Here is a 72,089-nt window from a genome sequence, read left to right as displayed (position 1 = left end):
AACCTTCCTTGGAAGTTACAAGCCTTTAATGGATTTAATAGTTCCATAGTATTTTTATTAGATTCTGCCAGTGCAATTTTTGTTTAGGTAGGGAGAAAGATTTCTGGTGCTCCTACCATCTTTCCAGAATCCTCTCTTGCTTTTTGATAATCTGTTGAAAGAATCTCTGTCATTTTATGTGAGTACTTGGTGTCCACTTATCTTTAATTAGTTATTAATAGGATTGGACTTATGTCTTATATTTTACTATTTGTCTTATGTTTGTAATGTCTGTTTTTTCTATACCTCTCTGCTTGTTTATGTGTGTGTGTGTATATGTGTATGACTGCTCTTAGGATTACAGTATACATTCTTAGCTCTTTTAAAAATTTGCTTAAAGTTAATATACCATTTCAGACAAAACTGAGCAGTATATAGTCATATAGAACTATTTATACACTGCCTTGCCTGTAAGGAGGCATAGTAGCCATGTATATTAAATCTGTATATTCAAAATTGTAGAATAGATAAACAAGATTATACTGTATAGCACAGGGAAATTTACACAAGATCTTATGGTAGCGCACAGAGAAAAAAATGTGACAATGAATATATATATGTTCATGTATAACTGAAAAATTGTGCTCTACAATGGAATATGGCACAACATTGTAAAATGATTATAAATCAATAAAAAATGGTTTTAAAAAAGTCTGTATATTTTATAGCCCCAATATGAATTGTAATTTTTGCTGTAGACATCCATATGTATTTTAAAGAAAATAATGGAAAAATACTCTTTCTTACTTATCTACAGAATTATCTTCAGAGTTTTTAATTTCTTCCTGAAGTTCCAAGTTTCCACTGGAACTCATTTTCCTTTATTTTTAAGAGTTGCTTTTTCCATAGTGATACTAATAGTAGATTCCCTTAGTCTTTCTTGTCTAAAAATATCTTTACTGTGCTTTTATTCTTGAAATATATTTTCATCAGATATAGAGTGCTCAGTTGACATATTTTTTATTTTCTTTTATCACTTTAAAGATGTTGTTCTACTGTCTTTTGGGCTCTATTGTTTGTGATGAGATGTGAATGATCATTTGTTTGTCTTTGTTGTTGTGTTGTTTTGAAGAGGTCATTTGTTTCTTAGCTCCTTTATAGGTGATATACAACTCAGTTTATTGTGTCTTCTAGAATCAGCACATTTTCACTTTCCAGTTACATAATTTATTTGTAAGTTTTCTAAGCAGCTTATATAAGATGCCTAGTAGTGTAATAAATCTTACCTAAGTGTTTTTATATTTAAATTAAAACTAGTACAACAGAATCAGAGTAACAAACTCAGGAGAAATAATGTGAGCTAGCAATGTCTTTGAGGTGAAAAAATTTATTTATTGGCTTTTCCTTATGTGTATGATTGAAATGAAATAAGTTTCTATTAAATATGCCTTTATTATCATGAAATTTACTGGGGTATATAATTAAACATACAGAAGAAATTTTTCTTTGATTATTTTGATATATATTATTGTGAAATATTCTTTTGCACAAAAAATAAAATGCAGAATTTACCCAAGTTTAGTATCTCACTAGGAGGTTCATGCTTATCAAAACAAGTTTCATCTTCTACCATCTGGCTGGGCCAAACTCAGAATGAGTTAAGAGAGGAATCAGGGACTCAAGAGGCCATAACAGACCTCACTCTGTAGGGTTGTGAAAGTTGTGGATTTAAAATTTTTTGCTGAAGAACGACTAGAGGTAAAATGTAAAAATGCAAAGTATTTTTTTGTTTAAAAAGCAAATTCTCTTACTTTGTTTAACCCTCACAACAGCTCTTAAAGGATACTGCTACTTTCCCCATTTAGCAGATGGGATAAATTCACATTTAGACTTTCTCTAAATCATATAGTGTATTGTAACTAGGTATTCAGACTGTAAATATAGTTATCTTCCTATCATCTTATAAACTTTTAAAAATACAGGATAAGAATCAATTTTAAGTTATTGTAATTTGTTGATTGACTGACTCCTTTCTGGAACTTGTGGTATTTGCCTGATGGTGTTAGTCTCAGTTCAGTGGGGGTTCCTGAAGCCTGCCTGCTTCCAACAGTATAAATTATAGCCTAATCTAGTTCTCATGAATCATCTTCATATTCATTCTTGCTCTAATTTGTGCTTGAAAAATAAGAAGCTTGTTTCTACTGCAAGTTTTCTTCACTATGTTATGCTTGGTACTTTTTCAGGTATCTCTATATTTTGTTGAGCCAAGGAGTTATTTGTATAGCTAAATTTGTAGTTTTATTTATCTATATTTATGATTAATCTTTTGCCAATTATATGTATATGTTATATATACGTATATGTACACATACACACATATATATTTATATTTATGAATAGTCTAACAGGAACTCATTTAGATATTAAACTAGTTTTATAATATGAGACCCTTGTGAAGATTCTAATATTGTAAAGCTATAGAAATGCATTCAAAGAGATGCTGTCATATTTTGACGCAGGAGACAGAAACTGCTATTCAAATGTCAGGAAAAATACAAGAAATTAGTTGCTTTTAAAAAAAATCATTGGGCTTTATTTTCAGTCACAGCTCTATTGCTCCATATAGAGATCAGAAAGCTGCTGCTACCACAGCTACCACTGCTATTGCAACCCGAGCTTCCCCCTCTCATAACGCTGATTACTAAACAATAGGATGCGAAGGTATCTGCTGCCCTACTCATGTCATCTTGAGCCTGCATATTCACTTGCACTGGAAGAGAAAATGCCACTGCTTCATTTTGCTTTCCAAATATTACATGAATTTGTCAAATTGAAAGACTCTAATACGTATATAAAACACTAGTTATCAGTAAATCTATATAAAGAAATTTGTTAGAAAATTGTTTTGTAACAGATCACTATAAGGAAAAAAAGGAAGGAAAGGAAGGAAGGGAAGAGAAAGGAAGGGTAAGGAAACTACAGCAGAACTTTCCTCCTTCGTTTTAAAGCATTGGTCTCTAGTACAATGGGACGTATAAATCCTTTAGGTATAAATCATTTGACTTTTGTCAGTAAATCTTCATTGAGGATAATTAGTTTGAGATTCTTTCTTGAGAAAGAATTGACATGACACATTTAAAATGTACTTGCATGCTTTAAAATATCTCTCCAATTTAATTTATTCCAGAAAGAGAGTGGACTACAATAGAATATTTCAAAACAGAGAAAGCATACATAAGTGATATATCCAACTCAATAACTTGTTATATCTTGATAGATGTTTCTTGTGTACTTTAAAATACTATGTTTTCTGCTGTTGTGTGTAGAGTGTCAATGATGTCAATAATATCAATATATCAGTTTGATTTCTTTCAATAGAGCTATTTCAGGGTCTTTTCTAGTATTTCATGATACATTTTCCCCATCCTTTTACTTTTAACTTATTTGGGTCTTTATATTTAAAATGGGTTCTTTATAAGCACTGTATAGTTGGGTCTTGCTTTTTGCTCCAAACTTACAATCTCACAAATTTTGAAGTCTTTTTAATACTCACTATATATTTAGGGAATTTCTCTCTTTTTTAGAAAAATTTAGGCGATATTATGATAAGATTATTAATTATTGTTGTTAAGTCTCACCTAGAGAGTACCTACTTGGAAGGGACAAATATCACATTATTTTGGCAAGTCAAACATGTTGTGTATAAAAATTTTTAAAGAGTAATGAATGATGCAGAATTTGACCCAGCTTAATAATTACTTTTTTTCTAATGGACAGATTTTCTTCCCATTAATGTTATTGAAATGAGGCAATGAAGTTTGATAGGCTATCATCATTGTCAATCATGGTTTCCAATAAAAAGATATTAAAAAGTTCACATTTCTTCATTCTTTGAAACAGGTGCTGACATCTAATATCAGCATCTATTATCTACCTGCTCAAAACAAGGAATAAAGTAGAATACAGAGGGTAGAAACTTTTAGTATATTTGCATAGCACTATCTAAGCAGGGAATAGAGGATATGTAAAAACTCCTTTGTTCTCTAAATTTTTTGATACTGTAACAATTTTGCTTTACTGATTATTTTAAAACAGTGATTTCCTAGTCTGTTCAGCTCCTATAACAAAATATCATACAGTGGGTGGCTTAAACAACAGACATTGATTTTTTACAGTTCTGCAAGATGAGAAGTTCAAGATTGAGGTGCCAGCAGTACAGTACATGGAAAGACCCCACTTCTTGACTTACAGACAGCTGCGTTCTCTCTGAGTTCACATAGTGTTTCTTTGGTGAGTACTCACATAGACACACACAGAGAGAGTTCTCCTTTCTCTCTTCTTATAAGGGCACTAATCTCACTGGGAAGGCCTCACCCTCATGATGACATAATCTAGCCCTAATTGCCTCCTGAAGTTGTCAATCCAAATACCACCACATTAGAAGTTAGGGGTTCAACATTTGAATTAGAAGGGGTCTCAAAATTTAGTCCAAAATGGTGGTTCAATAAATATGATCCCAAACCAACAGCATTAACATTGCTGAATCAAAAACATTGATGGTACCTATCAATCTGTGTTTTATCAAGATTTCTATGTAATTATAAGCCCACTAAGGTTTGAGAACCTCTTTCTAAAAAGAGCTAAAAAAAAGCTGAGAACTGAGAGTTTTTGACACATACCCAATGTACTCTCAATACAGTTCTACCATAGTCAGTCAACAAAACAGACTTTAGAACTACTAGTCTAGTTTAATCGGTATCTCTTTGTTTTTCCCTAAATCCAAATTCTTTTGTTTTTTTTGAACAAAATATTGAATAATTTTGTCAGATAATTTCTGACCAGTAGAAGGTATTATAAAATAGTGAGAAAAAATATGTATACACATGTTTATAAAGATAGAATTATGGATATTTTAAATCTCCCAGTTAAGAAATTCAATATACTTTTATAATAAAGTGTATTTTGTGTATATTATTAGTATTTCCATGGGATGGTTTAATCAAACATCACCAGTGTTCCACACAACTGAGTAGACTTAGCAACATGATATCCTTTACATTTAAATAACTACTAAATAATATCATGTTTTGTTCAAAATGTGACTTTTACACAGGTGTATATATTATCTCTTTCCCAATATGCCATTGAAGTGACAAAAATGAAGTACAAAAAAGAGAAAAATATCTATAACAGAAGTGAGAATGAGATCACATCAGTGGACTAGGGATTTTGGTGAATTTCTGGAAGGCATAAAGTAGCTGACATTACACTAAGGATAAACCATAGAAGAGGAATCTATAGACCAGAATACATAAGAGAAGGCTACACGGGAATTCTGATTTCTGAGAGACCTCCAGCTGTCTGTTCCATAGTCACCTAGCCTAAATTAAGACTTGACAGGTAACAAATTGTCATATATTTATAGCTTGATGTCAACTTTCTGATTTAAGGAAAGGATCAATTAGGTAAGCAGACCATTACAATGCAGAAGATACTAGCTGTTTATGTTATTGATCTAGTTTTGGGGTCATAGTAATGAATGAACAAGTCAAAATCAAGTCAATTGATAGGGAATCATTAATATACTTAGAATGTTACACAGCAACAAAAATTTTTTAAATAGAGACTTGCAATAACAGTAATTTTCTGGGACAAAACATAAAAGCAGCTGGATTGTGCTCCATCATTCCCTTTCCAAGGGCTTTGGAGTATCCCTTAGGGCAACAAAAAGAGGGCAGATGACCTAATCTCATCTTGTGAAGTAGACTTTCAGATGATAAAATAATTTTATTTATTGAATGCTTATCTACTTTAAATAAGACAAGTATTTAAATAAAACATCTAATTGAATAGCTTCTCCCTGATATTTGGTCATAGTCTGTTCCAGTTGCTAATCCTAGTGATAAGAATAAGAGTAATTTACTTGAGGTGTATGATACTTTAGATTATTCTTAAATATCATCTCCTAGCTTTCTGAATTAGTGAAGCTTTTCAAGTTACCCTACAACATACGAACATAGCTGAAATGTGCCTTTCAAGGCAACGTATGCAAGAGATAACTCTCCTTCTGGTTACTCAGTAGACATACACTAGGCTAAGGGCATTCTTTTACAGTTTGGCTCCACCTTTACTGTCTTAAATCCATTCTCATTTTTTCCTCATTGCTTTGGCAATTTCTGGTTATTTCTCTATGTGTTATGAGTATTGAACCCCTACAAGAAGTATAATTCATCATGTACCAAATGGAGTGGAATATAAGAACCTTTTGATCCCTAGCAGAATTCCTGGATTTGCTTCTGTTCACTCAAACACAAACCTGCCTCCACTGTAGATTTAAATGTGATATGAATCTCCAGGCTACACAGCTGCATTACTGTCAAAGACAACATAATCGAGTCTTGTTAGAGGAACTGCACTGTTTCAGTACTTAATGATTTTATAAAGCTACATTGAAGAACATACAAGCATTTAAAATGTTTTTACTGTCTTCTGCTTTAATTGTTCTAACATAATATAAACACTTATTTAAAATTTTTTGTATATTTTAAACAACATATACAAATATTTTAAGGAGTATATTAGTGCTACACTTTAAATCATTAAAACACTAGAGTAATTGTAACTGCAAAAAATTTGGAACACTACCAAAACAGAGCCCATGTGCAATCTTTACAATTATGACAATTTTAATAAAAAGACAACAGACAACAGTATGAGATCTAAACATTTCTCTTTAACACTTTTGTCAGTGAATCTTTGACTGTCTTATTTCTCAGGCTGTAGATAATTGGATTTAAGAAAGGAATTACAACAGTGTAAAATAGGGAGTCCACCATATCTTGATCATCTTCTTGTGCAGATCCAGGGCGCACATACATGAAGAGAAGAGGCCCATAGTATAAAGAGACAGATAGGAGGTGGGCTCCACAGGTGGAGAAGGTTTTCTTTATGCCTTGTACAGACTTCTTTTTTAAGATTGTAAAGAGAACAAGTGTATAAGAGACAAAAACAGTAAGAACGGTGAACACTTGTATTGACCCAGAGAAGATAAAAACCATCAGAACATTGAGTGAAGGGTCAGTACAAGAAATCTTAAACAATGGCATGATGTCACAGTAAAAGTGATGTATTATGTTAGACTTACAAAAGGTTAATCTGAATAAAAAACCTATATGAATTATGGAATGAATAAAGCCACCTACAAATGCTAAAACTAATAGTCGAATGCATAGTCTATTGGTCATAATCACTGGATAAAGTAATGGTTTGCATATGGCAGCATAGCGATCATATGCCATTGTTGCCAAGAGAAAACATTCTGTGGTTGCACTGAATGCAAAGGAAAATAATTGTGTTATGCATTCAGAGAGAGATATCATCTTACTTTTGGCTAGGAAATTGACCAGCATCTTGGGGGTCACTGTGGAGGATATGCAAGCATCCACAAAGGCCAAACTACCAAGGAATAAGTACATGGGAATGTGAAGTTGAGGGTCATTGCAGATGAGAGCAATTAGCCCAAGGTTTCCCATGATGGTGATGAGGTATATCATCAAGAACATCAGGAACAGGTGAATATGCCACTCTGGTTGATATGTAAGGCCTGTGAGAACAAACTTTGTCAGTGATGTTGCATTTTTAATATCCATGTTGTTACTGGATGGCTCCTGAAATGAAATGCAGTAAATGTAAAAAGAACACTCACTAAAAGTATATAAAAAGAATATTGGAATAAGTAGTTGAAATAAAACCATGTGCTTATCAGAATGCCTTTAATTTAATTTACTACTACCATTATAATGGAAACTAATTTTGGGAATATAATGGAAAATGCAAATATTTCAGTTCAAAAAATGTGCAGGAATTAGAAGTTTTAGACAAAAGGAAAGACATTCTAAGCATGAGCTAAAGTTATGGGGATACTTTAGCATATTTGGGACATTCTGTGTCTGGGACATGGATGAGAGTCTAGGGAAAAGAAGTTTGAATTATTATAAAAAGAACTGGATGCCACTTGAAGGATCTTGAATTTTGTTCCTTAGGAATGCACTGCAAACTTTTAGGTCTAGAAGTGGCATTGTAAGATATTTTTTAAATTAAATATTGGGTGATGGAGAAAATACTTTGTAGGGAGGGGAAACCAGAGTTAGGAATAATGTATTAGGAAGCTGATACTCTTGTCCAGTGTTTCGCAAACCAGAATACACATCAGAATTGTCTGGGGAACTTTTTGTACAAAATATAGATAGTGAGGTATTACTGTACATACTGATTCTATGGGAGCAAGACTGAAGTTTAATGATCTATATTTCAAAAATACTCTCCAGTTGATTCAAATGCATGTGAGGTTTTTAGTCAATGTATAATATGTTATTGGAAGTGATGAGGAGGACAAAGAAATCAAGATAAATGAGAATGTAAAATCAGTAGGACTCTGTGACAGATTTGAAGGGAGTGGACAGTGAAGAAGAGCGGAGACATTTGATGATTAGATGGTTCTCCTCTGAACATCCAAGTGAGATAGCTTACTAACAATGAGTTTGTTAGAGGTTAATGGAAACAATGACTTGGGAGTATTTGGGTAGGTAAAGGCATACTTATGGATGACCTAACCATTGGGAAGTGTGCATAAGGTAAAAAGAAAAAGGGCATGGAAAGAAACTTGAGGAAGTTATATTACAGAAGTTTTGAAGTGGATACATGTCATTTTTAGATAGATAAAAAGTGATCCTCTTTTCTACCACATGACTGTTGGTATCAGGCAAAAGTAACCACTTCTCTAGGAGTCAAAAGAGCCAGAAACTCACTTTCCCATTCCCTTTGCACCTAGAGTGAGAGGACTTGATCTAGGTTTGAACAGTCGAACACACTCACACTGGATTTGTAATATGAAGAGTGGGAAACAAATGGAAAAAAGGGAATTTTGGTTGTAAAGTCAGGCAAGGCAGCTATATCAAGACCCCAGCAAATGTATCCTCTGTCTGCACCAACTGCATCATCAGTGTGGGCTGTGGCATCCTGAGCTCAGTAGCAGTGATAGGAAGTTCTGCCGAGCAAGTGTAGAAATTTGATTTTGGCTGTTGACTCACTGTATTGCTTCCTTCTGTTCCTGCCCATTTTTACCTGATTCCTCCAATCTCCCTGGAATTTCTATGTAATGGTAAATTTCTATTCAGATAACTAGTTTCCTGTTAGAAACAAGTGCTCTGGCTCCAACCAAAGAGAGAAATAAGGGAGAAACTGGAAAAGGATACTGAGCAGATTGATCAGAGAAGCAGGAGGGAAACTGGAGAGCTGAGTGTTGTGACCATAAAGGGAGAAAAAACACTCAAGGTCATAATGAAGTAAGTACAGCACCAACTGGCAAAATGAATGCTGTGGTAGAATAAGGGGTAAACAGAGTTCATTGAGTGCGAGAAATTAAAGATTTTTAGTGTCTTTAGGGAGAGCAGTTTTCAGGTTACGATTGAGTTGATGCTAGAGAATAGTGACAAATGAATAGGAAACATGGTGTACAACGTGAAGGAAGTATTTTTGATTACGCTAAAAAAATGTGGACAACAGTTGGAATTTGGTTACTGCCCATGGACAAAATAAATAAAAGTTTTTGAAAGAGAAGAGAGGAAAGCATCAAAAAGAGAAATAGGGTAGGAGAACTGGAAGTCAGAAATCTGGGAGGGTGGAAGAAAAAGGAGGAGGAGGAATAGAAAAGCATAGCAATGATGTGGAGAGATAAGTGTAGGAAAGACAAGCAAATGAAGACAGGGGTAGTACCAGATAAACCCTGAAAAGGATGTAAGGGGAAAGTTTACAGGTGAATCTTTGTCTTAACTCTGGTTTTCATTAAATGTTGTGAACACTGGGAATCTTTTCTTATTCTTTTATTCAAAATTCTAAGTTCATTTTCTTAGGGAATTTGTGTATAAAAGAGAGTGTTTCATTTTAAAGTTTATCCTGGAAATTTTGTTCATAAACATACTAGCATTATTGGAAAGTTCTTTCCATAATTAAAAATTGCTTTATATTTGTTATTACAGTCATTAGAACTGACTTTCTTTAGAAATACTGCTGGGTTTACTTGACAGCACTTTCTCTTCCACCAGTTTTTCTCGTAGAGCAAAACTGAGCCAAAGACTGAAGCCTAATTCAGGTGATTAAAATAACCATTGCAAATAACTCCAGTTGTTAAATGTACTTTTAATTGGAATAGGCTCCTTTTCATGAAATCCCAAATCACTAATAATTGAAAATTCTCAAGTTCAATATGTGTATGTGTCTTTATTAAGTTGTAAAGCTGGAAAGAGCAGAGATATTTTCTACATACTTCTTGCGCGTTCTCTCTCTTTCTCTTTCTCTGTATTTAAAATAGTCAACAAAATTGCTGTCACAAGTACGCAAAAGAATAGAGGAGCTAATATAAATGACTTACCTTAAAAGTTTAATCTGAGATTGTGATCAACTAAAAAGAATGGATATTTAATGAGAATAACTGAAAGATTTTTCACATAGGACACATGTGACCTGATATTTAAATCCAGTTTAAATTGTTTAACTTTCTAGTACACCAAAACTTACAAAATCATTTTAGTTATATTAGAAAGATAATGAATTATCATTAAAGGGAATAATTCAGTCTTACAGGTGTTTTGCTTATCCAGATTTAGTCACAAAAATAAGATATACAGACAATTTATTCATTGTTTTACATTTTCCACTGGCATTTTTTTGTATTTTGTAAATCAATCTAAAATTATTATAAATTGTACAGTATTTTGACTATTTTACTTAAAGAACAATGAATATTATAGAATCAATTTCTCTCTTACCCATATCTTGTAAGAAATTGTGGAGATCCCTTTGAAGAGTTAGGCTTTCTAAGTAGAAAATAATAAAACAGCACTGGAATGACAATAACACAAGTAGCAATTCCTTATACACCCATTTATTTTGGAGGCTTTATTTCCCAAGATCAGGAAACTGTTGTTTAAATAAATTTGCTTTGAACGTGAGTCAACCAGTTATGCAACTGTTTCACTTTTGCCAAAAGAGGAAGGAATGAAGAACTAAATTTCCTTAATAGCACCCAGGGATTCCCTTCAGGACAAAACTAAGCTCTTCTTCTGGGTATTATAGATTTGAACATGTAGAAGTCCAGGTTATCCCACAGGGCATTATAGTCTGTGAAATCATAAACATCAAGTGATAAACATCAGTTCTAGTTTTAACTATTGAAATTACAGTATTTTCCACCACAGGTGACACTTCTGACGTAGTTATGCAAACTTCAATTTATCTGTAGTTTTTGATGCTCTGTGTGCCTTGATCAGTGTGGTTTTGTCTGAGCTACTCACACTTGATTTTAATTAAGCCAGAGTTCCAGATTCCCTTCAGGTAACAACTCTAAGAGTGTTGTCCTCCTTATGTAAACTTTGCTCACATTCCAGACCTACAAGTAACTTCTCACTTTAAGATGAAAATTTATGAAAAAACCTTACCAGGTAAAATTCAGTGGAAGGAGCAAAAGAAAAAGAAATCCAAGGACCACAGTAGGAGGTGGCCTAGATCAGTGCTTCTTAAACTTTAATTCCTGTGAATCTCCTGGAAATTTTCTTAATATGCAGATTCTGTTTCAGTAGGTTAAGGATTGGGCCTGAGGGTCTTCATTTCTAACAAGGTGATGCCTTGGGACATTTGCTATCCTCAGGGTTTCCCTTCATTTACAGGTTTAGCTGATCAGGGAACACATCATTACAGAAACAAACAAACAAACAAAATGACAAATGTAGCTGGCATGCAAAGAGAGAAGCAAAGCGTAGCCAGAATGGGCAAGGGAGGCTGGCATGGGTGGGATCACATAGAATCTAGAGACTATGTCAAGGACTTTACTCTGTTCTTTACCCCAGCTGAAAAGAAAACTATCGAGGGATTTTGAACATGCTGGTCACATGTTCAGATTTGTCTTTAATTATTAACATGGAAATTGGTTTTGAACATGAATTGAGAAAATAATGGCATTATTTATGTCAAAATAGTATGATATGAAAGTGTTTCATATGTTTTGATATCTGAAGAGTCGAAAAATGTTTACCCTCCACTTGGAACTAGATTGGTAGCTGCGGGAAAGCAAACAGCGTATTTTTTATAAACTCATTAATCAATTATCCTGTGTCCTTAAAATTGTGCTAGTAAAAGCTAAATAAGAAGTGAAAAAACAACACAGATCAGAGAAAAGTCATTGTGAAAACTCAGCAGAAGGATAGAGTTAGTGGTATAATGTGCATCATTTAGCTTCAACATAACCCAACTTGACTTAAACATAATGCTCCCTTCAATTTTGTATAATTATCTTTTAATTCATTTTATTGCCTATGGATGAATACAGAGGTCTACACTGCAGCTTTCAGTATGAGAAGTCTTTTCAATTTTAGCATATTTAATAGTTGGGTCAGAGTATCACATTGTGATCTTCATTTGCATTTCCCCAATGACAAATTATATTTAGTATATTTTTGTGTTCTTATTTGACATGTGTATATCTAGTTTAGTGAAGTGTCTGTTCAAATATTTTGCCCATTTTTAGTGGAGCTATATAATTTCTTATTACTGAGTTTTGAGAATTTTCCATATATACTGGATACAAGGCTTTTATCAAATATATGATTTGATATATATATATCTTCTTTAGGATCTTGCTTTCTTTTTCTCCCACAAGGTACTGGTCCATTATGCTGATTGGACCTAGTGAGCCAGAAAGAGCAACTATTGTAGACCTATTGGTAGACATTTGCATGCTACAAGATGAGAAATAAATCCAACAAATTTCAGGGCCCATTTAACTTAGTGAAATTTCTAGGGGTTTAGTTGTGTGTATCATGTGGATATATACCTTCATAGGTGACGGATAAGTTGTTCCATCTAGCCCATACTACAATTTTAAAAAAGGCAGAACACCTAGTGGGCCCCTGGATTTTACAGGCAACAACATCCTCGTTTGGATGCATTAATCCAACAACTTTAGCAAGTGATCGGAGAAGTTGCTACTTTTGAATGTGGTTCAGAACAGGAGAAGGAGTTTTAAAAGGTCTAGGCTGATGTACAAGCTGCTCTGCCACTTGGGCCATATGATCAGGCAGAAACGATGGTGCCTGAAGAGGTAGGGGCAGATAGGGATGCTGTTTGGAGCCTTTGGCAAGCCTTTATAGGTTAAAAAAAAAAAAAGCAGTGCAGACCATAAGTTTGAAGCGAAGCCCTGCCATCCACTACAGATGACTACTCTCCATATGAGAAATAGCTGTCAGCCTGCTACTGAGCCTTATTAGAGACTGACTGCTTAACCGTAGGCCAACCAATTTTCCATGGGACCAGAGCTGCCTTTCATGAATTTCATGGGGTCAGGTGGTATTATATGACCACCAAACCATAAAATTGTGAGAGCACTGCCACACCAGTATAAAATAGAATTGTTATGCACATGCTCTAGCCTGAGCAGGCCTTGAAGGTACCAATAATCTACATAAAGAAGTGACCCAAATGCCCATGGTCTCCATGCCTGCTACACTGGCTTCTCTATCCCAGCCTGCAATATGGCCTCATAGTGGGTAGCGGGGCATTCTCTATAATTAGTAGACAGAGGAAGAGATTACACGGACCTGGTTTATAGATAGTTCTGCAAAATATGTAGACACCATCTGAAAGGGGACAACTACTGTCACTCTGTAACAATCCCTAGAGGATAGTAGTGATGGAAAAATCCTCTCAGTTGACAAAACTTTGGGTAGTGCACCTGGTTATTCACTAGCCTAGAAAGAGAAATGGCCAGATATATGATAATGTAATGATTCAAGGGCTTTAGCCAATGGTTTGGCTGAATGGTCGGGGACTTTGAAGCAATAATACTGGAAAACTGATGACAAGGAAATTTGTGGAAGAAATATGTGGATAGATCCCTCTAAATGCACAAAAACATGTCCCATGTGAATGCTTACTAAAGGATGACTTTAGCCGTTGAAGACTTTATAAGCAAGTGGGTAGAATGTTGCATTCTATGGACACCAGTCAACCTCCTTCTCTAGCCATCCCTGTCATAACCAAATGGGCTTATAAAAAAGGGTCTATGGTGGAAGGAATGGAGATTATGTATGGGCTCAGCATCATGGACTTCCACTTACCATGGCCAGCTTGGCTAAAGATGTTTCTTAGTGCCCAGTCTGCCAGCACAGAGATCAACACTGAGTCCCCAATATTGCACTATTCATCGAGGTAATCAGCCAGCTACCAGGTGACACGTTGATTTCATTGGACAATTTTCCATCATGGAAGGGTGTTTTGTTATTATCAGAATAGACACTTACTCTAGATATAGATTATTCTTCTCTGCAGGCAAGCTTCTTGCCAAAACAACTATCTGAGGACTTAACAGAATTTTTTATCCACTGTCTTCACATTCATCATAGCATTTATCTGATCAAGAAATGTACTTCACAACAAATGAAATGTGGTAATGGCCCCAGGATTATAGAATTTACTTACCTTACCCTGTTTCCCTCCATTGTGAATCAGCTAATTTGAAAGAATGATAGAATGGCCTTTTAGAACTCAGTTACAGCACTTTCTGGAAGAGAAAACCATGCCGAGTCAAGGTTCTTCAGAAGGTTGTGTATTTTTTGAATCAGCATCCGTTACTGTTTTACCAAGGCTAGTTTTGAGTTTGACTCAGAGCAAGAGAAGGCTTTGCAACATGTCTAGGCTGCTATGCAAGCTGTTCTGCTACTTGGGCCACATCCAGCACATCCAGTGGTGCTTGCTGCAGTGGAAGATGCTTGGACCCTTTAATATTCCTCTAAAGATGGATCACAATGCCAGCCCTTAGAATCTGGGAGCAAAGCACTGTCATCCTCTGTGGATAACTACTCTACTTTAGAGAAACAGTCATTGGCCTGCTGGTGAACTTCAGTAAAAAAACAAATATTTAACCATGGGCCACCAATTTGCCATGAATCTAGAGCTGCCTTTGACAAAATCACTGTTGTCTGACCCACTGACCATAGAGCTGCTTTTGCAGGCAGCATGCCTTCATTAAATGAAAGTAGCATACACTTGATCAAGCATGGACAGGCCCTGAAGGCCCAAGTAAGTTACATAAAGAAGAGGTTAAAATGCTATTTGTCTCTACTTCTGCTGCCATGGCTTCTCTCTCCCAGCCGGCACCTTTGGTCCCATAGGGTGTTCTTTATGTTTAGTTGACAGAAAAGAGAAGACAAGACTGAGGACTGATTTTTGGGTGGTTCTGCCTAGGATATAGGCACCATCAGAAAGTAGACAGCTACAGCACTACAACCCCTCTCTGTGACATTCCTGAAGGACAGTGATGGAGTGAAAACTTTCCAGTGGGAAGAACTTTGAGCACTGCACCTGGTTTTTCACCTTATTTTGGAGGAGAAATGGGCAGAAGTGTGTTTATATACCAGTTCATTGGCTATGGCCAATGGTTCGGTTGGATGTTTAGGGATATTGAAGGAATATGACTGGAAATTGATGACAAGGAAATTTGAGAAGAGTTATATTAATAGATTTCTCTGAATGGGGAAATAACATGAAGATATTTCTGTCCCATGTGAATGCTAAACAAAAAAGTGATCTCAGTAGAAAAGGATTTTATCATCAAGTGCTTAAGATGACCCAATCTCTGGACATGAGTCACTCTTACTCATACAACTTCTGTGACCATTCAATGGGCTCATAAACCAAGTGGCCATGGTGGCAGGAATAGAGGTGATGCACAGGCTCAACATGGACTTCCACTTACTAAGGTCAGCTTGACTCTGGCCACAGCTGAGTTCCCAAATGAGCCAAAATCAGAGACCAACACTGAGTGCCTGATATGGGCACCATTCATTGGAGTGATCAACCAGTACCTAGAGACAGCTTAATTACACAGGAAAATTTTCATTATAGAAGTGGAAGTGTTTTGATCATGTTAGAGTAGACACTTCACTCCAGATACAGACACAACTAGATACATTGACTTCCCGGCAATCAATGCTCCTGCTAAAATGTGTATCTTTAGTCTTACACAATTCCTTATTCACTGTCCACAGTATTCCTAACAACACTGATTCTGATCAAGGAACTTCACAGTGAAATAAGTGTGGCAGTGTGCCCATGCCTGTGGAATTCACTCATCTTACCCTTCTCCCCACCATTCTGAAGTATATAGTTTGATAGAATGGTGAATGGCCTCTTAAAGACTCAGTTACAGCAGAACTAAATGGCAATGTCTTGCAGAACTGGGGCAAGGATCTCCAGAAAGCTGAATGTTTCTGAAGCAACTTCTAATACATGGTACTGTTTCTCCCATAGCTAGGGCTCATGAGTCCAGGAATAAAGGGGTGGAAATTGGAGTAGCACCTGTGGCACCATTACCTTTAATACCCCACTAGCAAAATATTTGTTGCCTGTTCCTGTAATTTGATGCTGTTCTGACCTTGTGGTCTCACTTCCAGAGGGAGGGATGCTTCAATCAGGACACAATAATGATTCTATTGAGCTGAAAGTAGACTGCCACTTGGTCCCTTTGACTCTACATTCCTTTGAATCATCTGACAAAGAAGGGAGTCACTGTGTTGGCTGAGGTGATTGATGCAAACAACCAAGGGAAAACTGGACTACTGCTTTACAAAGGGGGTAAGGAAAAGAATGTTTGGAATACAGAAGATCCCATGGACTGTCTCATAGAATTATCATTCCCATGGTTAAGGTCAATGGGAAACTTCAACAAACCAATCCAGACAGTAATTCTAATGAACTAGACTCTTCAGTATTGAAATTTTGGGTTACCCTACCAGGTAGAGAGCAATGTCTACCTCAGGTGCTTGCTGCAGGCAAGAGGAATACAGAAGGAAAAAGAAGTTAGTTAAAATTCTGACTATAATCACATGACCAGTTACAGATATGAGGACTGTAACTGCCAAGAGATTTCTTTCTCAGTTTGACATGAACGCATTTGTGTGTGTGTAATACCAAACAAATACCTTTGTTTTCTTTCTACCCTTATACCCTTATCATGTGACATAAGAGGTATTGACTTACCATTATAGTAGGTAAGTGTTGTTAATTTGACGTCACAGTGTTCAAGTTACCAGATATCAAAGAGAGGAGTAAAAAAATCACTCAAGGATTTTACCTCCTCATCTGCAGAAGGGGATTACATATTTCAGTTGTACACACATAGCTGTATCATGCTAGGATGAATATAACCTTGAGGTTTTCTTTATTTGGTGATAAAATATGGTTTGGGGATATGTGTATGGGTGCCAAGTGGCTATGGGTAATGTAATGTTTAATTTATGTGTCAACTAGGTGGGCCATGGGCCATTCTGGTATCTGGTTAAACATTATTTTGTGATGCGTATGTGAGAATATTTCCAGAAGTTATTAGTATGGAATTGGTGGACTCAGTAATGCATTTGACTCTCCCCAGTATATCCGGGCATCGTTCACTCTGCTGCAGGTCTGAATGAAACAGTGAGGGAGAGGAAAGTTGAATTCAGTTTCTGCTTGACTAGTTGACTGTGATCTTCAGCTGCTCTTGGTGATCCTGATTCTCAGGACTTCATACTTAGGAGGAGTCTATACCTTTGGCCCTCCTGTCTTAGGCCTTTGAAGTATGATACTTGCTGTCCTCAGTGTCTAGCTGGCATAGGGCACTTCATGGAGCCTCTTAGCCTCTGAAATTGTGAGTCAATATCTCATAATAAGTGTCTTGAGATGATAGATATATGATGTTCATATATAGATAGATCTTCCTAGTTTTCTTACCCTGGGCAACCATGACTAAAATAAGAACTCACTGTATGTTTAGTAAACTTCTTGTTTTATCTTGTAAATTGTGGGAGTTATCATGATGCAGCTATTAGGTATTGCTCTAAAAAGTCTCACTACCTTTTCAGAAGAGGTAATCATTACATCATTACTTCATAAGGAACATCTTGTGTATGAAATTTTTTTGAAAAAGAAGGTCTAAAAGCTAGTCTACCTTGATAATTTTTTTTAAAAGTATCAGAGATGCCTCCCATTAACCTTACTGAAATCAGGCAATGAGGTTTTAATTGGCTATCACCTGTCAATCATGGTTCCCAAGAAAAAATAATTTTTTAAAAGTCCACAATACTTCATTCTTTAAAACACATGCCCTGTGTCCTTTTGCCCAAAACTGGGAGGGAAGTATAAACTGAGGTTGGAAACTTTCAGAATATTTTTATACTGCTATTTAAGTAGGGAATAGAGGATATGAGAAACTCCATTCTGTCTGGTGTCTGAATATCTTAATATTATACCAATATTGCCTCACTCGTTATTTTAAAGTAGTGATTATCATATATCAGATTGCTATAATGAAATATCATAGACTTTTTGGCCTTGTATCACAGACATTTATTTTTTACATTCTGGAGGATGGGATGTTCAAGAGTACGGGGCCAGCAGATACTGTACGTGGTGAGAACTTGCTTTCTGGCTAGTAGCAGACTGCCTTTTCACATGGCCTTTTCTGGTTGAGTAACTCCTGTAGAGAAAGATAACTCTATTATCTCTTCCCTCCTTAACAGGGGACTAATCCATCATGAAAGCCTTACTCTCATGACCTAATTTAAGCCTAATTACCTCCCAAAGACCCCACTCTAAGTAGTACCATATTAGTTGGTTAGCACTTCAATATATGACTTTTGAGGGAAGCCAGCATTCAGTCCCCATCAGTGGCTTGCATTGTATAGTTCCAAAACAACAGCTTCAATAGGACTGAATCAGAAGCTCAAGTATGATACCTATCAATCTGTGCTTTCTTAAGCTCTCCAGGTGATTCTGATGCCCACTGAATTTTGAGAACATTTGTTTTAAAAGAACAACAAAAAAGAGAGAGAAAGCCTATACGAAGAGGTTTTGACACATTGCAGATACATGTAGTACATAAGATTTGCCATAGTCAGTCAACAACCAAAATTTAATTACCTTGTTCTAGTTTCGATGATTTGTTTTTGCCTAATCCTAATAATGTTATTTCTTTGGACATAGTATAGGACAATTTTATCCACAAGGTCCTGAACAGTAGAATTCTCACTTCTACTACAAGGTATTCTAAGGTGTCGGTGGCGCGATATCATGTACACGTGAACACGGTGCGGAGAGAAGCGAAGCAGTTCTCTGTTTATTGATTTTTGTAAAAGGGTTTATATAGGACATGCATGATGCCTCACATACCATCTAAGTTATAACAATGTTAATAATCTTAAGCTATTTAGGTTCCCAGGCTCCAGCTGTAAGCACAGGATGTTACACGATCAAGGACAGATTGTTTTAAAGTTTGTCACCAAACTTCATTAAGTAGGCCATCTCTTATCCAGCCAGCTATGCCTGTCTTAGGTTGTCCTCCTCTGAGGATCTTACCCATCATTGACTATCCAGCTGCCCATACTGAATACATTAAATAGCCATCTCTTATCCAGCCGGCTACATGACATTTCTCACAGCTTGTTTATCATTTCAGCCCATGGCTTATTCTCTAGAGCCTTCAGGTGGGGGCCTACATAAGGTGATGAGAAAAATCATATATACATGCATATAAAGAGGAATTATGCATTCCTTTTAATCTCCAGGTTAATGAATGCACCTTCATAAGAAAGAGTGTTTCAAGGATACTATTTGTATTTCCAAGGGATTGTTTAAACCAGCATCAGCAGTGTTCCAGACAACTGGGTGAATTTAGCAAAATGATGTATCATCCTTCACACCTAAGTAGCTGTTAAACAATACATATTTAGTATTCATATATATTTCATATTTTCTCTTTAAAGGAATTAGCTGAATATCTTATCCAAAATATGGAGTTTTCACAGGTGAATATTTTACCTTTTTCCCAACATGCCTCTGAAATGGTGAAAATAATGTACAAAATGAATAAATCTGTAACAGAAGTGAGTGAGATCACATCATTTGACTGGGGATTTTTGTAAGGTCAAATCACAGCACAGGAATCTGTCAACCAGACATATACAAGAGAAGGCTACAAGGAAATCTGAGTTTCTGAGAGGCCGCCAATTGTCTGTTCCATATTCACAAACCTAAATTAGGACTTGACAGGTAATGTTCACTTGACAGGCTGTACCCCACTCATAGACTCAAAGGTTGACATCAAACTTCTCATTCAAAGAAAAATCCATAAGGAAACAGTTCTAAGTGATGACATAAGAAATATACATCAATTGCCTATACTTTCAGTTAGTCTTTGGATCATTGCAATGTATGAGCAAGCAGAAATCTAAATCATTGACAGGAAACCACCTGAACAATGGAAACATTAGACAGCAATAACAATCAACAAAGTATGGGACGTTCTAGCCATAGGAAACAGATAAGAGAAAGAAAAGGGATCTGAATTGGAGGAGAAGAGGTAAAATTGTCATTATACGCAGATGACATGAAACTACATATGGTAAATCCTAAAGACTCCACACAAAAATTACCAGAGCTGATAAACAAATTCAGCAAAATAGGTTACAAGATTAACATACAGAAATCTGTTGCATTTCTTTACATTAACAATGAAATAGCAGAAAGTAAGAAAACAAAAAACAAAAAACTCTTAAAATAGCATAAAAAAATACTTGGGAATAAACTGGACCAAATTGAAGTTCCACATTTGGAGATACTAACTACTATATATAAAATGGATGAATAACAAGGTTCTACTGTATAGCATAGGGAACTATATTCAATATCTTATAATAGCAAATAATGAAAAAGAATATGAAAAGGAATATATATGTGTGTAACTGAATCACTATGCTATACAACAGAAATTGACACGACGTTGTAAACTGACCATACTTCAATCAATAAAGCAATAAAAAGGAAAAAACAAACTATGGAGATAGGCAATAACAATAATTCTTTAGGGAGAAGAGTAAAAGCAACTGGAATGTGATTAATCCACTCCCATTTCCCAGGACCTGGAGGCAATCCCTCAAAGGAACAAAAATAAGACAGGTAACTTTGTCTAATCTTGTGACCTGTACCTCCAAGAATATAGAGTAATGATATTTATGTCATACTTGTATCTTTAAACTAAACTTCTTAATTTGAGGGCTTCTCCCTGATATTTTGTCATATCCCGTCCGAGGGTTCAGTCCTACTTATAATAAGAACAAGAATAACTCCTTCTGATGTATGATATTTGTGATTGTCATGAAAGAAATTGTAGAAATAAGCTGGCATGCAGCAGCCATCCCAGGCCCAGTAATGTCCCTGGGCTCATTACCAGCTCGAAAAGAGTGATATGCACACTTACACAGTTTGTGTATTTGTGCTCTCAGTTACTTTAATATTACCAATATTTCACTAATGCTTATTTAGGACTTCATGTGTGTAAGCTACTGTGCTACCTACTACAAAAGACAGAAAGACTTCTACATTGTAATCATAAAGAACTTGTAGTCCAAAAATATTATTTTACAAGGACAAATGGGGCCAAGAAGTATAAATAAACTGTTAAATGTTTTAAATCAGTGAGCATTCCTATTTTCTTTGGGATAATCTGGCAATGCGTCTTGGGAGTTGTAACATTTGAGAGGGAATTTGAGGAAATGATACCATTGCAATTTTAAATGAAGACGAAGCAGTTGAGTGGGGAGGATTCTCTGCGGAGGGTCTTGTGTGAGCAGAAGCATCAACCTGAGACAGAGAGGTTTGTCCAGAAGGCTTTCAGGATGAAGGCTATAACTTAGAATTGTGGAGGAGGAGCCTTCCAAGTTAAACTAAGTTAAATCAATGTTTTATTTGAAAGGACCTCAGATAATGTCAGAGTGAACAAGTGCAGGATGAGGTATAAATAAATAAATAAATAAATATGTAGATGTATTTATATATCGTATAATCTGTACATATAGATATGTATAATACAAATATTTATATATAATATAATCTTGACATACATATAAAGAAATAATCATCTGCATAGGTATATATACAACTCTAGATACATATACCATATATGTCTATAATCAGGTAGCAAAGACAATCCTTTAAAAGTTGTTGAAGAAGGATATGATTTAATCAGAGTCCTGTTCATCAAGTTTAATCTGGCAGCTATGTTTGGAAATGAAAAGAATATGAACAGCTTGGAAAGGATAAATAACTAGAGTTTTACAAAATACAAAGGCTGATAATTTTGAAGGTGAAGGCCTGAGTGAAATCAGTAGGAATGCATGTGGAATTTCAGTTTTGAGAGAGGAAGGGCAGAGATGGACCTAATGGATCACTTATTATACTTAAATAGTATGGCATATGAGAACTTACAGGGACTTACAGGGACTTTTAGGGCAGAAAACATCCAGAAGCTTGCTGATTTTCATGCCTGTCCCAACTAACTACTGAGAACTATGACATTATATGGTCTTAACATTATTTGAACTATGGTCATACACATTTAAATCTCCTTGTTGTCAACAACACATCCAATAACTTTTAAATATTACTGATTACTTAATCTTATAGATGTTATTTTCTTTTTAATTCTTGGAAGATTGAGCCATTTCCTTCCTATTCTATCACTTCTCTCTTCCTCATCCCAGCTTTTTTCTTCAATCTAAATTCTTAGCTTTCTGAATTAGTAAAGCTTTTCAGATTTCCCAACAACAAACAAACAGCTAGAAAAGGACTTAAGAAGCATTATAGACAGGGAGATGCAACTCAGTTCTTCCAGCTTCTCATAGAAGCACACTGAGTTAAGAGCATCTTCATGTGGTTTGGCCTGACCTTCACTGTCTTAACTCCCTTCTTATGTTCTCCTCATTTTTTTTTTTCTATTCTTTTTATTCCTCTGTCTGACATGACATTTGAATCCATGTCCCAGATAGAGTGGAATGAAAGAACCTTTTGATGGCTAGCACAAGTCCTGAGATTTGCCTCTATTCACTCAGACACAAACATGCTCACTCTATGGAGTTATATGTGACTCAAGTCTCCAGGCTGTATTACTATCAAAGGCCTTATACTCAAGTACTTTTCAGATGTACAACACTATTTTAGTACTTAATAAAAGTTTAATAAATGTACTTATAAAACATTTAAGAATATACAAGCATGTAAAATGTTTCATTTTAATTTCTGCTTTAGTTATTTTAGTAGGAGATGAACACTTGATTAAAATTCCCTATTTCTGATAAGCTATGCAATATAAATAAAATATATTTAAAGATATATTAGGTAGTAAAATCTTATTAAAATAATAGGACAATTATGAATGCAAGAAAACTTTGAATGCTAATCAACACACAGCAGTGTCTAATCTGCATAATTTTGTGTTATTTCATGTAAGAGAACACTTATTAATAGTAGATCTAAATATTTCTCTTTAGCATTTTTGTCAGAGAATCTATGACTTTCTTATTTCTCAAGCTGTAGATAATTGGATTTAAGAAAGGAATTATGACAGTGTAAAATAGAGAGTCCATCATATCTTGATAATCTGCTTGTGTAGTTCCAGGGCGCACATACATGAATAGAAGAGGCCCATAGTATAAAGAGACAGATAGGAGGTGGGCTCCACAGGTGGAGAAGGCCTTCCTTATGCCTTGTACAGACTTCTTCTTTAAAATTGTAAAAAGAACTAATGTATAAGAAACAAGGACAATGAAAATGGTGAACACCTGAATTGAACCCGAAAAAATAAAAATCATCAGAACATTAATAGAAGGATCAGTACAAGAGATTTTAAACAATGGCATGACGTCACAGTAAAAGTGATGTATTATGTTGTAATTACAGAAGGTTAATCTGAATAAAAAACCTGTATGGATTAATGCATGAAGAACACCACCTACAAATGATGAGAATAACAGCCACATACATAGTCTATTAGTCATAATCACTGGATAAAGTAACGGGTTACATATGGCTACATATCGATCATATGACATTGTTGCCAGCAGAAAACATTCTGTTGTTGCACTGACTGCAAAGGAAAAAAATTGTACCATGCATTCAGGGAGAGAGATCATCTTATTCTTGGTGAAGGTGTTGACCAGCATCTTGGGCGTCACTGTGGATGATAACCAACTATCCACAAAAGCCAGGTTCCCAAGGAATAAGTACATGGAAATGTGAAGTTGAGTTTCATTCCAGATGAGAGCAATCAGACCAAGGTTTCCCACAATGGTGATGAGGTATATCATCAAGAACAGCAGGAACAGGGGGATTTGCCACCCTGGTTGATACATAAGTCCTGTGAGAACAAACTCTGTCAGCCCTGTTGCATTTTTCATTTCCATTTCCTTAATCGCTGGCCTCTGAAATAAAATGCAGTAAACGTAAAATGGACAGCCATCAAGAATTTAAAAAAAGAATTTGGTGAATGTAATTGAAATAAAACCATACACTAGCCTAAATTCCCTTTGTTTTACTTCCTCTTACTAAAATACATAAAAAAGTATTTGTGGAAATTGTCATATTGGAAATGTACAATTATTTTATTTCAAAATATGTACAGGAATGAAGAGAAGAAAGACATTCTGAACATGATCAAATTTATGGGGAAACTATTAAATGAGGTAATCTTGTGTTTAGGTTATGGTTGCGGCATCAAAAGTAAAGATGTTAGAAGCGCCTGGATTATAGTATTTTTTAGTGCCATATAAAAGACCTTAAATTTTGTTCTTCAAACTAGTAAGAAAACGCTGAAAACTGTTAAGACAGGGAGCAGCATCACCACTTTAAAAAAATAAATAAATAGTTGATTTTAGAAAATAAGCTGCAGAATGAAGAACCTGGTGTCAGAAATACTCATCAGGAAGCTGAGCTTTTGTCCAGCGATTCCCAAACCATGTTACACATCAGAATTATCTGGAGGAGTTTTGGTATAAAATATAAGATCTTGGATATTACTTTAGAAATTTATTCAGTAGGTCATAAATGGCATCTAGTAATATGTTGCTTCCCAGGTGATTAAAATATATGTGAAGTTCTTAGTTCATGTGTGATATGACATTGGGAGTTTTGAGGAAGAAAAGAGATAGATCAAAATAAATCAGAATGTAGAGTCACTAAGACTTGGAGATATATTAGATGTGAAGGATTGGTTAGTAAAGGTGAAAGAGTTGCTTGATGTCTGGGTAGATGATCATCAGAAATTGAGATTGAAAACTCAGATGCAGTGACCAGTTTTTGCAAGGAACATTCCTGAACATCAAAGTGGCATAAACTTAGCAGTATGATTCTACAAGAGCTTAATAGAATAATGACTTTGACATCAGTGAGGTGGCTGAAAGCATAGAATGTATGACCTCTCCAGTGGACAATGTGAATAAGGTAAAAAGAAGAAAGTAGTGAGGATAAATGTGAGGGAGTTGTATTAAATTAAAATGAGTATCCATCATTTATTAGATGGAAAATATCTGATACTCTTTACTGCCACACAATTCTGGGTGGTAGACAAAATGTCATTCACTCTGGAAGCCAAAATTCTAAAAACTGTTTCCCATTCCTCTTGAACCTGGAATGAGGGAAGTAGGCTAACTAAGGTTATCCACTCAAACTCACCTACACTGAATTTGGAATATGAAGAAGGGAGAAAGGGTTCAAATGTGGAAAAAGAGATTTTTGGTTGCAAATCAACCAAAGGAGCAATATCATGATACCAAAATGTGTCCTGTGCCCACAACAGTGGCATTGTCAGTGTGAGTTGTGGCATTTAGTTCAGCAGCAATGGCGGCAGCTCTTACTGAGCTAGAGCTGGGACACGATTTTGGCTGTCTACTGTCTCTTCTTTCTCTGTGTTCCTGCCCATTTCTCCAGTGGATTTCTCCAGCTTCCCTAGCACTTATTTGTTATAGCCACTGTCTATTCAGTTAACTCACTTTGCCTTGCAACAAGGAACACTGGCTCCCACAAAAAGAGAAAAGGAAAGACCAGAAAAGGCTACTGAGCAGAGTGACCAGAGAAGCAGTTGGGAATTGGAAGTTGAGTGTTGAGGACTGTAAGGGTGGAAAACAGTCATGAATGACAAAGGAAAGTACAGTTCCTAAAGCAAAATAAATGCTTTGGTAGGATAAACAGTGAACAGAGACCACTGCATGTAGGATTTAAGAGATTTGTAGTGGCTTTAGTTTGAGCAGTTTCCATTTTATGATAGAGTTGAAGTCGGAGAATAACGAGAAATGAATGGGGAGCAAGTGGCACGGCAGTGAGGAGGATGAAAGGGCAGCCAAGATGTGGAGACACATGTGAATTTCTTGTCTTGAGGAAAAACGTCATGAAGGCTTTCAAAAGAGTGGGAGGAAACAGGATAAAGGCATGGAAAGGGAAATTTGCCTGAGTGAAAAGAAGCAAGAAGACAAGAAGGGGCATAGATGGATAAGGAAACACAAAGCAATAAAGAGGCAGAGAGAAAGTATCAGACAAAGGCTGAAGATGAATAAAGGGAAAGGCTTGAGGTAGGCCTTAAATATTTGTCTTAACTCTGGTTTTCATTAAAAGTTGTCAGCACTGGGAATCATTTCTTTTACTTTTATTCAAAATCCCAAGTTTATATTCCTATGGAATTTGTGTATGGAATAGAGACTTTCACTTTAATTATACTTTATAAATTTGTATTAATAAATATGCTGCCACTGCTAGAATCTTTATCACTGTGATTACAGCAGACATTCCCTAGAAATCCTGCTATGTTTTCTTGACAGCTTTTGCTTCTCCACCAGTTTTGTTAGCAGAAAAAAACTGAGCCAAAGACTGGCACTTAATACAGGCAATATGAATAACTTGCCAATAACTGATTTTGTTAAATGAACATTTATTTGGAATGGATTTTCTTCCATGCATCCCAAATGACTAAATATTCAAAAGTTTCAATTCAGTGTATGGGCACTTATTAAGTCATAAAATTGAAAATAGCACTGGAAAAACATTTTGTGGATTTTTCCATTATATTTTTTTCAATGAAATTATTGTCAGAAGTGGGTGAAAAGTGGAGAGGTTACCATTTAAGTGATTTAACTTAAAATTTAATCAGAGGATGTAGTTAATTAAGTGGAATAAGTATTTTGAACACAATTATCAGAAAGATTTCTTATACAGGAAACATTATGACCTAAATCCGTAAACCCGCTTTTAATTTGTTTAACGTCCTAGTTCACAGAAACTTATTCTATGGAGTCATTATAATTATTCTGAAAAGATAATTACATATCATTAAAGGTAACAATGTAGTGTTAGAGCTATTTTGCTTATCCAGATTTTACTTACAATAATAAATTATTATAGATAATTCACTATTTGTTTTCCATTTTCAACTGGCTATTTTGGTATCTTGTAAACCAAATCAAAATTATTAAATTTAGCATTATTTTAACTTTTTATAAAATATAATGGAAGTTATAAAAGTGATTTTTCTCTCACCAATATCTGTTAAATTGTTGAGATCCTTTCAGTGCGCAGCTTTCTGAAGTAGAAAAGAGTACAAGAGTGCTGGAATGACAATAACAGAGGCAGCAATATTTTGCACACTGATTCATTTTGGAAGCTTTATCTTCCAAACTCAGGAAAATTTTGTTTATATGAATTTGTTTTGAATACAAGAGTCAACCAACTGTACAACTGTGTGCTTTTGCCATGGGAGGAAGGAGTGAAGTACTAAAATTCCCCTGATGGAGCCCAAGGATTCCCTTTAGTACAAACCTAAGCTTTTCTACTGGGCGTTATGCACTTGGACATGTGTGAGGAATCCAGGCTGTCCCACAGGGCATTCCAGACTCTGAAATCATAAACATCAAGTCATTGTGGACAGTTCCAGTTTTAACAATTGAAGTGGCACTACTTTTCCAGCACAGATGACATTCCTTATATTTTATGCAAACTCCAGTTTATCTGTGAATTTTGATACTCTGAGTCCTCTGATCAGTTTGGTCTGGCTTACCTAATCACACATGATTTTAATAAGGTCAAAGTTCTAGATTTCCTACAGGATCCAGCTCCAAGAAAGTTGTCCTCCTCGTGGAAACTGGCTCACATCCAGACCTATACCTAACTCCCCATTTACAATGAAAATTGATGAGAAATCTTATTAGACATAGGTCAGGGAGAGGAACAAAGGAAAAACAAAAGGAAAGACCCCAGTGGAAGGTGGTCTAGATCAGTCCTTCTCAAACTTGAGTTTCTGTGAATCTCTTGGAGATTTTCTTAAAATGCAGATTCTGTTTCAGTAGGTCAGGGATGAGTCCTGAGGGTCTTCATTTCTAACGATGTGATGCATCTGGACATTTGCCATCCTCAGGGTCTCCCTTCATTTGCAGGTTTACCTGATCAGAGTAGTAGATCATTACAGAAACAAAACAAAACAAAAAAGGCAATTGTAGCTGGCATTCAAAGAGAAGCATAGAAGCCAGAATGGACAAGGAAGACTGACATGGGTGGGATCACATAGGATCTGGAGGCTAGGTCAGGGGCTTTGTTCTTTACCCCATCTTAAAGGAAAACTATTGAGAGATTTTGAACATGCTGCTCACATGTTCAGATTTGACTTTAATTATTAATTGAGAAGTTACCATTGATCATTCATTTAGAAAAACAATGACATTATTTGTGTCAAAATAGTATAATATGAAAATGTTAATGTTTTGGTTTTGATGTCTGAAAACTCAAAAATATATAACCTCTGCTTGGGATTAGATTGTCAGCTGGGAGAAAGCACAAGACATAGACTTTGATAGACTCATTAATCGCTTATCCTGTGTCCTTAGAATTGTGCTAGTGAAAGCTAAAAAAAGCATGAAAAAAAAAATCACCATAGACCAAAGAGAAGTCATTGTGGCAACTCAGCAGAAGGGCGGAGTCATCAGCATAATGTGCATGAGTAGCTTCAACATAGCCCAAACTTGACTTAAATTTAGTGTCCCCTTAAATTTTCTGTAATTATCTTTTATCTAATTTTGTTACCTATATATGAATATGAAGATCTGCATTGCTGCTTTCAGTATGATTAGTGTTTTCAGTTTTAGTCGTTTTAATAGGTGATATCACATGGTATCACATAGTGGTCTTCATCTGCATTTCCCCAGTGACAAATTATATTGAGTATATTTTTGTGTCCTCATTTGACATATGTATATCTAGTTTAGTGAAGTGTCTGTAAGATTTTTGCCCATTTTTTTATTGAAGTACAGTTGGTTACAATGTGTCAATTTCAGTGTGTGAAGTCTGGGAAGATTATTCCTCTGGCTTCATTCTTTTTCTTCAATATTGCTTTGGCAATTCTGGGTCTTTTATGATTCCATATAAATCCTAGGGTTATTTGTTCTAGTTCTGTGAACAATGTTCTGGGTAATTTGATAGGGATCCCATTAAATCTGTAGATTACCTTGGGCAGTATGGCTATTTTAACAATATTGATTCTTCCAATCCAAGAGCATAGGTTATCAATCCATTTCTTTGTCATCTTTAATTTCCTTAATCAATGGTTTGTAGTTCTGCATGTATAAGTCTTTCACCTCCTTGTTCAGATTTATTTCTAAGTATTTTATTGTTTTGGATGCAATTTTAAAAGGGATTGTTTCTTTACTTTCTCTTCCTAGTATTTTATTGTTAATTTAAAGAAATGCAACTGATTTCTGAGTGTTAATTTTGTATCTGGCTACCTTGCCAAATTCTTTTATCAGCTCTAATAGTTTTTGTGTGGAGCTTTTAGGGTCTTCTATATCTAATACCATGTCATCTGCATATAGTGACAGTTTTACCTCTTCTTTTCCAATTTGGATCCCTTTTATTTCTCTCTCTTGCCTGATGGTGTGGCTAGGACTTTCAAGACTATGTTGAATAGAAGTGGTGAGAGTGGGCATCCTGGTCTTGTTCCAGATTTGTGCAGGAAGGCTTTCAGTTTTTCACTGTTGAGTATTATGCTGGCTGTTGGTTTGTCATAAATAGTTTTTATGATGTTGAGATATGTTCCCTCTGTATCCACTTTGGTGAGAGTTTTTATCATAAATGGATGTTGAATTTTATCAAATGCTTTTTCTGCATCTATTGAGATGATCATGTGATTTTTGTCCTTTCTCTTGTTGATGTGGTGTATCATGTTGATTGATTTGCATATGTGGAACCATCCTTGTGTCCCTGGGATGAATCCAACTTGATCATGATGTATGATCTTTTTTATGTAACGTTGGATTCTGTTAATATTTTGTTGAGGATTTTTGCATCCATGTTCATTAATGTTATTGGCCTCTAATTTTCTTTTTTGGTAGTATCTTTGTCTGGTTCTGATATATAGGTGATGGTGGCTTCACAGAATGAGTTTGGGAGTACTCCTTCCTTTTCAATCTTTTGGAAGTGTTTGAGAAGGATCAGTATGAATTCTTCTTTGTATGTTTGGTAGAATTCCCCAGTGAAGCCATCTGGTCCTGGACTTTGTAGGGAGGTTTTTAATTTGCTGATTCTATTTCATTACTAGTTATCGGTCTGTTCAAGTGGTCTGTTTCTTCTTGGTTCAGTCTTAGTGGACTGTATGTTTCCAGAAACTTGTCCTTTCCTTCTAGGTTGTCCAATTTGTTTCCATATAGTTGTTCATAGTATTCTTTCTCTCTCTCTTTCTCTTTTTTTTTTTTTTTTTGGTATTTCTGTGGTATTGGTTGTAATTTCTCCATTTTCTTTTCTTGTCTTGTTTATTTGTGTTCTCTCTCTTTTCTTCTTGGTGAGCCTGGCCTAAGGTTTGTTGATTTTGTTTACTCTTTCAAAAAATAGCTTTTGGTTTGATTTTTTTCTATTTTTTTAAGCTCTATTTTATTTATTTTCTCCATGATCTTTATTATTTCTTTCCTTTTGTTGGTTTTGTTTGCTCTTCTTTTTCTAATTGTGTTAGGTAATAGGTTAGGTTGTTTACTTGAGATTCTTCTTGTCTTTTGAGAAGGCCTGTATTGCTATGAACTTCCCTCTTAGGACTGCTTTTGCTGCATCCCATAGGTTTTGTGTGGTTGTGTTTTCATTGTCATTTGTCTCAAGGTATTTTTTAATTTCTTCTTTGATTTCATCATCAGCCCATTGGTTTTTTAGTAGCATGTTGTTTAATCTTCATGCTGTCATTTTTTTTTCGTTTTTTTTCTGTGGTTGATTTCTAGTTGCATGGTGTTATGGTCGGAAAAGATGCTTGAAACAATTTCTATCCTCTTAAATTTGTTGAGGCTTCTTTTGTGCCTTAGTATATGATCTATCCTAGAGAATGTCCATGCACACTTGAAATGACTGTATATTCTGCTTCGGGAGGATGTAATGTCCTAAAAGTATCAACCAAGTCTAAGTGTTCTTTTGTGTCATTTAGTATTTCCATTGCCCTATTGATTCTGTCTGGAAGATCTGTCCAGTGATGTTAATGGGGTATTAAAGTCTCCCACTGTGACTGTGTTCCCATCAATTTCTCCCTTTATGTCTGTTAGTATTTGCTTTATGTATTTTTAGGTGCTCCCATATAGGGTACATACATGTTAACAAGTATAATATCCTCATCTTGTATTGCTTCTTTAATCATTATATGGTGTCCTTCTTTATGTTTCTTTGTGGCCTTTGTTTTAAAGTCTGTTTTGTCTGAAATCACTATTGCTACTTCTGCTTTCTTGTCATTTCCACTTGCATGAAATATCTCTTTCAATCCTCTCACTTTCAGTCTATGTGTGTTCTTCACCCTAAAATGGGTCTCTTGTATGCAGCATTTTGTGCGTTCTTATTTTATTATCCAGTCTGCCACTATGTCTTTTGATTGGAGCATTTAGTCCGTTGACATTTATGGTAATTATTGATAGATGTGTTTATTGCCATTTTGAACTTAGTTTTGCAGTTGATTTGGTATTTCCTCTTTGTTCCTTTCTTTTTCATTTTGTGGTTTGATAATTTTCTTTTGTATTATCTTGGTTTCTTTTTGGGGTTTTTTGTGACTGTTTTATGCTTTTGATTTGTGGTTACCCTGTTTTTCAAGTATATTAACCCATTACTATATGTGTTTGCTTTAAACTGATAGTCATATAAGCTCAAACACATCCTAAAAGGAATGAAAAAAGGAAAAAAATCTACATATTTTCTTGCTCCCCTCTCCCACTCTTAATGATTTTGATATCCTGTTTTACATCTTTATGTTTATGGTATTGCAACTACTTATAGTTACTGCATTTCCAATTATAGTTTTCTCCTTTCTATAGCATCCTGCTTCTTTTCTATTTAGAGTAGACCTTTCAATATTTCTTTTAGAATAGGTTTGGTATTGCTGCATTATTTTAGTTTTTGCTTATCTGTGAAATTCTTTATCTCTCCTTCTATTCTAAAAGATAGCCTTGCTGGATAGAGTTATCCTAGGTTGCAGCTTTTACTCATTCAGGACTTTGAATGTATCTTGCCACTACCTTCTGGCCTACAATGTTTGTGTTGAGAAATCAGCTGAAACGTTCTGGGGGTTCCCTTGTAACTGACTCTTTGTTTTTCTCCTACTGCCTTTAAAATTATTTCTTTATCTTTAACTTTGGCCATCTTAATTATAATATGTCTTGGTGTAGGTCTATTTGGGTTCTTGTTGGGGAACTTCTGTGCTTCCTGTACTTGGATATCTGATTCCTTCTTTAGGTTTGGGAAGGTTTCAGTCATGATTTCTTCACATACCTTTTCAATCCCCTTTTCTCTTTCTTCTCCTTCTGGTACCCCTATTATGCATAGCTCAGGATGCTTTGTATTATCCCAAGAGTCCTTTATATTTCTTTCATGAGTTTTTACTTGGATTTCTGTCTGTTGTTCTGATTGGTTGATTTCTGTTATCCTGTCTTCTGAGTCACTTATATATCCCTCTGCATTATCTAGTCTGCTTTAGACTGCCTTTAGCTCAGCTCTTATCTCAGCCATTGAGTTTTCTGTTTTTAACTGGCTCCTCTTTGTAGCTACTATTTCCTTTTTATAGTATTCTGCAGGTTTATTAATAATCTCTTATTTTCTGCAGTGCTTTCATTATCCCCTTTGTGAAGTCATGATCTAGTAGATTATTGAAGTCTATTTTACTGATCATTCTTTCAGGGGACTTCTCTTGTTCTTTTAATTAAGAGTAGTTCCTCTGCTTCTTCATTTTACTTATATTTCTCTGGATCTATGGAATTAGGAGTACCAATTATCTACTGTGGTCTTGAAGGGCTGTTTTAGTTGTTTGTTTGTTTTTATTTAAAGTGGGAGTGTTCCTGTGTAGACTGTGCACATCTAATAGTTTTGTTGTGAGGGCTGTTCTTAGTATGAATGGTTGCCACGTCTTTCTTCCATGTGTGTTGGCTGCTATCCTTTTGATTGGGAGTATGGCTGGTATTGTGGTGATCAGAGCTTGCCCTCATTGTAGAGCGGGGCCTCGTTTTTATTTTGTGATTGTCACAGCCCTGACAGGGGCCAGGTCTGTTCCCCTTTTGTTGGAATGGAGGCTTCCAGACTCATTTCTGAGCTGTGGTGCATGGTAGGTGGGGTTGGAGCACGTAATGTACTCTTTGTTGATGCTGCCCTTGTCCCTACTTTAGCCACAAGAATGTCAGTGTCTACTAATGCATAAAGTATCTTTATGTCATCATATATATTTGTACATATAAATGAAGGAAATATATTATATATACTTTTGGACATAGGTTAATGTGCTAAAATGTTAACAATTGTTTAATCTTGGCTAATAAAACCCACACCCATTAATTGTATTATTTTTACCACTTTTCTATAGGTTTGAAGATTTTCAGAATAAATTTGGAGGAAAATATTATTGATCCACATCTTTCCTGCATCTTTGCCTTATCTCTCTGCCCACTTAACAACTCAGCTTCTTGGAAGTTATCCTCTCATGCTACTTTTACTTCTTTATGTTATGTATGATATGACTTACTGGATAAGTAAATGGATTCAGGAGACAGATACCCTGGGTCTGATTCCTGATCTCCACCTTAGTATTTCCTTGGACAAATGATGCAACCTGTCTATCCTTTATACTTTTATAAGTGGGGTTATAGGAAGTTAAAATTTAGTAAGGATAGTAAAAGTCTTAATAGATGTGCTGAATAGTTAAGTGAATACTGCTGAAAAGTTATTTGTAAGCTAAAGAAGGCCTAATGATAATTTAAACGAATATAAAAATGAAAGATTAGGCAAGGGACATAAATATATCAGTTATGTTTAATTTATTTAGTTGCAAATAAAGCATCTTTTCCAAATAAGCTAAAATAGTAAGAAGGTCTGTTGGATTATGCAAAGGAATGGTTTATTCCAGTGCCTCTGGGTCAGTTTCCCAATGAGTTGCTCAGCTATGCCCTCCTTTGTATATTGACTTCATCTCCAGGCTACTTTCCCTCTTGGTGGCAAAATGGATGTAGGCTGTGCTGGATTTCATATCCACAAACCATGAGGTTTAGAGGGAGAAATGCTACCTTTTTCATGGATCTCTTTTAAAGTAAAGGATACATACTTCCCAGAAACTTCCAGAAAATCACCTCTTCTTCTCATTGGCCTGAAATAAGTCACATACTATTCCCGTAACAGACTTCTGGGATTCAGTGGTACTAAGTTTTAGGGGCAGGTGGTGCAGAAATACTTAACAAAAATTGTGTTATCCTTAGAAGAGGGAAACTAAATCAATGCATGCAAGTCAGATAACTAAAAATGTCCACTAATAGGTGTTGGATACAGGATGTACAACATCCATCTAATTCAGAGCTTCTCAAAACTTTGTATCTGTATTCCTTTTTGCTGGTGAAATGTTAGGACCCTAAAGAGCTTTTGTTTGTATGGGTTATATCTATCAGTATTTATAATATTAGAAATTAAAACCAAGAAATACTAAATTTATTCAACTCAATTCAAAAATAAAAATAGTAAGCCTATTATATATTTACTTCCATAATTATATTAAAAACATAATATTGAAGGTAATATTCATTGAATGGCCAAATGTCTTAGGCACCTTCTTAAGTGTTGCTGCTATGAAATCAGTTATGACATGTTTGAAATTCACTGGAAGAAGATAGGTTTTCATTTTATTATCCAATATGACAATTTACTATTTTTTTCCTGAAGTTTTGCTCATATCTGTGCACCCCTCTCCTTTTAGAGTATTCTCCAGTGTCAGTTCTCTTCACCTAAAATATTAATTATTGAAGTTAGTTTCCTTGCTTCGGGTCTCTTTCCAGTAAGTTGCAAGATCAGGTTTCTGAAAGATACAATCATATTACTCTGCTCCAGGAAGACTTCAGTGTTTGATTCCTGTAAGATAAATTCAGACTCCTTAGAGTGGAGTTTAAGATTCTCAGTAACCTGATCCCCTTCTAACATTTTTTCCCATATTCACCAACAGCTCTCACTGATAGTTTTGTCAACTTTCTGACTCTGTCCCATGGGTCACCTACATCATCCCCCACTCCCAGTACCACACTCTTTTCCATAAACATTGACTCTGGTCATGCCCGTTACTGTTTTTCTCCAAATATCAGAAAGTTTTTCCCATTTTTAAGGCACAGTTTACTTCTGATGCTCTTAAGACTGAATATCCCAGGCTACAAGGATCTCCACTTTCTGAACTCCCAAGGATGTGGGGAAAATGCAGTATTATTTCAAATTCTGGCTCAATCCAGATGACCTGGACAAACTTGGGCAAGGTCCTCAATATTTTAAAGAATGAGATTTTTACTGAGGAAAAGCATGAAAAATCATGTCTAACTATTTAATAGTTAATATATATGAAAGGTTTAGCCTAGTGCCTAACAGGTAATAGGTTCTCAGTAAATTATTTTTTTCTTTCTTAATTGCACATGTAGGATCAATAAATATTTTTGTTTATATATGTGTAATTTGCAATATTTTCTGCCTCATTTATGTTTGAACAACATCTCCAACTTTTTGTTAGTGCTATGCTTATATCAATACTTTTCACTGAAATCAGTCTATGTTAGTGGTATTCCTAATAACAAGGAATTCAAGTACTAATACCAGAGAGAAAAAAAAAAAACTTTTATTTAACTAAAATCTTCAGGAATTACACTGTCATATATGCTGGACTACCAAACAAAAGAAACTACATGAAAATATCAAATATATAGGAATGTCAATATAAGTAGCAGCATGTTCAACTACAGATTAATAAATCACCAATTACTCAGATACTCTGTTTTAGAGGACTTGATAGAAAATTAACTAACAATAAAGAAGAAAGTGTTGTTGATTAGAAGTTATGTATTGTGCATGAATTCATATTCAAATGTAATCTCTTAAATTCAAAATTGAGATTCAAATAGAAATATATAGTTTACTTCTGTCATATGGTGTTGCTCAAGAAGGGATTAATTTTTGAGAACTTGTGATACAGAAGAATTTGTTAGATTATGCCTTCAGATTGCAGAAATTTGCCAACAATATTAAGTGGAGGCAACCTGTGTTTATAATGACTTCTATTCCTAGGGTTTGTTGGATTTGCTGAAAATTGTTAACTCATTGTACTCTGAAATGAATAGTAAAGGGTAGAACTGTAGAACTAATTACACTGTGACACAATTTTTGACATCAAGAATAATTATTTAGTTCACCCCTAATGAAACCTAGTAACTTAGATTTTGAAATATGCTTTAGCAGAATAACTCCTTTTTGAACTTGTTTATCTGACTCATACAGCACTCATGTGTTAATAATTTATTACTTTATGTATCAAGTTACGATTTTCTACTTTCTCACTATTCCTTGGTTTTGAAAAGAGTTTTAATCAAATCAAAATCAGTTGTCCACATAGCATGATAATTGTTTCAGAACATTATGACATCTTCATAATTTTTTTCATAACATTTATTACTTCCTTATTTCTTAGACTGTAAATAAAGGGGTTCAATAAAGGAATCACTAAAGTATAAAAAATAGCAACAGGTATATCTTTATCATCTTCATTAACTGAATTTGGTCGAATGTACATGAAGAGAAGAGAACCATAGAATATTGAGACAGAGAGAAAGTGGGATGCACAAGTAGATAAGGCTTTCCTTCTTCCTTCTTTGGATTTCATTTTGAAAATCGTGTAAAGAATGAAAAGGTAAGAGATTACTACTATGGTAATAGTTAAGATTTGAATTGACCCTCCAAAGATAAATATCATTAATTCATTGATATAAGGGTCAACACAGGAGAGTCTGTATAATGGAAGAACATCACAAAAAAAGTGATTGATTTGATGGGGCCCACAGTACGTTAACCTAAATAGAAGGCCTATATGAATCATGGAATGCATGTTTCCAGCTATGTAGGCCCCTGTTGTCATCTGAATGCAGAGTTTCTTTGACATCATGGTGTGGTACTGCAGTGGGTTACATATGGCCACAAAACGATCATAGGCCATTGCTGCCAGGAGAAAGGAATCTGTGCTTTCAGCAGGACAGAGAAAGTAAAATTGTGCCATGCATTCATAGAGGGAAATCATTCTGTCCTTAGAAAAGAAATTCTGTAACATCTTGGGAGTAATGGCACAGGAACAGCAGGAATCCATCAAAGCGAGGTTACCAAGAAAGATGTACATTGGTGTGTGAAGACGACTTTCCATAAATATCAATGCCACCAGGCCGAGATTCCCCACCATAGTGATCAGATAGTTGGCAAGGAACACCAGAACCAGAAGAGTCTTCAGCTCTGGGTGATCTGTGAATCCTGTGAGGATAAACTCTGTTGTCAAGGAGTGGTTATCCTCTGTCATCTCTACTTTGTCTGTTGAGATAACAATTATGGAGATAAAAGATTCTAATTTAGAACGTGTATAATTTTATTTTCAAATTTTTCTTTTTACAACAAGGAGAGGAACTTTCTCTTTAGCCTCTCCTACTGTCTCTTTGATACAAACACACATACTCTAGGGCACATTTGCTCCCCTAACATGTCAGCCTCTATGACTTCAAATCTGAAACTCAGGATTCATAAGACTGTTTTGATAATTCCAGGGAGGATGCTTATGGTGGAAAAGTTTGTCTCTATGAATTTATATAAGCATAGTGTCCAAATTTAGGGTACCCACATTTGGTTCAGTATTCTTAAATAAGTTCAATGTCAGTATTTATATTAAAGATTTTTAAAAATAAATTTAAAATCATTTTTTCTTTATATACGTGTTTTTTTCATTGAGCAAAAGGTTTTCATATACTCTCCCAGTGGAGGACCTGTTTGAAAAAATGCGTACAATAGATATGTTAAAGTTGTATCTTAGGAATTGCTTGAAGATCAGTAAGATTAAGGAGAGGGCTATTCAGTTTTAAAAACAGTAATCCTGGATAGCTGAGGAATTACATATCCACTGATTATCAACTCTTTTATTCCTTTTCCCAGTGTCATACCCATTTCCATAAACACTGACTCTGTCTGTGATTATTTCTGTTGATTTTGCCCGTATATCTAAATCATTTCCTCTTTATATAAAACATAATTTATAAATAATGAAAATTTTAAAAATTTAATTAAATGCCCCAGACTACACTGATCTCCATTTTCTCTACTTTCAAGCATGTTTCATACTCAACACAATCTAGAACTCCTTATGTATAATCCACATTTCTTTTTTATATGTGAGTAGACAATTTCCTTATTAAATTATTAGCACTTTGAGGTTAACTACTGACTTATACTCCTTATAACAGCTGTACAGTTCTGTGGGGAAAAACCAGTCTTGATTCCAGTTCTGCCTCCACTCCAGTGAGCTAGGATGTGTGAACTTGTTTCCAGTGTCCAATCAATGACTCTTCTTTTTTTAAATCTTTTTTTTAAATTGAAGTATAGTCAGTTACAATGTATCAATTTCTGGTGTACAGCATAATGTCTCAGTCATACACATGACTTCTACTATTTTTCTGATTCTAAGAACATATACATGTGTTCATTTTCATAATTTTTTTCATTAAAGGTTATTACAAGATATTGAATATAGTTCCCAGTACTATACAGAAGGAATTTATTTTTAATCTATTTTTATATATAGTGGTTAACCTTTGCAAATCTCAAACTCCCAGATTTATCCCTTCCCAAGCCCTTTCCCCGAGTAACCATAAAGTTATTTACTATGTCTGCTGGTCTGTTTCTGTTTTGTAGATGAGTTTATTAGTGTCCTCTTTTTTCTTTTTTTTTTTTTAGATTCCACATATGAGTGATATCGTATGGTATGACCTCTTTGGTGGTCCTACCAATGATCCTGTTGACCTCTTCTAAAAATTGAATCTGTTAATTTTGAAGAAGAGGCTGCAGAGAAAATTATTCAAACTTATCATTTAAAAATTAAGGATCAATATCCAGAATATGTAAGAAACTCATACAACTGAACAGTAAAAGTACAATCTGATTTTAAAATGGGCAGAAGAACTAAGACATTTTTCCAAAAGACATTCAAATGGTCAACAGGTACATGAAAAGATGTTCAACATCACTAATCATTAGGAAAATGAAAATCAAACCACAGTGAGATACCACCTCACATCCATCAGCATGCCTATCATCAAGAAGGTAAGAAATAACAAGCATTGGCAAAGATATGGAGAAAAGGGAGCTGTTGTGCACTGTTGGTGGGAATGTAAATTGGTTCAGCCACTATGGATAATATTGAGGCTCCTCAAAAAATTAAAAATAAAACATATGATCCCTCAGTTACTCTTCTGGGTATATACTCAAAGGAAAAAAACAAGTTATTAAAGGGATATCTGCACTCTGCTGTTTATTGCAAAATTACCCAAAATAGGTGAGATACAGAGACACAAAGTGCCTGTCATAGTATGAATAAATCAATAAACTATGGTATACACACACACACACACACACAGTTGAATATTATTCAGCCAAGAGAATGATACCCTGCTATTTGTAACAACATAGATGGACCTTGAGGACATTATGCTAAGTGAAATAAGTCAGATTGAGAAAGACAGATACTGTATGATGTAACTTACATGTGGATCTAAAAAAGCCAAATTCATTAAAACAGTAAAATGGTGGTTACCAGGGGATAAGGAGTGAGAGAATAGGAGTTAAGTTGTTTAACAAACTTGAAATTAATGGATAAATAAGTCTTGGAATCTAATGCACAGTATAGTGAATGTAGACAAAAATATTTTATTATAATCATTAAGACTGCTAAGAGACTAGATCTTAATTATTCCCACCATAAAAAGGAAATGACAATTATGTGATGTGATAGGGTGCTAATTAATGTTACAGTGACAATTGTATTACCATAAACAAATGTACCAAATGTGACAATTGTATTACCATAAACAAATGTACCAAATCCTTACATGTGATATATGTTAAACTTACACAGTGTTTTATGATAAATAATACTGTGTATATATATTTAATCAAAAAATAGGTTTCCTTTTTTAATCTACTTATTTATTTTAATGGAGGTACTGAGGATTGAACCCTGGACCTTGTGCATGCTAAACATGCATTCTACCACTGAACTATACCCTCTCAAAATAGGTTTTTTGTTTGTTTGTTTTGTACTTCTTTCATCTGAGTTGACTCTTCTACTATTTTTCTGATTCTAAGAAAATTATAAGATTTTCTGAATTATATCTCAGTAGATTAAAAGCTAATAATAAAAGTAAGCTTACCTTTATACTTTAGTTTTTCAAACACTCAGAAGATAAAACTCTTTAAATGTTAATACAATTTTTGAAAATTAATTTTGTTTTCCTTTAAAAGGCCAATCTCTACAATTATTTAGTGATCCACTAGGACTATATATAAATCATATAAATCTATGGTCATATAATCATATAAATCTATGGTCAAAATAGTTTTATTTTTCCATAATCAAAACATCAAAGTAAAGGCCCCAAATGAAAAATTTATTTATTTGTTTTAAAATACTAAAAATAAGCCATTTAATTATTCAGCTAAATCAGAAAAATGTTCAGTGTAAATGCTTAAATTATTGAACAAAGTTACTTTGTGTCCTTACCTATTTTGAAGTTCCACCTTAATCAAAAAAGTCCAGCATGAATTGCAGTTTGAATCTAATCCTAGTTTCCCATAGCCTTTGGTTCTGAAAAGAGCTAGAAAGATAACTTGGGTAGTTGAACTCTAACAGCAACAAAATGATGCTTAATAATTCAGATGAATACATAATAATGGACTCTAATATTAAAAGTAAAAATTAATTAGAATACTTCCCTTACCTAGATTCCACTGAAAAATATTTTGTAGCCATTTATGTTTGCTTCTTGGTCTTAGGTCTCATAGAATTTCAGAATATAAACTTTGGTCTCTAAGACATTTGGGATTAAAAGAAGGAAAATCTAGGAGACTACTAATAGGCCAGAGTCAATAATTATGTTCCTTACAATGCACAGTTAAAATTTTCCATCAAATCCTAAGGGATTTCCCGGCACTGATATCCATGTATTTCTGTGGGGAGAGTCAATCCCCTGCACATATAAAGATGCCCTGTGAGACAACAAGGTTAAAGCAAATCACCTTCACTAAGGTCACTAAGGTCAGGTTATTTGATGACCACCTTGCTGATTATTATGTATCTGACCTCATTTTAAAATTCTGTTTACTTTTGCATAAATTTAAAATGAGCAAAAAACAGTCTCATGTTAACTTGGCCTTTTACTGGAGGAATTAATAGTTTATGAAAGATAATTAGAATTTTTAGAAGAGACTCAAAAGTGTGGTAGCTTCAGCCAGGGTCATCAGCTTTACTCTGTGAGTTGGGTTTGTCCCGATATCCTGCAAAAACCTCATTGGAAACTCTGATATTATTATTTATTACCACATATGAATTACTGAGATGGTTCTCCTTTCTTTTTAGTTTACCCCAGCTGCCTTTACATTTTTTACTTTGTTTTTTCCCCTTTCATTCCACTGATCACCTTCAATATGCTATGTTTCATTTGTTAGTACATTTATAATCAGTCACTCCTTCCCTCCCAACCACCATTAGCATTTGGCTTAAGAGGGATGGGATTTCTCTGTTATGTTCATTCATATGTTTCTAACACCCTGAATAATATGTCACACTTTATAGTACTCAACAAATATGTGTTCAATTAGTGAAAAAAATACTTCCCTGCTCAAGAATTTGAAATAGTCATTAGTTTTCAAACAAATCCATTTTCCTTATTTTGCTTTCCAGATGCTCCACAGTCTGTCTGTGTCTTACCTATCAGTCACCTTGCTTTCTTCCTCTCACTTCAAGGCATGTGGCCATATGCATCCATTCATTGTTCCTCTGTGCACCTGCTTCATTAATTTGCTCATGTTTCCCTCACTGGAAACAACTTCTTCTCACTGTCTTTCCTCTCAGTACTACTCATTCTTGATCTCCAGTCAGGCCTCCTCCTTGATGACTGTCCTAAGTCCTTTAAATTAAGTTGACTTTTCCTTTTCCTGATCTGCATGATACTTACCTGTTTTTGTAATGCATTTGCCACTTTTTCAAGTGTGACTTGTATGTGTCTTGATTGTAAACATCTTGACTAAATATACTTAAGTCACCATGTCACTGACTATGTCATATATATTTTAGGCCCTTGTCAACAAACTGAGCTCAATCTTTAGTGTGTGCTTTTTTGATTTTTAAAATTTCAGTTCTGTTTAACCTTAAGTGATTGCAATAGACAGGGTATTAGAAAAGAGAATTGTTAGAGTGAGCATAGGATGTGAGCGTGGGGAGTAAGACCTTCGCAGGTTCTAAAAATGCTTCCGGTAACAAGCTCATAATCTAGTGACTAGAAAGGCACATTGCTAACTAGCAGGTAATTCAAGATGTGATATACAAAAGTATAAGTATGTTATACAAAAATATGGTGAAAGAAGTGAGTGGTGACCTGGTAGAAAAAAAGAAAGATTTCTAAATGGAAGTGTCATTTCAGATGAACTTTGTAGGTACATGAGGACTTCATAAGCAAAGCATATGAAGAATTAGTATGAGGGAATCACATGATAAAAGCCTGGAAGCTTGGAATAACAAGACCTGAACTGTATTCAGGTGATCCATAGGCATTCATTGGTACTCCCTTGCATAAATTTGATGGTAGACAAATGTAACAACCAGGACTGAAAAGGGCATAGTGATTAAAGGCTCAGATCCCTGGGGATCTTAATTCTGGATCATCCTCCCATGTTACTCTCCTAGTGCAGCAGAGGTATTAGACAAAGGTGAAAGGAGTCAAGAGGAGAAAGATGGATATTAGTGTGACTCTGAGACTAACTGCAACAGTTGAAACCACAGGTGTCTAATTAACTATCTTGTAAGGTTCTCCAGAAAAAGAGCAAGACCCAAATCCTGGCTTTCCCAGAACTTATAAGAAATAAGAAGCTCTGAGCAGTATAATAGGTGGCCAATAATGGATCTGTGATTTACAGCCTAGATCCTACCTATTTCCACAGCAGTAAGAGTGCTAATGACTCCTCTCTTCTGAGTCCTTTTCTAGGAAATAGTCTTAGCTGAAGATAAATGTCTTATGAAGGTCAAATTCCTTACTTGAGGCATCCAATGACTGTTTTGCGGAAGATATAAATTCCAGACCCCTGACTTAAGGCATGGAAACTTTGAAGGAACATCCCAAACCTCTTTTTCTCCATGGGTTGGCTAAGGTCTTTGTTGTGACTAAATTCAATATCCTTTAATCAATCTTACGTCTTTCATTTCTTCAGTAAGTATTGAGCCTAAGGTCATTCCCCAACAAGCTTCTTACATGCACATCTCCATCTCAGAGTCTGTTTCTTGGGTATCTCAAATTAAACAAGTTGCTACAGAACAACAACAAAAAATCACAAGGTCAGATGGCACAATTAACCTTACCTCTCAAAGATGAACTTTTAAAGAAGTAGTATACTGTACCAACAGAGCAGAGTGCTCCAAAACTATTAACTTAGTAACCTGTAGTATATCCTTACCCCTGCTAGATAATCTATCATTACCGATCCAGAGGAAAAATAGTCATTTCAAAATAAACAGAAAAATTACAGGCTACATCCCCACAAAACCAATATAAGGAGAAAACTAAAAATATGAATACAGTGTTTCATTTGATAAAGTTCTTTCCAGAAAAACAACAGCAAGAAAGAAAAAAATTCTTACAGTTTCTCAGCCTGCACTCTTGTAGATATGGAAAAACACCTTTTATCAAAAATTCTAAAACCAAAACAGAGATGGAGAAAAAGAAATACATAAGATGATAACTGACTAAATGTAGAAAAGATTTGGAGAAAAAGACATAATCACTTTGGAAATTAAAATTAAATTACAAGGTTCTCAAGAGGCAAGGGATTCTATTATCTGTGAAAGGGCCATTGAAGAGAAGAAAGGAAATGATTAAAAGAATGAAAGTGACACATTTAAAGGGGTAGAAAGAATTAAGAGTTATGATACTGTAAAAATTAACAGACTGCTACACAAACAGAATTGTAGTCCTTAAAAAAGAAAAAATAATGGAAGAGAAATTATAATCTAAGTAAAAATTGGGGAAAACGAGAAAACGTTAACATACATTTTGAAACATAATTATGATAATTGACCCAGAAAAGTGAACTTCAAGATACATGCTAGTAAAACTATTAGACTTCAAGTTAAAGAAAATTATCTGCACTTCCATCTACATATCTTCACTTACAAAGAAAAGAAACCAGATTGGCATCTCAACAGCAATGTATAAAACAAGATAACTGTAGATCAGCATTCTCAATAAACTTAAGGAAAAATGTATGGGCCTAGAATTTTATATCTAGTTAAGCTACACTTTCTAATTAATAATATAAAAATAATCAGGGAAATAGGAAATTGCTGTGAGAATGCAAAGTAGTAATTATTAGGCAAGACCCAGTGGTGGGCAAAACTTCAAGAAGAAACAACATATTTTATAGTCTCCCCAAAATATTTAATTACTGGATGGTGTTAATATATTTCCAGATTCTTTGATTCTCCTCCCTCCAGGAGACATAGCACAGTACCTCTTCCCTTGAGTGTAGCCTGGACTTAGTGACTTGTTTCTAACAAATGGAGTATGAACAGGAATAAATTTTACAGTGGAGAAACCTAGCAGATTCCACCTTAGTGTGATCAAGATTAACATCATTAGTAAGAAGTTATGTTGCTATCATGAACCCCCAATATGATAGAATGAGAAGGACTTCTCACTTCTGTGATATTCTTCCTCCAAATCCATAACACGAGTCTAATCATGAGACCAGACAAACGAAAATTTAGAGATATTCTACAAAATATTTTGAGTCCTCCAGTATTTCTGAGATTATGAAAGACAAGGAAACACAGAGAAACTGTCACATTGGAGGAAACCAAGGAGACATGAAAACTAAATGCAAATTGGCATCCTTAATTAAATCCTGGAACAGAAAAATGACATTAGAGGAAAAACTGTTAAAATCCAGCATAAAACGTATAATTAACATCTTAGCTTTGATATATGTGCCATGATTACTTAAGATGTAACATTAGTGGAACTTGGGTGAAATGTACCAGAGAACTCTGGATTTTTTTAACTCCTTTGGAAATCAGAAATTATTACAAAATAAAATGTTAATACATTTTTTAAAAAATCAGCAGAGGAGAAGAGAAAGCTAAAGTAAATAAGCTTATTGACTGCCACATAAATTCTAGTCATAGTCAAGTAATATTATTGAAAGCTAACAAACCAAAAGTAGCATGATAAATACAGAAAAGTGGGGATTGGATAGGTAATAAAAGTATTAACATAAAGGTAATATTACAGTACTAACAAAAATACCTTCCATCCAAAATGCAAAAAGAAATAGAAAAAGCAAGGAAAACAAACCATGCAAAAATGAAACAAAGATTGTATAATACAGTTGGTTGGTAAATATTAGATAAAATAATATGCAAGAATTTGGACCAATCAGAAATTAATGTAAATGGAATTAATTCACCAATTACAATGAGATTTTCATATTGCTCAAAAAGGAAAAGTCAGCTTTACAATCTGGATAAGAGATACAGCTACAACAAAGTCATTCCGAAAGGCTACAAATAAATGAGTAGATAGAGCTGTGTCAGATAAAGTATAGGAAACAACCTAGAAACCCATTCCTAGAGACCATTTCAGTAAACACACAGCTAAGTGCTGCATGACTGTTACAAAAAAAGAGAGAGGGATATCACTACATACAGATATGGTGTAATTTCCAGGTCATTGTAAGTAAAGGGAAAAAAAAAACTCAATGCATATTATGTATGTATGTGTGTGTGTGTGTGTGTGTGTGCATATGTGTATGCTACCATTTGAGTAAGAAGGAAGGGGAGATTAGATTGTGTAGATATGCATGCATGTTTGTGTGTTTTCTTATTTTTTTAAAGAAAGAGAAGAAATATAGATCAGAAACTAGTTAACATTATTGCTTATGGGGCCTCTTCAGAAAAATGTCTAATTCCCATTTTGAGGCAGGAAATCCATAAGTTTAGTCTAGACATGTTGTACATGAGAGCATGAAATCTATCAGAGACTACTGTCTCAGAAAGACTCAGGACCATCTTGAAGTTTTTGAGTGAGTTTCTATTAGCCAAAGATGAGACAATATTGGTATCAAAATGAATAGTAAGTATAATGGATTTAAGCTGATGAAACATATTAAAATCTATTAGTTTAGAATGGTCATTTTTAATATGTTGAAGATCTTCATAGCATATTAGGAAAACAATCTATTCTGACAACTAGTAATAAGATTTCTTCACTCTGATTTTTCTATGTAAATTGTATCTATTATGTTCTCTCAGGTTGTCTTAATTGATGAAGTAAAGCTTTGAGTCTTTAAATTGAAAGAAAGTAAAAAGAAAAGAGAGAGATAGATACAGGGAGAGAGGATGGGGGAGGGTGGGGAGGGAGGAGAGAGGAGTGGGAAGGCAGGGTGGGAAAGGGAAGAAATTGGAAGAGAACTAAAGAAGAGGGAAGAAATAGGAAAGGGAAAATAAGAGAAGGAAAGGAAAGAAAAAAGAAAAGAGAACTAAGCAGGCAAGGAAGAAAGAAAAAAAGAATCCACATTATGTAGAAAAATGAATGAAAGGAAAAAGCCAAAGATATTCATTCTGCAACTTTATACAGCCATTGATAAATAAAATGTCTAAAAATTTCTGAAAAGAAAATAAAGGAATGTGAATCAGTATGACAATGAAATTTCTCAGAAGCAACACAGCTTGCTAGAATATAAAGGAAGAATGCCTTTAATGATCAGAAGAAAAATTATTTCAAATCCAGAATTCTGTAGAAGCCAAACTACTCGTCATGTGTGAAGAAAGAACAAAGGTCATTTGCAACACGTCTGGATTCCCAGTCTTTATTGCCAACAAGATTATCAGGATTTCCTAGTGAAATGGAGAGGAATATAGAGAGTTTGGAAGCAGAGTATCCAACATAAGGAGTCGGCAAAGGGATGTCTCAGCAGGACAGCTGAGCACTGGGCCTAGAGAGCAGCCTCTCCAGACAGGAGCACCAGGAGGAAGTCTCTAGGATTAAAAAAAAATTATTTAATAGAGTTGAGTTTTTAAGGAATATATTTGATAGACACATGATGGATCTAATAGAGCAAATGGGAAATAAAGTTTTTCGTAACATTTAAAAAAATCCCACGAAGTCATCAGGAATGAAGTATAATCTTAGTGCACTAGTTGCTCAGCAATGAAAAGTATTCACAGGACCCTAATAAAGCCTAATGATTAAATTATCAAATATTGTGATTACCATCAAGAATGAGATAAATGGGGAGGTGTGAAATACATATATACGTAGATGCATACATTAATAACATAGCAGGAAGTTGATTAATATGTCTACAATTGATACTGTAAAAGGTAAATTTTCAGAGAAATAGCTAAAAATACTTAGAAAGTGGTTATATCTGATATGCATAGGTTATGGTGGGCAAAGGATTATAATTTTTGAATTCACTTTTGGTAATATTTTTTAAATTGGTTTATGAATAAAAATTTAAAAGAAATAAACAGACCAGTAGCAGGGAGACCAGTGTGAAGCCATTGACATTATTCAGGTAAGAGATGTTAAACAACATAGAATTGTGTGAGGATAGTGTAAATGGAGAGATTTGGACACATTGAAGATATATTTCAGAGATAGAGTTACAGATCTTGTGAAAGATTGGATCTCAAGAGAGAAGATGAAGGATTACTCCTAATTTTATCCTTGCCCAATGGTTGGAGGATGCTACTATCAAGATGGAGAAGACCAGGAATACCCACATTTCTGTTGCTTTTTGATCACATTAAATTTGAGATGTCTTTGGGAAATTCAAAGAACTATATCCTGTGTGGCAATTAGACATGTAAGTCTGGAGATTAGGGGAGATGACAGAGCTGGAAATATTCATTCATGTAGATGATAGTAAAAACTATAAAAATAGATGGAGCCACATAAAAAAAGAATAGAAAGAATAGAATAAAGAATCTTACAGCTGAACCTTATCGAATCCTAACATTAAACTTTGCTTAGAGGCAAAAGGGTCTTCCCCAATCATAGTACATATTACTACTTAATTTAATTACTTTTTTTTAAGTCTCTCTTTTCTACTAGAATATAAGTGTAGAGACTGGAACTGTCATTTTCTTTTTATCTTATTGAAATACAGTTGATTTACAATATTAATTTCAAGTGTACAGCATAGTAGTTCAATATTTTTATAGATTATACTCCATTTAAAGTTGTTATAAAATAATAGACATACTCCCTTTGCTGTACAATATATCCTTGTTGCACATTTATTTTATACTGAGTAGTATATCTCTCTTAATCCCACACCCCTATCTTGTCCCTTCCCTCCTCCCTCGCCCCGCTGGTAATCACTAGTTTGTTCTCTGTATCTGTTAGTCTGTTTCTGTTTTGTTATGTTTATTCATTTGTTTTATTTTTTTAATTCCACATATAAATGATAACATATGGTAATTGTCTTTCTCTTTCTGAGTTATTTCACTAAGCATAATGCCCTTTAGGTCCATCTATGTTATTGAAAGTAACAGAATTTCATTGTTTTTTATGGCTGAGTAGTATTACATTGTAAATGTATACACATTTCTTTATCCAGTCATCTGTTGATGAACAATTAGATTGCTTCCATATCTTGGCTATTGTACATAATGATGCTATGACCATTGGGGTGCAGATATCTTTTCAAATTAGTGTTATTATTTTCTTTGGATATGTATCCAGGAATGGAATTGGTGAATCACATGCTAGTTCTAATTTTAGTGTTTTGTGGAAATCCCCGTTCTGATTTCCATAGTGGCTCTACCAATTTACATTTCCACCAACATTGTACTTGGGTTCCCCTTTTTCTGCAGCCTTGCCAACATTTGTTATTTGTGGTCTTTTTTTAAATTGACGTATAGTTGATTTACAATGTTATATTAGTTTCTGGTGAAAAGCATAATGATTCAGTCATACAGATATATGCACATATTCTTTTTCATATTCTTTTTCACTATAGGTTATCATAAGATATTGAATACAGTTCCTGGTGCTGTATGGTAGGACCTTTTTATTTTATATATAGTAGTTTGTATCTGCTAATCCCAAACTCCTAATTTAGCCTTCCCCTACCCTTTCCCCTTTGGTAACTGCAAGTTTGCTTTCTATTTCTGTGACTCTCTTTCTGTTTTGTAAATAAGTTCATTTGGGTCATTTATTTAGATTCCACATAAAAGTGATACGTGATTTATCTTTCTCTGTCTGATTTACTTCACTTAGTATGATAATCTCTAGGTCCATTCATGTTGCTGCAAATGACATTATTTCATTCTTTTTTACGGCTGAGTAGTGTTCCACTCTGGGTGTGTGTGTGTGTGTGTGTGTGTGTGTGTGTGTGTGTGTGTGTGTGTGTATTTGAGTTTAAAGTAATTTTATTCTGTTTTTCACATCCTCAAAATACCCCCTGAAAAAAGTAACCTACAAAACAGTGCACACTGCTCCCTTTAAAGCAATGGATGGGTGATACACTACAAAACAATCTTTGGAATCATATGTAAATGTTACTCTGAATCTCATTTGTCATATCAATATATATATATAATAAAGTTGTTTTATAATATTTATAAAAGTCATCTGTCCATGGACATTTAGGTTGTTTCCATGTCTTGGCTATTGTAAACAGTGCTGCTGTGAACATTGGAGACATATATCTTTTCAACTTGGAGTTTTCTCTGGATACATACCCAGGAATGTGATTGCTGGATCATATGATAGCTCTATTTTTAATTTTTTAAATTTTTTATTTATTATTGTATTATTTTATTTTGGCAAGGAGGGGAGATAATTAGGTTTATTTGCTTTTAATGGAGGTACTGGGGATTGAATCCAAGATCTCATGCATGCTAAGCATGCACTCTACCACTTGAGCCATACCCTCCCCCCTCTATTTTTAATTTTTTAAGGAACCTCCATACTGTTTTCCATAGTGGCTGCACCAGATTACATTCCCACAAACACTGTAGGAGTGTTTCTTTTTCTCCACACCCTCTCTAGCTTTTATCATTTGTGGACTTTTTAATGATGGTCATTCTGACTGATGTGTGGTGATATCTCATTGTAGTTTTGATTTGCATTCCTCTAATTAGTGATATTGAGCATCTTTTCATGTGCCTATTGGCCATTCGCATGTCTTCATTGGAGAAGTGTCTGTTTAGGTCTTCTGCCCATTTTTTGACTGGATTGTTTGTTTTTTAATGGATTGTATGAGCTATTTGTATATATCTAGAAGTTAAGCCCTTGTCAGTCACATTGCTTGCAAATACTTTCTCCCAGTCCATTGGTTGTCTTTTTGCTTTGTTTATGGTTTCCTTTGCTATGCAAAAGCTTACAAGTTTAATTAGGTCCCATTTGTTAATATTTGCCTTTATTTCTATTGCCTGACTTAGGAGAATATTGCTAAAATTTATATCAGAAAATGTTTTGCCTATGTTCTCCTCTGGGAGATTTATGGTGTCCTGTCTTAAGTTTAAGTCTTTAAGCCATTTTGAGTTTATTTTTGTGTATGGTGTGAGGGAGTGTTCTAACTTCATTGATTCACATGCAACTGTGCAGTTTTCCAAACACTACTTGCTGAAGAAACTGTCTTTTCTCCATTGTATATTCTTGCCTTCTTTATCAAAGATTAATTGACTGTAGTTGTGTGGGTTTATTTTTGGGCTCTCTATTCTGTGCCATTGATCTACATGTCTGTTTTTTGTGCCAATATCACACTGTTCTGATTACTGTACTTCGTAGTATTGTCTGAAGTCTGGAAGGGATATGCCTCCAGCATCGTTCATTTTCTTCAGTATTGCTTTGGCAATTCTGGGTCTTCTGTGATTCCATATAAATTTTGGATTATTTGTTCTATTTCTATGAAGAATGTCCTGTGTAATTTGATAGGGACCACATTGAATCTGCAGATAGCTTTGGGTAGTATGGCCATTTTAACAATATTAATTCATTTAATCCAAGAGGATGGGATATCTTTCTATTTCTTAAAATCATCTTTAATTTCTTTATCAGTGTTGTATAGTTGTGGTCTTTTTGATGACAGATGTTCTGACAAGTTCAAGGAGAGATCTCATTGGTTTCAATTTGCATTTCACTGATGATTAGTAATATTGAGCATCTTTTCGTATGCCTGTTGGACATCTGTATGTCTTCCTTTGGGAAAAAATGTCTATTCAGGTCTTCTGCCCATTTTTTCAGTGGGTTGTTTTTTCTTTTGATGTTGAGTTGTACCAGCTGCTTATATACTTTGTATATTAACCCCTTATTGGTCATATTATTTGCAAATATTTTCTCCCGTTCCATAGATTGTCCTTTCTTTTTGTTGTTGGTTTCATTTGTTTTGCAAAAGATTTTAAGTTTAATTATGTTCCATTTGTTTGTTTTTGCTTTTGTTTCCTTTGCCTTAGGAGACAGACCCAAAACATATTTGTATGACTTAGGTCAAAGAATGCTCTGCCTATGTTATCTTCTAGGAGTTTTATGGTGTCTGGTCTTACATTTAGGTGTTTAATCTATTTTGAGTTTGTCTTTGTATATGATGTGAGAAAATGTTTTAATTTCATTCTTTTCCATGTAGCAGTCCAGTTTTCCCAGCAACACATATTGAAGTGATCATTCAGAAGATCATGAAGAAATGGAACATGGACTTCATTAACTACTGCCAGCTCTTGGCTGCAGCCATTGATGAGTTTTCAGTCTGCCAGGAACAAAGATAACATTAAGTCCCTCATATAGTATCATTCAGTGGTGTGATCAGCCATCTACCTAGTAGCAGGTTGATGACATTGGACAGTTTCCATCATAGAAGGGATGTGTTTTGTTCTTACTGGAATAGATATTTATTCTAGATAGAGATTTGCCTTTCATGAAGTCAATGCTTCTGTCAAAGCAATCATCCTTTTACTTATCAGAATTTCTAATCCACTGTCATAGTATTCCACACAGCATTGCTTCTCATCAAGACATTCACTCCACAGCCAAAGAAGTGTAGCAATAGGCCTATGATTTGTAGGATTCACTAGTCTTAACCTGTTCCCCACTATTCTGAGGCAACGTATTTTATTGAATGGAGGAAAACCTTCTTGTAGACTCATTTACAGAAGAACTAAGTGGAAATATTTTGCAGATTTAGGGCAGCATTCTCCAGAGGGCTTTCTATTTTCTGAATCAGCATTTAATGTAGGCTATATTTTCTCCCAAAGCCAGGTTTCACGGATCCAGTAATCAAGAGGTGGAAATGGGAGTTGTATCACTCACTATTACCCCTATAAGCCCACTGGCATAATTTTTGCTTATATTTTCTTGATCTTATGCTTTGATGACCTAGAGATCTTAGATCCTGAGAGAGAAATACTTCCATCAGAACACAGAATGATGATTTTGTTGAGCTGGAAGTTAAAACTGCCACTGGACCACTTTGGGCTCCTCATTACTCTGAATCATCAGGCAAAGAAGGGAGTTGCTGTGTTGGCTGGGATGACTGATCCTGACAACCAAGGAGAAATTGGAATACTACAGTACCATGGAGGGAAGGATCAGCGTATCTAAAATGCAGATTACTTTGGCTCTGTCTTAGTGGTGCTGTTCTTCCCTATGATTAAGGTCAATGGCAAACTTTAATAAACCAGTTGGCCAGGAGTTCTAATGATCCAGATTATTTGAGAATGAAGATTTGTGTCACCCCACCAGGTAAATAACAGTAACTAGCTGATGTGCTTCCTGAAGGCAATGGGGACATGACTGGTAGGGGAAGAACACAGTTATACATACCAAGTGATCAGTTACAGATTTGAGGACAGTAATGTCATATTTCTTCTTACTTTGGTAAGAATACCTTTTGTGTGTGTGTTTATGTATGTGTGTGTGCACATGTGTGTGTGTGTGTGTATACAGCTAATATATTTGTTTTCCTTCCAGTATTATTCCCTTTTCTTATCACGTAAAGTAAGATGTATAGACTATATATCATTGTAAGTAAGCATTGTTAATTTGACATCATAGTATTAAGCTACCAGATATCAAGGAGAAGACTAAACATCATTCAGGCATTTTACCTCCTCCTCTGGTGAAAGGTTTAGTGCATTTTTTGGTTGAACATAGCATAGTTGTATTATGTTAGGCAGAATTGTGATCTTGTTGTCTTTATTTGGAGATTAAATATGGATGAGGAATTATATACAGGTGCCAAGTTGACAGCAGGTAGACTTGTGATGATTCATTTTATGTGTCAGCTTCTCTGGGACATGCAACGTCCAGATATCTTGAAAAGTATTATTTATGTGTGTATCTGTTAGAATGTTTCCAGAAGTTACTAGCATGGAATTGGTGGATTGAGTAAAGCAAATGTCTCTCCCCAGTGTGGGTGGGCATCATCTGATATGCTGAGGAACTGAATTTAACAAAATAGGCAGTGGATGGTTGAATTTCCTCTCTGCTTAACTCATAGACATTGCTCTTCTTCTTCCTTTGATGATCTTGGTTCTTAAGATTTCAGGCTCTTGCAGAAATCTATACCATTAGTTCTACTGTCTCAAGCCTTCGAACTATGAATAGTTACTGCCCTGGGTCTAGACCTCTTTGCAGAGGGCAGATTCTCAGCCTCTATAATTGTATGTGCCAATACTGTATAATAAAAACATTTATATGATATATATTTATATGTATGTAATATTTGTTCTGTTAACCTGGACAACCCTATACTAATACAAATACAGTTCGTTTAGCAAGTTTCTTGCTTCATATTGAAAATTAGACTGAAATATCATGATGCTACTGTTAGTCATTTTCCTCAATTAAGTCTCATTTAGAAGGTGTCTCTCAGAAGTAAAAATCACATTATTATAGCATTGAGAATGCCTAGTGTATGATTTGATCCGAGTACAGTTTACAAAGAATAAACTGGCAGCTATGTTTGAATAGTAAGAGAGAATCAGTGAAGTGGAGGGGATAAGTAACTTGAGTTTTGCAAATCACAGAAGTGGGTAGTTATGAAGGTGAGGATGAAGGTGAGGATTTCAGTAGTATCAGTAAGAATATACACAGAATCATTGGTAAGAGGAGGAGAAGGAGTAGACCTGAAGATGAATTACTCATTATTCTTAGAGTATAGTGTGATGATAATGAACATTTAAAGACTTTGGGGCACAAACATTCAAACTCTTCTTACATTTTATGTCCTTCCCAGCCACCCACTGAGCACTATGATATCATATCATCTCAATGTTATTTGAACTTTTATACTGTGCATTTAATGCTTCTCTTGTCAACAACACATTCCAATAACTATTGTAGATTACTGTTTTTTTATTTATCTTTACTTTTTTTAATTCTAGAAAGATTGACCATTTTCTTCCTATTCTGCCATATTTTTCTTTTTTTCTATGCCTATCCAAATTATGGCTCTACCCAAATTAAATCATCTATCTAATCTGTTAACTTTCTGAATTAGTGAAGTTTTTCAGATTGACCTACAAATACAGACACAGAGAGAAAGGACCTTAGAAGGTGTCGTAGATAGTGAAAGGCAACTTGCGTCTTTGCCTTTCTCTAAGAAGCACACTAAGCTAAGAGTATCTATTATACTGTAGCACTGTCTTCACTCCATTACCTCTCATGCCATTTTTTTTCATTGTTTTCAAATTTCTATTTATTTCTCTGTGATATGAGAGTTGATCACCACAAGAAGTGAAATTTATAATGTCTCAAATAAAGTGGAATGTAAGACCTTTTGATGGCAGGCAGAATTCTGGGGATTTGCTTCTGTTCACTCAAACACAAACCTACCTCCACTGTGGAGTTAAATGTGATATGAGTCTCTAGGCTGTACACCTGTGTAGGTATCAAATACATCATAATAAAGTCCTGTTCGGAAGAACTGCACTATTATAGTACTTGATGAATTTATAAAGCCACGTTGAAGAACATGCAAGAATGTGAAATATTTTCATTTTTGTTTTGTTTTAATTATTTTAGTATTATATAAACACTTAATTAAAATTCCTTATTTGTTATTGAATAAAATAGAGACTTTAAGGAGTTTGTTAGACACTAGCATCTTAAGTCATTAAAATAATAAGACAATTATAAATGCAAAAAACTTTGAGCTCTAATCAATACATAGCAACATCTAATCTACAAAATTTTGTGTTTTACTAAAAAAAGAACACCTATTAGTATGTCAACTAAACATTTCTCTTTAACATTTTTGTTAATGAATCTAAGACCTTCTTATTTCTCAGGCTGTAGATGATTGGATTTAACAAAGGAATTATGATAGTGTAAAACAGAGAGTCCATCATGTCTTGATCATCTGCTTGTGTGGAGCCAGGGCGTACATACATGAAAAGAAGAGGCCCATAGTATAAAGAGACAGATAAGAGGTGGGCTCCACAGGTGGAGAAGGCCTTCCTTATGCCTTGTAGAGACTTCTTTTTTAAAATTGTAAAGAGAACCAGTGTATAAGAAATAAGAACAATCAGAATGGTAAACACCTGAATTGAACCAGAGAAAATGAAAACTATCAGAATATTAATAGAAGGGTCAGTACAAGAAATCTTAAACAATGGCATGATGTCACAGTAAAAGTGATGTATTATGTTGTAATTACAGAAGGTTAATCTGAATAAAAAACCAATATGAATAAAGGCATGAAGAACACCACCTACAAATGATAAGATTAACAGCTGCATACATAGTCTATTAGTCATAATCATTGGATAAAGTAAAGGGTTGCATATGGCCACATAGCGATCATAAGCCATACTTGCCAAGAGAAAACATTCCGTGGTTGCACTGACTGTAAAGGAAAAAAATTGTACCATGCATTCAGAGAGGGATATCATCTTATTCTTGGTGAAAGTGTTGACCAGCATCTTGGGGGTCACTATGGATGATATTGAAGTATCCACAAAAGCCAAACTCCCAAGGAATAAGTACATGGGGATGTGAAGTTGAGAGTCATTCCAGATGAGAGCAATAAGACCAAGGTTGCCCATGATGGTGATGAGGTATATCACCAGGAACACCAGGAACAGGGGGATTTGCCACTCCTGCTGGTATGAGAATCCTGTGAGAACAAACTCTGTCAGCAATGTTGCATTTTCCTTTTCCATGTCCTCACTAGATCTCCCCTGAAATAAAATGCAATAAATGTAAAAATAATATTCATTATGGATTTATTTCATTATGGAATTGAGAACTTGGAGAGTGGAGTCAAAATAAATTATACCCCTGAAGTCAAAATAACTTATACTCTTATCAGAATGCCCTTTTAATCTCACAAAATAGTACTATAATAAACTTGTGGGGACTTGAAGAAATGTTGATAAATATAATTTCAGTTCAAATAATATGCAGAAATTCATAGATTCATATAAGAAAGACATTCTAACCATTTTCAAAATTTGTGGGGACTCGATAGAATGTGGTAGAGAAATTCTGAGTCTGGGACATGGATTATTAGTCAAGAGAATAGATGTTTAAAGGATCTGGATTATAAAATGAATTGGATGCATGCAAAGAATCTTGAACTCTTTTCCTCAGGTAACAGATACGTACTGAAAAATTTCAAGACAGGGAGAGGCATTGGAAAGTATCTTAAATTAATTTTTTGTTAGGGCAAAAAATAGGTGTCATGGAGGGGAAATTGGAAGTCAGGGATACTATTCAGGACATGTTGCTATTGTCCAATGGTTTTCAAACCAGACTACACATCAGAATTGTTTGTGAAGCTTTTTGTGTAAAATATACATTGTGAGATACTACTGTAGAAATTAATTCAGTGGGTCAAGATTGAGTTCTAGGAATCTGTACTTTAAAAAAATGCTCCACAGGTGATTCAAATGCATGTGGAGTGCCTAGTTCATTAGTGATATAACTTTGGAAGTTGTGAGAAGGACAGAAAGATAGATGCAAAAAAATTCAAAATGTGGAGTCCCTAAGACTTGGTGACTTTAGATGTGGAAGGGGTGGTCAGTGAAGGAGAGAGAGGTCACCTGGTGACTGGGTAGATAGGTTACCCAAAAGGGAAACTGAAAAGACCCCAATTCTTGTCTTACTTGAAAGATAAGATTTACAGATGGGAGACAGAAAGTGTTGTACAGCAAAAACATTTTAAAAGATTTATTTAGAAAAAAAAGCGTACACGTCCAAGAACAGGAGGTGGGCTTATTCAAGGGGCAGTCACAGTGGTCTTTATCTCTCCTTTGTCTTATACCCTCACTTAGAGGTGGTCTTTTGATTGATTGATGGCTTTTGTTCCTGCAATGCTTAGTTATGTTTAGTCCCTTTACGCATGTCCTTAACCATGGTATACATAGAAAACCCCATGGGCAGGGTTGGGGGGTGGCTAAACTACAATGTTAACTGTAATGCAATGGATGTTGGGTCATGTCCAGTTAAGTCCTTTCCACAACTGCACAGTCATGGCTGTTGGGTCTTAACTGGTTTATTGCTGACACTCATTTAGGAGAAGTAAAGTTCCTTTATGCTGGAGGTGGGCATAACACCATCTTCTGGACCATCCTCCCTCTCCTCCACCTACCTGCCTAGTGCCCCCACTTATCTAACTACCTAACCGATGGTCATCAAAAAGTGAGATCAAGAACTCAGATGCAGTAGCCAGTTTTTGCAGAGAGCGTTCTCTGAACATCCAGATGAGATGTACTCAGCAGTATAAGTCAACTATAGCTTAGTAGAAATAATGTCTTAGAAGTTACTGGGGTAGCTGAAGGCATATGTATCGATATCCATTAAAGAGTGTGCACAAAATAAAGAAAAGAAGGATATGGAAAGAAACTTGAGGAAGTTACATTAAAGAGGTTACACAGTGGATACACTGCATAGATAACCAACATCTCATCCTCTTTTCTCCCATACACTCTTGGTGGCTGGTAGAGGTTATCATTCATTCAACAAGCCAAAAGAGCTAGAAACTGACTTCCCATTCCTCTTACACCTGGGTGAGGGGATTTGACCTAGATTTGGCAAATCAAATCCACTCAACCTACATTTAGAATATGGAGAAAGAGGGAGAAAAAGGTACAGGGACAAAAGAGAATATCGGTTGCAAAGACAGCAATACCAGGACTCCAGCAAACGCATCCTGCATCCATGACCATGGCATTGTGAGTGTGAGCTGGCATTCCAAATTCAGCAGTAGCGAGAACAGGTTTCATTGAGCTGGTGTTAGGACATGATTTTGGCTGTTGATTTTCTCCTTTGCTTCCTTCTGTTCCTGATCATTTTTTTTCACCTGATTTCTTTAATCTCTCCTGCATTTCTGTGTGAAAGCCAATTTCCATTCAATTAACTCATTTCCTGTGACAATCAAGAAGCCTGGCTCACAACAAAAAAGGACTAGGGAGAGACCAGGAAAGGACACTGAGCAGAGAAGTGGGAGGAAACTGGGAAGTTAAGTGTTGTGAACTTAAATAGAGAAAAGATATTCAAGAAGAACAAAGTGAAGGACATGTTAAATGTCAAAATAAATGCTCTAGTAGGACAGTGAGTGATCAGATTTCACTGGGTGTGGAAATTAAGAGATTGTTAGTGACTTTAGTGAGAGCAGCTTGCATTTGGTGATTGAGTTGAGGCCAGACAATAAGGAGAAGTGAAAGAGGAACAAGTAGACGGAATGATACAGAGTACTCCAAGAAATGTGAAGACCGTTAGCATTTTTCTGCTTCTCATATGTAGGGTTTTTTTTCCCATCTAGAACATTTTAAGGAAAGTTTTCAAAAGAGAGGAGAGTAAGGAACTGAGAGGAGAAAGGGAACAGGAAAAGTGGGAAGGCATATGTATTGGTGAAAATAAAAACGGCAGAGAGGTGAGTAACAGATGGAAAATAACAAAGACGTAGGCGGATTAATGGGAAAACAAACCAAAGAAGACCTGAGAGAAACTATCTGGGAAATGCTGAACAGAAAATACAGATAGGCCTGCTTTTCAAAAGTTCACTGAACCGCCACTTCACTTTTATGAAAGAACTACTTAGCACCTTTTTTCACTAATCAAAAGAGATCCAAAGAGAATTTTTGCTACTACTGAAAAAAAAAAGGGTAAAACAGCTCTCAGCATTCCTTTTGCAAGAAGCGGTTATAGAAGGATCGCACCAATACTCCCCCATACCACCACCTCCCACACCTCCCCACCCCCTACACTTCTCAACCCCTGGCAGCCAGAGTGCTCCGCCAAGCTCCTTCCCTGGGAACTACATTTAGGATCTCAGCATCAAGCCACCATTGCTCTGAACTGTGTCTGTGAGCATCTGTGCTTTATCTCTATTTATTCTGAGCATCTCTTAGGAAAAGTAGCTTCTTCTCTTTATGCCATTTCAGCTTTTAAAAGGTTTCATAAGAACACCCTACTTTCAGATGGTGGGGGAAACCTATAAAGGAAAAGGCTTAGAGACTTAGGGGTGAATGTTTGTCTTAACTATGGTGTTCCCAAAGGTCAGTCTTAAGAATCTTTTTTTTTTTAAGTCAAAGTTTATTTTCCTATGGAATTTGTGTATTAAAAAGAGACTTCAATTTTAAATTTTATAAATTGTGTGTTGTCTGTAAATATATTGGCTCTGCCTAAAGTTCTTTCAATATTTAAAATTTACTTTCTCTTTGCTGTTAGAGTAATTAGAACTGAACTTCTTTAGAAATCCTGTTCGTTTAACTTCAGAGCACTTCCTTCTCCACCAGTTGTCAATTTCTTTAGTTTTAGGGGGAAACAAAAACTGAGCCAAAATTAGATCTTGAGTATAGGCAATATAAATAATGAACATCAATAATTCCAGTTGTTAATTCAATTTTTATATAGAATTGCCTTCCTTCCCTGCAATCACTAAATAATTGAAAATTCTCAAATCTAATTTGTGTGTGGACATTTATTTATAAATGCTGGCAAGCATAGTAGGGAAACATTTTCTACATATATCCTATATATAAATAAAATATATATTATATAAATATATATAAAGTACTCAATGATTTATATGTATATATCTTTTTTAATTTATATTCCATAGAACATATATATTTCTATGCTATATGTACAAAATACTCAATAAAGTTATTCTCAGAAGTGGGTGAAAAAACAGAGGAATTAATATTTAAATAATTTGCCTTAAAAGTTTTAATCAGTGTTTAATTAATCAGAGTGAGTCTTTTTGTCAGAATCACCAAAATGATTTCTTATATAAGAATCATATGAAATGAAACATTAAACCCAGTTTTAAACTATTTAACCTTTGGTTCACCAAAATTCACCTCATAAAATTGTTAGAGATAGGTTAACAAAATAATAAAACATTGTTAAAGGGAACAATTCTGTCTTAAGCTATTTTACATATATAAATTTTAGTCACAAAAATAAAAGACACAATTAATTCACTATTTTTTTCCACTTCCACTTGGATATTTTGACATCTTATGTGCCCAATCTAAAATTACTATAAATTAAGCAGTATTTTAAATGTTTTATATAAAGAATAATGAATATTATGCAAATCATTTATCTCTTACCCATATCTTATGAGAAATTGTGGATATCCTTTCAATACAGTAGGCTTTCTAGAGTAGGAAAATCTACAATAGTACAGGAAATGACAATAACACAAGTAGCAATTCTTTGCATACTGATTAATTTTGGAGGCTTTACTTTCCAAGCTAAGGAAGTTATTGTTTATATTAATTTCTTCTGAATAGAATAGTCAATCAATTATACAACTCTGTGCTTTTACCAGAAGAAGAAAGAGTGAAGTACCAAAATTCCCCTGATAGAGCCCAAGGATTCCCTTTAGGACAAAGCTAATCTTTTCTACTGGGCATTGTGAACCTGGACATGTGTGAGGAATCCAGATTATTCCACCAGGCATTATAAACTCTGAAATCATAAAAATCGATCATTTTAGACTGTTCCAGTTTTAACAGTAGAAATTGCACCTTATGCCACTACTTTCAACCATAGATGACTCTTCTGATATGTTTATGAAAATTCAGTTCATGTGTAAATTTTGATGCTCAGCTTAGTATGGTCTTGTCTGAGCTAATCACACTTGATTTTAATGAGGCCAGAGTTCTAGAATCCCTTCAGGAGCCAATCCCAAGAAAGTTGTCCTCATGCGAACTGTAAATCACATTCCATACCTATACCTAGCTCCACACATTAGTGGGGAAGTCTGATGAGAAATCTTACTAAGCAAAGGTCAGGGGGAGAAGCAAAGGAAAAACAGAACAAAGGGCCACTGTGGGAGGTGGCCTACATCAGTGCTTCTCAAACTGTAATGTCTATGAATCTCCTGGAGAGCTTGTTAAAATGAAGATTTTGTTTCAGTAGGTCTGTGAGGGGCCCAAGGGTCTTCATCTCTAGCAAGGTGACTGTTGCCTATGGACAGGTGTCTTCCACAGGGCCACAGGGTCTTCCTCATTGGAGGGACTATCAGAGTATCAGAGAGCCTACATATTTGGAGAAGCACAACATGATAAATGTAGCTTGTAAACAGAGAAGTAAGGAGGAGTCATATGCGGTTAGAGAGGCCAGCATATGTGGGAGACTATGTCAGGGACTTTGTTCTTTACCCCAGCCTAAAGGAAAACTATTGAGGGATTTTGAACATAGTGGTAATGTGTCCAAATTTGCTTTTTTGTGCATTAACAGATAAAATTATCCATGAACATTCATAAAATAAACCTTAATTTACTTACTTGTGATATTTGGATTTGAAATCTAAAAGGTTTTTTAAAAAAAGAAAAAGAATAACCTCTGAAATGTGACTGGCAACCTAGGGAGAAAAAAGGGCATATTGTTTGATAGCTTCATTAATCCCTTTCCTGCTTCCTTAGAATCTTGTTTGTGAAAGGGAGAGAAATTGAGAAGAAGTAACATAGATAAAAGAGAATTCACTGTGAAAACTCTACAGAAGGATTGAGTAAGTAGCAGGATGTGCAGAGGGAGCTTTAACATAACCAAAACTTGACTTAAGTTTACTGCCCCCTTCAATTTTGAGTAATTATCTTCCAGGTTTTGTGTTGTCTGTCTGTAAGTACAAAGGTGTGTATTGCTGCTTCTGGCATGGATTGCCCTTTTGATTTCAGTTATTTTAATAGGTGGGTTGTGGTATCTAATTGTGGTTTTAATTTGCATTTCCCTGATGACTAATGATGATTATATCTGCGCTTACTTGACATCTGCAGGCCATCTTCAGTCAAATGTCTGTTCAGATTTTTTTGTCCACTTTTAACTGAGTTATTTTTTTTCTAATTTTTGAGCTTTGAGAGTTTTTCCTATATCCTACATATGAGTGTTTTATCAGATATATGTCTTACAGATATTTCCTGAAATTCTATGGTTTGTCATTTCATTTTAGCACTTTTTTTGAACAGCAGTTCTTTATTTAATGAAGTTAATTTGTCAGTGGTTTTTCTTTCATAAGTTGTGCTTTTGATGTCTTATTTGTTGTTTGTACATTTAGGTTTATGACACATTTTGAGTTAATTTTTTATATTATCTACATCAAAGTTCATTTTTTGCATATAGATATCCAATTGTTCCAGTATCATTTGTTGAAAAGACTGTCATTTCTTCACTGAATTACCTTTGCAGCTTTATTCAAAATCAGCTGTCCATAAATTTATGGGTTTATATCTGAATTGTATTCTATTCCACTCCTCTATTTGTGTGTCTTTATAACAAGTCCACACTGTGTTGATAATGAAGTTCTATGTTAAATCCTAGAGTCAGATAGTGTTAGATCCCTAGTTGTGTTCTTCTTTTTCAAAGTTGTCTTGGCTATTCTATATTCTTTGCATTCCTATATGAATATCATAATCAGCTTGTCAATTTCTACAAGAAATCCTGCTAGTATTTTGATTGGGACTTTATTAAATCTATAAATGAATTTGGAGAGAATTGAAATTTTTTCAATATTGACTCTTCCAATCCATCTTTCCATATATTTAGGTATTCTTTAATTTCTCTTATAAAAGCTTTGTTTTTTTTCAATTTATTGCTTTTGCACATTATTTGTCAGATTTATCACTAAGTTTTCATATGCTGATTACTATTGTACACAGTATTTTTAACTTCAATTTCTGAATGTTTATTACTACTATACAGAAATACAGGTGATTTTTGAATATTGATTTTGTATTCTGGAAATTAGCTAAACTCATCTACTAGTTTTAGTAACTTTTTTGTACTCCATTTGATTTTTCTGGAGGGATAATTATATTATCTATTTAAATATTTATTTCTTCCTCTTCAGTCTGGATGCTGTTAAAGAAAATCAGTGACTCTTGATGAAGGTCGTAAGGAAGATTTTATTCAAGGGAAGGCTATTATAATAGTTGCAGGAACCATTTCAATGGGATCTTGCAGTGGGGGAGAGATGTTGAATTCAACATAGCATAGGCAAGTGGGTACTTATAGCCAAGGAGCAGGGTGCGGGAGAGTGGATGGAGAATTACCGAGAGAAAACATCAGGGATAAGAGCGATTCTGGCTAAACCAACCTAACAGTATTGCTGAAGGCAGGCTAGGGTCATCGCACATTACCTGGGGGTTGGTGTAGGATAAGGAACCCAATTATGTATCAGGGGTGATCAGACATCAAAGATAAGGATCAAAGTGATTCAGCAGGATTCTTGCCAAAATTGGACAATTCACGGATGAATATGGAAGTCCAGAAATCAGGCGTGGTTGAAAAAGAGCTCAGAGGAGTCTGAGTAGAATTTGATGAGTGAGAGAATCTTTATCATTATCTTTATCACTCTAGAATTATTTTATTTCACAAGTAAAACTGTCTATTATAGAAAGATTTAAAGATATTGATAAGTAATAGGAAAGTAAAAATATTTTATAATTATCTAGAAATATACACTAATATTTTAGTATCAATCTTTAAAATTTTTCTATCATATATTATACAAATATACATACATCTGTGAGTTTGCAGATAAGGAAATTATGCAATATACATAGTTTTGCAACCTGCTATTCCTGCTTAATATATGTGGAATGATAACTCTAGAGAAAGGAGTTCAAATTCCTACTCTGATCCTTTTACAATTTCCTTTTTCCTTTTTCCTTTTCCCGAAGCAAGGAGATGTTAATACGATGTGTGAAATTACGAGATTCTGGTGGGATCACGTAGGTGGGCTTAAGGGGCATCCAGAGGTCAGACTGTTGCTTTGATTGACCGTAGCTTGTATCTTCTTTTAGCAGAAATGCTAAGTAGCCCGCAGGCATGCTCCCTTGAAACATCTATTCTTCCTGCCAGAAAAATAAGCTCACTCATGGACTTTTCCTTCCAAACATGGCCAGCTCCACTTCACTCTTTCTTTTCTAAACTGGCCACCTGGCTTAGTCTGGCTAGCTTTGTGCACCAAGGGTTAACTTCTACACTGCTAGCTCCATTTCTTCCAGCACTAGAAATCAAGATTCTGATTAGGCTTAAAGGAGAAAAAGCTCCTTGGACCTCTAGTCTAGACCACAATTTTCTGTCTTATTTTGACCAAAGCTCAAGTTGCAATGTATTTTACTTTGTTTTCTTTTCCTCACACTTACATTCTTTCTCTAGAATGTCTAAAAGAACATTTATATACATCTCCCAAAAAACTCCTAGAAGATGATTTCGCTGTTTGTGCTTATCTGTTTTATATAAAATATATGGACTTGGGCTTTTCTTTTTTGAAAACTAAAATTTCAAGTTTTAAAAAATCGTGTAAGTATTCAGGTTATCTGTTTCTTCTTAAATAAGCTTTAATAGTTTATATTTTTCCAGAGAATGTGCTAATTTTATCTAGGTTGACAAACTTTTGGACATAAAATTGCTCACGGTATTTCTTTGTTGTCCTTTAAACGTTATAGCATCTGTATTGATGTTTCTCTTGCTCTTCTGATATATGCATTTTCTGTCATTTAGTGACTTAAGATTTTTCTCTTTTTTTTTTCCTGGCCAGTTTGGCCAGAAGTTTATCATTTTTATTGATCTTTTCAAATAACCAGCTTTTCATTATATTGATTTTCTCTATCACTTTTATTTCAATTTTATTGATTTCTGCTCTTATGTTTATTTATTTATTTATTTCTGTTTGTTTGGGTTTAGTTTGCTCTTCTTTTTATAGTGTGTTAATATGGAAGCTTAGACTGTTGATTCGATCCTTTTTTCTTTTCTAATGTAAGTATTTAATGCTGTAAGTTTTTCTTTAAACACTCTTTTAGCTATACCCCACATATTTAAATGTTTGTATTTTCATTTTCATTGAATTTAAAATATATTTTTCTTTCTCTTGTGATTATTTCCTTGATTTGTGGATGTTTAGATAGATGATTTTTAATTGCCAAATACGTGGAGATTTTATATCTTTCTCTTACTGATTTCTAATTTAATTCTGTTATAGATTATGTTTTGTATTAAATCAATTATTTCATTTGGTCATTTAATGTCCAACATGGCAGAGAGAAACGTGAAATTGTTCTCAGGGAGGGTGGTGCCAGCTCAGGGGGAAGAAACCTTTAAAAACTGGCTGATCCAAGTCAGTGGGGTCCGAACCGATTGGAATATGTCTGAGGAGGGAAAACTTAAGCGCTTGCTTAAAACCCTGAGGGGCCCCGCGCGAGAGGTCATGCTTTTGCTGCAGGCTGCGATCCCCAACCTAAGTGTGGCAGATTTCTTGCACGCCATGAAATTGGTGTTTGGGGAGTCTGAAAGCAGTGTGACCTCTCATGGTAAATTTTTTAACACCCTGCAGGCACAAGGGGAGAAAGCCTCCCTTTATGTGATCCGTTTAGAGGTGCAGCTCCAGAATGCTATTCAGGCAGGGGTCATAGCTTAGAAAGATACAAACCAGACTCATCTGCACCAGCTCCTTTTAGGGGCTGAGCTGAATGGGGACCTGCACTTTAGGCTCAAGAATCTTCTCAGAATGTATGCAAGTGAGCAGGATTGTCTCCCCAGTTTCCTGGAGTTAATCAGAATGATTAGGGAGGAAGAGGATTGGGATGACACTTCTATTAAATCGTGTATTTTCAGTCCTGGTTCTATGCATATCCCCAGGACCGTCATTCTTATGCCCAGAACCCCCGCTGGTGGAAGGAAATTCATCCCAGGAATTGCTGGGGGAATCAATGACCAGCAATTGTTTTGCCTTTTGACATTGTGTTGTTTCATTCTTGTTTTTTTTGTTTGCTTGTTTGTCTCACAATTTTTAATTGAAATCTGGTCTTCACGTGTAGGACAGTAAAAATGGAAGTAAACAGTACTTAGAGGACAAATGAAATATTCTGAATTATAAAAACCTAAAATTCCTTTTAATAGCTGAAATATCTGTATTTCAGATACCAAGTTAAAAGGGACGTTGATTATCAACTTTGATAGACTGTATTCTGTATCTGTATGGTAGGGTATGAGGTAAAAGTAAGAACCACTTTAAGATTATGCTTAGAGCTGAATACCATCTGGATAGATGGGGCATATCCATAGTAGGAAGACCCACAACCATTGAGATTTATGTAGAAGTAATAATTTTGTCATATTGAAATGGGATATTACGGGTATGCCTGGTTCCCGTATAAGACATTCAGTTCTACCTTTGGGGAAAAGGGATATCTTAGTTTGTGTTCTGTCAGACTGAGACATGATTTGAATGCAGTAGTTTTTTGTTAATAGTTGATGAGTAATAAAGTGATGAAGTGAGACAGGGAGGGGAATGCAGCCAAAAAGGGTAATTTACCAAACAAGTTACAATTGTAAGCAATCAAGCTTACTCGTTTTTGGAAACACCATGAGCTAGTATGAAGCATGAACATCAAATTTATATCAACCAAAGGGCAAAGGATTTGGGGTATTTATTCACCAACTCCTGCAAGTCACTGGTTGATAAATGATCTGAGGGAGATTCTTTGAATAGTAATCATTTCCCAGTTCTTATAGTCTGCCTTAAATGAGGGTAAAATGGCTCTGGCCATCAGAGAAAACCCTCAGATGCAGATGTGCAGTTAGAAAAGATAAGGGGAGACACCAGCAGTATCTATGACAGGGAATATATAAGAATCAAGGGCAGTGTGATCTGAGACTCACACTGAATGAATCATTCAACACTAGCTATTACAGTGAATCAGTCTATCCCTTAAGCAACCCATTCTCAAAAACCTTAAATTGAGGTTTGTCCACAAATAGCAAAAGAAATGATGAAACTTGCTCTCATAGGCTTAGAAAAGTGGGAAACAGTGTTTTGAAGTGAGTCATGGCATACAATCTGTACTACATAATACTTAACATAGGGCCTCTTGACTGGAAGAAAGTCTCCTCTGACATTTGCCAAAATTTCCCTTAAAGAGCAATGAAATGTTATTTAATTTATTTTACAATCTTTAAAAATCTAACTAAATACTTATAATACTGTTCCCAGTCACATCATCTTCATCCATTAGGTCATTGCTTATGGTGTCTTATACACAGTGCAGTCAGCAACACAATATTGTGTTGTAAATAGTGCCCCTGAGTTAAGCAGTGCACACAGCTTGAATGGTCATTCACAATCCCTCTGCATATACTTTGTCACAACACTATTCATGGAACCCATTATTTTTCTCTCAATAATTTATTAATGTCATTCCATTGTCTTGTACTTTCAGTACAACAAATAGAAAGTCAGTTATTACTGTTCTTATCTTTACTTTGTCAGTAACCCAGTCTCTCTATCTAGAAGGTTGTAGATCTTCTCTTTCCTCCTAAAGTCTGGGACCGTTTGCCAGAAGCAGTTTTCTTGTGGTTGGTGCACTATCAGTGCTATCCTTTGCAGATTACTTAGCTTAGGAATCCAAGATTTCCTTTGTTTCTAGGCTTGATGAGCTACATTTTAGACTGGGTGAGCCTGATTTGCCTATTCTAGAATCACCAGGATGTAAATGTACTATGGACTCCCTCCAGTGGTCAGTTCTCTTAAAAATACTTTCAAAAAATAAATACTTCAATATATGAGATTTTTTTCATGAGTTTGAATATATGGCTTCACAGCACTTGTGAAATAATGGTGTCCCCATTCACAAATCTACACCTTTCCTCCTGCCTAGTTGAAGACAGGACAGAGCACCTTGCAGAAGCATAGATAGATTAGACACTTTGAACTCTATCAGCACCAGAGATGCCCCTATTAAGTTGCTCCACAACTAGGACCATTTTCTCCCAATACTAATTTGATATGTAGAATTTTTAAGTTCATTTAGCTTCAATGTGTTCATTCCTCTTGTCACTGCCTGTTTAAGTAGCCAATTACATTTATATAATCATTTTAATTTCACTTACTCTCTATGCCCTGTTAAAAGTTGGAGATGGCCTATAACAGCGCAGAGAAGCTGTAGTGCTGACTTCATTTCACAGCCTTGCACCCTCCTACCCTGCATGCCTATTAAGTCTATACATCAGATTTTCTGTATATGTGACTTCCTCTTAATTCTCCCTTACTGCTCAGCAATATCAGGTTGTCACCTGGGGATTTTGAAACAGCAATGGGTTGCCAATGATATTATAAAATCAAACACTGTATGTTTACTACTTTAGAGTTCCTTTAAGTTTAGAATATGGCCAACAGAGAAAGTTATTACAAATTCCTTACAGAGCCGTCTATGAAAGAACAATAAATATTACATTGAAAGTTTTTACAGTCATTTCAGAAATGAGAACCATCCCATAGTGGCACTTATCCAAATTAAGATTTGTTGCATTGTGTAATTGCAGAAATAAATTATTTTTACTTAAATAGTAAACACAGAAGAGATTATGAGTGGCAGTTATGTAAATTATGTTTCTGCTTTTGTAAAGTATGTAAAGATTAATACAGTATAGACACTGCCCTCAGTTAAAATTATAAAACCAAGGCTAATTTGAATGTTGAAAAAGAACCAGTTTGCTATAATTCAATAAAAATTTAATGTAATTTAATTCACAATAGATAAATAGTAAGTTTATGCTGTATAGAACAGGGAAATATATTCAGTATCTTACAGTAACCTATAATGGAAAAAGAATATGAAAATGAATATAGTATGTATATGTATGACTGAACTATTATGCTATACACCAGAAATTGATACAACATTGTAAACTGACTATACTTCAATAAAACAATAAATAAAAACAAGTTTAAACTTTGCCTTAATAATTATCTATTTATTATTCTCCTCAAGGCACCTATAACCTCTTTGTTCCTCAGACTGTAAATAAAAGGATTTAGCAGGGGAATTATGATTGTATAAAATAAAGAATACATTTTATCCTGATCTTCAACTGGTCCAGACCCAGGACACACATATATGAAGAAGAGAGTGCCATAGAACATGGAAACAGAGAGCAGATGGGCAATGCATATGGAGAAGGCTTTGCTTCTGCCCTTTTCACACTTATTTTTCAGGATGGCAAAGAAGACAAAGGAATAAGAGATAATGATACTCATAAAAGTGAAAGCCTGTATAAAGACTGCAAATAAAAAAATCAGGAGCATATTAACCCTAGGGTCAGTACAGGAAATTTTAAATAGTTGTAAAATTTCACAGTAGAAATAATGTATTACATTGTACTTGCAGAAAGTTAATCTAAATGACAAACTCAGATGAATCATGGAATGAAGAAACCCAATAAAATAAGAAACACCTTATAATTGAGTGCTGAAGATATTGGACATCACCACTGGATAAAGCAAGGGATTGCATATGGCTACATAGCGGTCATACCAGAAGGAAACATTCTGTGGTTGCACCGGAAGTGAAAAAAAAATTGAGTAATGCACTCAGCTAGGGATATCTTTGCAGTCTTGTCTAAGAAACTGACCAGAATCCTGGGTGTTATAGAGCTTGAACTGCAAGCATCTGCAAAGGCTAAACCACCAAGGAACAAGTACATGGGTGTGTGAAGGTGGGCATCCTTCCAAATAAGAGCCATCAGTCCAAGGTTTCCCACCATGGTGGTGAGGTAGATGAACAAGAACACCAGGCACAGGGGGACGTGCAGCCCTGGAAGATCTGTAAGTCCTGTGAGAACAAACTCAGTCAACAGCGTCTTGTTTGCCTGCATTATATCCACTCAGCCTGTGACTGCAGTGAAAGAGTAGATGAAGAACACAGTCATGAAATACCATGAAAATAAGTACATTTCATTCGAAAAAAATACATTTTCCTTGTTTATGTATCCCTGTTAATCAGGACATTTACCTCTACCCTTGAGTAAATATTCTTTACAAACAATAAGTATTTAGTAAACTGGTCTTATAAATTAGGGGGAAAATACATTTATATATATAATATAATACACACACACACACACACTGATGATTCCATGACTTGTATAAGAGATCTTATTTTGTAATTTGGAAAAGTTGATTGCAATTTAATAATCATCTTCTGATATAAAAATCTTTTAAAATAGGAAAAGAATCAAGATATTTAAATATGGTGAAGATGAGAAAAAGAAACAATAAAAATGCTATTATTATATTTAAGAGGTAGCAATAGAAATTTTAATTAAAAAATTAGATTCATTGTAAGTAAAATTTTTGTAAAAATATATACCTTCAGTCCAGTAATTATTTTGGATTAGTACATATGCTTTTGAATATTTTCAGTAACATCTGTCTTCAACCGTTGAGAGTGATTTCTTTCTCTCTCTCCCTCTTTGTTTTTTGTTTGTTTGTTTGTTTGTTTTTCATAGTACTCAACAAGGTATTTTGTAAATGAATAAAGTTAGGCATACAAGTTCAGTACATTTTTGTTCTTTTTGATAACAAAGTATCTTTCTTTTTGGACATATTTTATAATTTTTGTCAATAATACAGATGGAATATTTGATGTGATCTTTAAATAATTTGACTTTGTTCTGTGACATACAAATTTTGCCAAAAATTGAATCCAAAAGAAAAGATCCTAATATATTTGGAGGTGAATGCAGAGATTATTCAATTACCTAGAAGGAGAAAACCCACCTATAATTTAGTGTGTAGACTCAGCTGTACTCAAAATTAAATGAACAACATAATTTTATACACATATTTGTTGCTGATTAAAATACATTAAAATTTTTTCTATTTACCAAAATTGGATTTGTTTAACCTTAAAATAGATCTGAGTTTTTATTTTCCACCTTCACTGAGAATAAAACAAGAAAATAATTAGTTTTAAAAATATATCTTTTTTAAGTATGTACCTTCAAGGAGCCCCGAAAACACAACACAAAAAGTAAGAAGATTGACTGCCATGTCTCCACTGAAAATTGGACTTTGGAAATGAGTGTAGGCCATTTAGTTTCCAAAGTAGAGGCTTTGTCCTGAGTGAGCCTACCTAGTTTTCTTGCCAACTCCCAACTACAATTAATATTTTCAATTTTCATAACTAGGTCAAGAGCTTTTAAGCATTTTGGATCTTTGCCCTTAAGATATAGAAGATAGATGAAGATAGGTAGGTAGGTCAGTAGATAGATAGACAGACAGAGAGAAAGACCCATCTATTCGGAATTCAGTTGCCTAAGAAATTTATCATTGGTGATTTTACCTCATCTTCTCATGATTCCATGAATAAATTAAGGAAATTTAAG

The 72,089-nt window shown here is 34.9% G+C and overlaps 4 protein-coding genes and 1 pseudogene across 4 annotated transcripts; all 5 read right to left on the bottom strand.

Moving 5' to 3' along the window:
* Window positions 1-6,698: 6,698 nt before the first annotated feature.
* Window positions 6,699-7,634, bottom strand: LOC123611703 (olfactory receptor 5H2-like). The gene has a single exon (XM_045503818.2). The coding sequence runs from the start codon at window positions 7,626-7,628 to the stop codon at window positions 6,699-6,701; it is 930 nt and encodes a 309-aa protein (XP_045359774.2). The 5' UTR covers window positions 7,629-7,634.
* Window positions 7,635-23,369: 15,735 nt separating this feature from the next.
* On the bottom strand, window positions 23,370-24,320 carry LOC123611701 (olfactory receptor 5H2-like). The gene has a single exon (XM_045503815.2). The coding sequence runs from the start codon at window positions 24,297-24,299 to the stop codon at window positions 23,370-23,372; it is 930 nt and encodes a 309-aa protein (XP_045359771.1). The 5' UTR covers window positions 24,300-24,320.
* Window positions 24,321-36,802: 12,482 nt separating this feature from the next.
* LOC123611700 (olfactory receptor 5K1-like) lies at window positions 36,803-37,729 on the bottom strand. Its single transcript, XM_045503814.2, has one exon. It carries the CDS (start codon window positions 37,727-37,729, stop codon window positions 36,803-36,805), a length of 927 nt encoding a protein of 308 aa, XP_045359770.2.
* A 17,970-nt stretch (window positions 37,730-55,699) lies between these two features.
* On the bottom strand, window positions 55,700-56,635 carry LOC123611702 (olfactory receptor 5H2-like). Its single transcript, XM_045503817.2, has one exon. The coding sequence runs from the start codon at window positions 56,627-56,629 to the stop codon at window positions 55,700-55,702; it is 930 nt and encodes a 309-aa protein (XP_045359773.2). The 5' UTR covers window positions 56,630-56,635.
* Window positions 56,636-69,669: 13,034 nt separating this feature from the next.
* LOC123611704 (olfactory receptor 5AC1-like) lies at window positions 69,670-70,580 on the bottom strand (annotated as a pseudogene).
* Between the last annotated feature and the right edge of the window lie 1,509 nt (window positions 70,581-72,089).

The sequence above is a fragment of the Camelus bactrianus genome, chromosome 1 (genome assembly GCF_048773025.1).
Source record: "Camelus bactrianus isolate YW-2024 breed Bactrian camel chromosome 1, ASM4877302v1, whole genome shotgun sequence".
Classification (NCBI taxonomy): Eukaryota; Metazoa; Chordata; class Mammalia; order Artiodactyla; family Camelidae; genus Camelus; species Camelus bactrianus.
Note: the sequence above shows the minus strand (reverse complement) of the source record. Positions and strands in the feature narration are given on the sequence as shown.

Coding starts and splice junctions, on each gene's coding strand:
- LOC123611702 (XM_045503817.2), bottom strand. CDS start 56,629: ATGGAAAAGGAAAATGCAACATTGCTGACAGAGTTTGTTCTCACAGGA.
- LOC123611703 (XM_045503818.2), bottom strand. CDS start 7,628: ATGGATATTAAAAATGCAACATCACTGACAAAGTTTGTTCTCACAGGC.
- LOC123611700 (XM_045503814.2), bottom strand. CDS start 37,729: ATGACAGAGGATAACCACTCCTTGACAACAGAGTTTATCCTCACAGGA.
- LOC123611701 (XM_045503815.2), bottom strand. CDS start 24,299: ATGGAAATGAAAAATGCAACAGGGCTGACAGAGTTTGTTCTCACAGGA.